The following is a 72,089-nucleotide window of genomic DNA, read 5'->3' as shown; positions in this document are numbered from 1 at the left end:
TTACTTGTAAACCAAGCTGTGCTTTGGTGCGACTAATATTTCAAAATGTTTATGCTTAAAAGTGTACTTTCTTTTCGAGTACGGTAAAGCTTTACCTATAAACCCCGAGATATGTTTTCAACATTTTTTGACCTGGTAGATATTGCCAGCCCAGAAAAAATACGGTTGTAGATACACAGAAACATAAAAGGACAGACGAGCCCGGAAATTAATGCTGTAGATTCTTTAAAATAGCTTGGTATTTTTGTTCAATTGTTAAAATATTATTTAAAAAGTAGCTATAAAAGTTAGCAGTTAAATATTATTAAAAAGAGAGAACATTAAGTTAGACTATTTTTGCATCTTGTTTTTTTTTTTTTTTTTTTTTTTTAATTTTATAGCTGGTTTGTTAAAAATAGTTGCGCGAATCATTCCAACAGCTTAAACATTTCTCATTACATGGCTGCTCAATGTAACTTCATGTAAACACACTATTTGTGAAGACATTTTGCAGAGATGAAACAATTTTTTCCCTTCTAATTATAATAAATGAGATGGAAATACTAATGTTTGCCCAATGAACACTGCGGTTTTAAAAAAATTGTACAAAACATTTTAAGATTTTTATTTTAGGAATATTAGGCGAAAGGTATCTGTGGGCCAAACCAAACACCAAAATAAATGATCTAGATGCTTTAAGAGTGTTTAGAACACTATACTGTACTGAATACGTGGATATAATCTCCAGTAACTTCAAGCGCTATACAGTTGAACCAAAAACCAATTGTAGAGCGAAAGGTAAAAATTAATTTAAACAGAAATGGGAAAAATAATTCAAAACTAAAGACTTCGTACGGTATCGCATTCTGAAATACGACAGTTTTCAAGACCATAAGTTATTCATTGGAAATGTCCAAAGTCTGAGCATTATTTACGTTATTCAGAAGAAACAAATCCAAATGAGACACTTCACAACATTCAACGCTGTTTGATTTCAGTTCTTATTAAGTTTTTTAATGCGATATAACATATTTTTTTTTCAGATCGAAAGTATTTTTTACTAGTGTGGGCCTAGTGCACTTCTAGTGTGTTTTACTAGTATACTTCTTTCCGGTAGGCAAATAGATTAGCTTTGTTTGTACATCATGACTCACGACCCCAAATTTATGAATTGTGTTGCTTTCGTTAACGTGGTATACCTTCTAGAAAATATCTTGATTGAAGTCGCGAATTTTGCTCAGTCAAATTGTCCACTAGCACTGCAGCCTTATCTTCATTTACAGTGAAACAAGTGGGGTAATCCCCAAAGCAGCGTTTTTTCATCAGAAAATTTATTAATGAAATAAAGAATTGCTTGTACGTAATTTTCTGTGGCAAAATGATTTTTTTTTTATTTCATAAAAAAACCGATAGCACAATTTCGAATTTAATTGATAATCAAACTGTTTTAAAACTTTACTTGTTCAATGACTCAAAGAAATCTTCAGTACAATTTTAGGTATTTAACTACATAAACCTTGCATGTAACAAACGGTAGTTCTACGCAGAGATTTATGTATTAGTGACTAAGCCGTTTTTTACAACCCAGAAGTAACGTGAAGTGTAGTAAAACTTTCTTGAATAGTATGGCGAAGATTTCCCGTGGATTCGACCCCCCCCCCTCCTTTGAAAGTTTTTGAGCGATGACTAATTACGTGTCCACCTTATCTGACAGTTTTTGATGTTCCTATGCTTTTTTCAGATTACCATGACCATAAGAATAAGTATAGCTCTTTTTTTAATCTAGCATAAATTTTTAACAAGAATATTTTTTCCGTCGTGGTTACAAATAGTCTGCTCTCATTCAAGACTCATTCAGGCTTACATTAAAAAACGGGATTTTTTTTTTTGCGTTAATTCACATTTGTTCAGAAAAATCGCCTATATAGGTAACTTAATAGCAAAAGTTACTCTAAATGCAAAAATTTCCAGATTACTATCATCATTTGAGGTTGAAATGAAAAATGTTTCTTAATGGTATACGCTGTAAATATAATCTCTTATGATAAGAAGATGGGTGCAAATTGGCCGTACATTTTTATTACCGCATCCTAATATGAATTTATTTTCTTACTGATATGCCTCGTAAAACTGATCTAGAAAATCACCAGTTATAGCATCGCAACAAAAGAGACTCAACCCCAAAAAAAACTTTTGAAGAAATGTGGGTTTGTTGAAATGTGTTAAAAGTGGTTTAGTCTAAAATATTGAAATACGCTCAAAACGTTTAGAATATGATGTCTACTGCTTAGTTTTCGTTTAAATTTATAATGCACACTTTAAGTTTAAAAATTGTTCTTCTATATAATGAAGTTTTAATTCGTCACCTTTAGTTAAATATTTTTCCGCGACTATGCAGAAGTTGTGTGGGCAGAGCGGTGGGTATTAGGGTGGTAAATTTCTATTTTAAATGAATGTTTTTTTTTCGAAATTTCGAGTTATGTCATTTTCTTTGCCGGGAAGCGAATGTCTTCATTTCCATTCCATTAGTAGAAGCAAGATACTCAACGAGTGGTGTTGAATTTGCACCGAAAATTCGTGTTGAAATTTCTAGAGTGTTGAATTCGTTCAACCACCACGCGCGATTGCAAATAAAAAACTAATTGAATACAAGACATCGAAATTCAAATGGATGACCTAAGCTAGATCATGTTTTTTTTTTTTTTTTGTATTTAATGAACATTTTCATTATTTCTTAAGATCCAACTTCCTGTAGCTAGTTGGGAAATGTGGGGCAAATTGAGATAGTTAAAATGACTGACCACCAAACGGCACGATCTTGAGGGTCATGGATTTGGGCAAAATTCTAGATATAGGTCAGTTTCAACTAGATACGAACCCAGGTATAGCGGTTTGACTGCATAGGCCCTAGTTCGGCTGTAACGTGCGTCTCAAGTTGATAATTTGGACACAGAAGTGCAATGGAGTTTCCTTTAATATTACTATTTTTAATGTTTTTTTCTGCTATTGTACTGCAGTATGAGCCGTTTGCATACTTGCCTTTGAATTAATTATGCTGAATACTAATTTTTAATAAACGGTTCTCAAATTCAGATTGGCAACTACTTTTAATTTCAATAACGATAATTCCAAAATAACATAGTAACAGGATGTTTATCGTTTGCAAATGAAATTAATTATTTTCGTTAAATACTAATAATCTGCTGGCAACAAGTATTTATCGTTTGCTAATAAAAACAATTACTTTAACTGGATATTTATTGTATGCTATCAAAGATATCCCACGTTGATAAGAAAAAAAAAAGGAAAAAAAAAAACTGATTTATTGCACATGGCACACTAAAGAACAAAAATACGAGATCGTTTCGACTTTTCAAATAACTTAGATGCATAAATAAATACCTGTTCTCTCTTATGCTCAATGTACTTAGAACAGATGAAAAAGGTGTTGGGAGATCGAAAAAAGTGTCAAATTCTCAATTTCCAATGGAAACGCCATTGCAAATCTGGAGCCAAACTAACAACTTTAAACCCTCGTTGCAGAGATCGTAGGGCATATGCAGTCAAGCCGTTTTACCTGCACTTATATCTAGTGTGAATGAACCTATAGCTAGAATTTTGTCCAAATCCGTGACCCTCTAGGTCGTGTCGTTTGGTCGTGAGCTTTTTCAAAATGAAGAAATTAGAAATTTGTTTTGAAAATTACAGTACATAAAGAAAAGAGTGTTCTGCAATGAAACATGCATTGAAACACTATTTTTTTTTTTTTGGCAGTAAAATTTTTCTTTCCAAAAAAAGAAAGATTTTCACTTTTTCAGGGCGCAAAAGTGAAAAATACAATATTTTTATAATTATTTTTTATTCAATTATAAAACTATTTTTGATATGATTGAGGAAATAAAAACGTAATTAAACGATTGAAATGATAATGAAACAATAAACTAATAAATAAGTTAATTTATGAAAATAAATAAGTGAATTAAATAGTGAAATAAGAAAAAAGAGTTAAAAAATGAATTTATAAGATAAAGTTTAAATAAGGAATCGATAAATTAGTTAATGAATGAACATGTGAGCGATATATTAAATAATTGAGCGAGTAAACGAAATGAACTATTTCACTTTACCCCATCCACTTTGCCCCACATGCACTTGACTAAGTGTAAAAAATATTAAAAATACAAATAAGCTAAATACAGTCAATTTCTTAATATGATCACATTTAATACGAAATCAATACTAAAACGAAACTGTGATCATAAATATTAGTCATCTAATTACATTGCAAATTTCATGTATAATGCGTACATGAAATTGAAAGTATCGCTCTAGACGAAAAGATATTTCTAAAATCTTTACTTAAATTGTTCTGTGTTAATTGCTGTAATTTAGTTTTCTAGAAATTATTCATCAGTTTGATGGGTAATAGAAGTCCAATTTTTAATCGAAAAGAAATTATTAAATACTTTGCATAGAAAATAAAACTCGTCCGTTCCTTTACCTGTAGATATTTCAATTTACTCGGATATAAAACTGTTCATATTCAATTGTGGATTACAACCTATTCCGCGATTATCGATTATCATCTTCCTTCTTCAGTTCTTTCCAAAAACATTAGTTTAAAGAAATAATTGTTATTTTTCTGAATATACTAATAGGTAGATTACAATGTGTGTATAAGTAGTAGTTTTTTTAAATATAGGTAAGCATTCTTTCGTTTCTTTACAATATCACTCATTCACGTTTGTTACGAATAACTCCTTATACGAACAAATTTCTGGATTTTTGACAGTTACAAACTGTTCAACCGTATTAACTAATTACTGAAATGTTTTTATATATTTCTCATGTGTTTAATAAACGTTTTAATAATTCCCATTTTCATTAATAGGACGATCAAAACTCTGTAATTTGTTTTCATACCAATTATTTAAGGATAATTTTCTTCATTCTTTAATCTCGGGAAAGTTTTGGGAGGGTATTGAATCTTTTATAATCGAAGTCTTCTATCGAGAAATATTGAAAGGATGTTAAAGATAATCTATTCGTCACTTCTCGATAAGTTAGTCGAAATAAAGTTAAACTTAGAATTTTTGAATTGCCCCAACTCGGAATGGAAGTGTGTAGAATAGGTTTCTAAATGTTCTTTAGGGAATGAAAAAAGTAGGTGCTTGACTCTAGTAAAAATATTCATTTATTACTAGGTACGTTTGGAAAAATATTCCTTGATCTCCGAAATTTCAATGTGCAACAAAAATATTACACCATAGGAACGACAAGGAATTGTTTTTTCAACAGTGTTAAAAAAAAGCAACACTAAAATGCACATTCTGGTTAAGTCATTAGATTATGAATGTATTTGCAAAAACAAGTTAGAGAAGTGTAAGCACTGTAAAAGTGTTCTAGGCCCCGAAGAAGCTTCCACTTATTTAGCACTCCAACCGGAAAAATCGTTTCTCTGGACATAAAGTCGGAAAAATTACCTGGACCTATTTTTATTGGAAAAGTTTACAAGGTCAGTCAAAACCGCAAATATCGTTTCATGTCAGAATTTTGCGCATCGTGCTAGAAGAAATGTGCAAAAAATAGTCCACTTATAATAAGCGAACGTCATATAAGAAATAACATTCGTTTATTATAAGTGCACGGATACAAACGGCACATCATACAGTTTCTTAAAACAATCAATATTTTAAAGTTAAAAAGAACTTTCTGGACTTCTTTGAGTTGCCTAAATTCCTACCAATGCATTATAAAAAAAAGGCGCGGAGAGGACTAGTACTCTATGTAACACTGAGTTTTGTTTCTCGAGTATTTATAAATTAGCTAAGGGGTTCCGAATCCTACTCGTATCGTTTGCCAACCACCGTTCACCACCTATAATGGCTCAATGTCGACTGCGGTGGGTATAGGCGGATTAAGGACTGAGTTCCTGGGGAGGGGGGCAGATTTTTTGAGCAGTATCGGCTGGTTTTGGGATTTTCTTGTAGTCCGGACATCTTTTCTGTCTGTGGAGAAAAAGGCCTTTTTTAACCCCTCCTCCCACTCTGTTTTTTCCCTGTAATACGTAAGGTTCTGCCGTACTTATTTTGTGTCGTTTCATTGATATGCTGTCTGCTGTTCTTAAATTGAACCCAAGCGGGATAATGGTGTCCCTTGAAGTAAGGTGTGGAATATCTCCAATTTCAGGGTGTCCGGGGGATTCTCCCCGGAGGAATTTTTGTAAAATAGATATTAAATTTTTCATTTTGAAGTGTTAGGAGTGATTAGAACTACAAAAATCTCGGAAAAAGTATGCTGCCCGTTTGTACAATTCATAATTAATAAAATTGATTTGAGAAAAAGAAATGAAGCACACTTTTATTAGGAATTTCAGACTCCTCTAAATTATTTCAAGGGCTCCAGAACAAATAAAATTAAGGCACATTTGCCCTTTTCAGTCTCTGAAAATTAGTATTAGATTGTGCAGTTTTAGAGAATGTTTCTCACTTTGTAATAAACAACACTTAAGTTTAAAAAGAAAAAAAAAACTGAAGATTTGTCATTAACTTTTTTTAATTGAAAGTACTGCAGAAAACGAATGAGAATAGAGGTAGCGTTTTTTTATTACTGCATTCAGACTTAAATAAACAGCAAGATATGAAACATGAGTCTAAAATTTATCCCAAGTAGTATAAATTTGCAGAAACGTGAGAACCATGATTTTTGCATTTTGATGCAGGATGGGGCAATGAGCTGAATTTGACATATTTCGGCATATCTCCCATACCCCATTCCATTTTTTATAAATTTTAAATTTTTTTGGTTTGCATCCACACTTTTCGAAATTTTCAAGGTTTTCAAGCACTTTAAAATAAAATTTTTTTCAAGGATTTTTTTACGGAATGAAGTCATGAAATTTTTTGGAGGTTAATACATTTTAATTGTTTTTGTTTCTAATGTGTTGAAATAATCACTTCTTTTAAGCATTGCATCTGAATACATAGCTCATTATTTTCACTTATATACTTGCCCTAACAGTTTTCAGTTTAAAGTAATCGTTTAACACATTTTCAGCAACCCAGTAACAGCCTTACTACTTGTGACACAGTCTACAGTCCCCCTCCTCATTTGAAAAGGACAGTCGCTATTCTCTTCATTTTTACTTCTAAACTATTCGAGAGAAAAAAAAAAACATTTTTCTTTTTAAGATTTTGGAAGGTGTGATATTGCATATAAAGTCCTCCTAAAAAAGGTTGTGGAGGCATTGCCCTCTTCGCTCCTCCTAAATCGACCCATGGCGGTGGGTGAAGATCGGTAGTTTTATTGTTTTGGTTAGCCGACGCTTTTAGGTTTAGAAGGGTGGAACATTGCGGATTGACTTTTCCTGAATGGCTTGCATCTATCGGTACTAGTATTGACCTGATAAACATTGCCAGCTCAGAGGAAATAAGATTAGAGACAGACGCGCACGAAAATTAATAGTTCGCATTTACCAATTTGTTTTCGTATCGTTGGGGAGAAGTGTTTTTAAGAGTTTTTACATGCAACTGTTGCTATTAATAGAGGACTAGTTTGATTGTCATTTCAGTGACAAATAAGTAACTCGGTTCCTTATTTTTTTGAATGTTCCACTTTACATTGGTTTTCGTGAATTTGGCTAATCAATTTAGTCATGCTAAAACAAATTTCTAGTTAATACAAAATTGAGGGGTTATAATCTTTATCTTCAAAGGTAGCTTTCAGAAAAGGGTTAAGTTTCTGAGCATATGATTCAGCTAGCGAAGTGTTTTTATTAGCGCAAATGTTGGCCAAATTTTATGATTTTGGTTATCTCTGAATCATTGAAAGGTATTTATAACCTGAATTTTTCGGGAGAAGAGGCTAACACTAAACCAATTCATTTTAATTGATAACTTGATTTCTTTTAAGTGATTTTAAACTCTTGGTTTTTTTTTTTTCCTTTCGAAATAGATGGTGATGAGACATGGCAATTTACGCTATACAACCACATAGCAGCTTAACTCTTGAAGGCTTAATGTACTTAGCGGTACAACTTGACAAGATTTTTACCTGCTACAATAGGAAGCTTTTGGAATTGAACTTAGTTGTAACTAGAAGGAAATACTAAAACTGAATTTTCTGCGAGGTTTACTTAGCAATATGTAGGCAAGGTTAGTCAAGCTGGAAGGATTTAAGTAAAGGAAAAAAAATCTACGGATCTAACACGAACATTTTTGTTTCCAAATATCGGCAGTATTGCATCCCAACAAATGTGAAAATTTGAGATTGTACGTTTTGTGAAGTTTTGATGATTATATAGAAACGTATTTGTATTTTTTTTCATCGTTCAGGAAAGATATTACATCGTAAACGTTTTCTTGACTGCTAAAATTCAGCACGAACTCTATTGAAATTAAACACGAAAATGAAGTGCGATTACTTTTTTCGGTTGATCTTTTGTGGTACCTTCTGTAACGGCATATTTACTGAAACTGGAATATACTTGGAAAGTATTCGCGAAAAGCTTACACAGAATGTAATGTCTTGCTAATGAAATAAGAGATGTTTCAGTTGAAATATTTTTCTTGCTTTTCCTTTTAAAATAACATTGATTAAAGTAATCTTATGTTTTTTAAAGAAACAGTTAAGCTTCATTTTTCTATCAGGAAGCATGTAGAGCTTATTACCGTTAACGCATATGTTTAAGGAAGTTTCTGATAAAATGAAAAAAAGTTCAGTTTTATTCCTTTTTCATTCAAAATTTGAAAAATACTTTTAGAGTAATATGTTAGGTTTTCTAAAATATCAATTTAAATTTAATATTTCTTTTTTCTCCATAACTCTTACTATGTTTCAAATTACGCATTTGAAAAATCTAAATCGTAGATTTTATTATCACTCAAACCTGTTATGCGGTGGATAGGGATGAAAAAACCGCATAAAAAATGTTCCAACTTCACGGGTAGCCATCAAAAGTTGTTTTCTCAACACAGTTTAAAAATACTTTTCTTTATGCGGTGGATAGGCACCGCGTAAAAGTCTCACATTGAAAATAACCCAAAAATTTATCTTTAAACGACATCAAAATAAACCAAGTTATGCTAATTTTGCCGACTCCCGAAAACCTTATCGAACAAGGAAATTTTTGGGAGGCCACAGTGACTTTCCATCGGTATGTGCCTGTCGTCAACTGAACATACTACATCGCACTCGTTTTATAAATAATTTCCGCTCGTTTTATAAATTTTCAAATACCGCACAAAAAAAAAAAAAAATCGCACAAAAACAGGTTTGCATGTAATGTGCTGTTTATTGAATAAATTGAATATTTTTAATGAATTACCCGAAACAATATTTAAAGAAATTTACAGAATTCGAACTCTAATGCTGCCTTTCAAACGAAAATCATCAGTAGGTCCATCCGTTAAGGAACTGTGGTGGCAACGATACAAAAGTACAAATTGAATTTGTAATCCTCTTTATACGTCGATAGTTTAGAGAAAAAGCTAAAACGGAAGAGCGTTATTAAAGATCAATTTCAAATGATTAGACACGTATTTTGCGATTACAAGAAACCAATTTCTAAGCCCACGGTACCAGCTTACGGTTCATAGAAAATTCTGGAAAAGCTAACATTTTCATACCGATTGTTGTATTCAAGTCTTTGTTAGACACTTCAGTACGCGTTCGTCTTAAAACAGTATCCAGTTAAGATTCAATCAAGCTTAATTATTCACACAACATGGATTTTGCCAAAAGTAATTGTGTTTGAATCTTTATTTAAAAATTTAATTTCCTCGTCAAATAAATTCGAAAATGAAATGGCAACTTTTTAACTTACGAAATTGTAAAACTGATATCGAGTTCCATTTTTAATCTATGAGAAATCTAACAATTGACAATCCTAAAGATTTAGCAATGGGGTTTGGAGTATCAATACAGATTTTTAGTGTGTACCCCATCGTTCTTTAGTAACTGAATTTCAAATTACTTCAATTTTTATAATTCAGTTAACTTGGGACTTATCTACAAATGATTCCTATTTTTGAGAGCGTTAGAGAAACTGTGACGAATGGGTATAAGAAACCGAATATAAAAGACATGGAGCACATGTTGCACATAAAAGTCGCCAGTTCAAGTAGTATTCGATAAATTCAGCTATAATTATTCCGAGAAAAAATTTCTTTCCAATTCTGTAAACAAACAACATACTTGCGAGTTGTTTTCAAAGGCGAGGTCATTTTGCGATTCAAGCGGAATTTGACGCGGACATGACGATAAGTGAAATAAACTGTAAAAATTGTCCAGGTAAAACACGTGACGGTAGTTGCGGATGATGCAGACATTTTAATCAGTTTACTGTATCACTGTTTTAAGAATATTTTAATACATCACTCCCAAAGGTACCCTGTTACTGTAGGAAATCGCCAGATGAATATTTTACTACAGTTTGCCACATAATCTTATAAAGTTTGACATTCAAGCCGTTCAGAAACCTGTTGGTGCGAATGCCTTGTTAAGCTTTCTTAAAATGCCATAAGGAATATACAGTAAGAATGTCAACTGTTTTTTAAAACTGAAGCCAACATCGGCTTCCATGTTAACCAACTAATAATAGAACTAAATAATACCTCTTATCATGAGCATCTTTTAAGATTTGACTCTTACGACATTTGAGCATGCTATTTTGGTTCACCGAAAGATGTTACTTAGGAATATTTGGTTGAAATCTATTGTAAGATTGTGTCACTATATGGAGGTAACATCGACCCAGGCCACTTAATGCGCTTCGCGATAAGCAATACCTTCGGAAAATAGCTTCAGCTAAAAAAGAGTTTGACATAGCTCCTTTGCCCCCAATGCAAAATGCATCGAAACATCATCTATATTGAGTACATTTGCAGGGCTTTATTAGGAAAAACCTTGAGTTACAAACTCCAGATCCCACACTTTGGAGATGCAGATGGAGAATTTCAGTCAATATCCGGACTTTAGCCCAGGACAAAATCGAGTCTGAAATATAAGTAAATATATTTGCCAAAATACACTAGAAGAATCATGTAGCACAAAATGTATGGGCTTCTATACTCGGTTATTTGTGCAGTTACTTCCACAATAGTTTTTACAAACACAGGAAACATTTCGAATTTGTTTGAAGATGAGATTTCATATTGGTAATGTAAATATTTTAATTTATGAAACTCCTTTAAATACATGGTTTTTTTTCTTACGAATTTTTTTCCGTCGTTAACGGCAGATTGACCATTATTTCTATGCTGTTTTGTTGATCTACCCAGTAGTCAACTGCGTGCCTAATATGGATTTTCCAATAATCATCAAATACTAATTAAAATGAAGCATTGACAAAGCGACAATTCAGCTGTTTTGAGTAAAAATTCCCTTTCTAACGTTAATCCTTCTAAAAATAGTATTTACATTTTGTGCCTTAACCTTATCGACAATGAGTTTCATTTTTCTGCTTCTAATGCTGATTTTAGTTTAGAATTCTCAAAAAAAAAAAAAAAAAAAAAACGAGCTGTGTGCATCACATGACTTCTTTTACTCAAATTTAATGTAATTTTCTCATTATTGGCAGTTTTAATGTGATTCAATGGTTAACTCTCTAAACATCACCAACAGTGGCTAAATTGCAAACCAGCGTTTGAAAAAAAAGGTCCAAATTTTTTGCCAATTTAGTGACGTAACTTGGCGACCAAGAGGCTGGTGGTGGATCGCAAAATGTCCGCCAAATTATAACACCGCTTTAGTTTACATCGAAATTAACAGATTTCCCCTCAAAGGGGGAAAAAGACCCCTTTAGAAATACCCGAATGCAACCAAAAGAGGAGGTGCACAACTCAACCCTACTAGGAGTCTACGTACCGAATTTCAACTTTCTATGACTTACCGTTCTTGAGTTATGCGACATACATACCTACACACAGACGTTACGAGAACTCATTGTAATTAACTCGGGAATCGTCAAAATGGTTATTTCGCTTGTCTATACGTTTTTAAGAACTTATAGCCAAGCGAAATTAGCCTATTAAAGAAGAAATTGGTGAACTAAAAAATCCCTGGATTTCTGCAATAAATCGTCTGAAGAAATGAACAGTAAACTTATCGGTATAGTCGATGAAATAAAACAAGTTAGAGAAGAAAATAGAAAATTGGTGCTGGAAAATAGAACATTGAACGATAAGATAGAAAGCATCGAACGGGAATTAGATGCAATCGAACTTCGATCGAAAGAAAACAACATTGAAATTAACAACTATCCTGAGGAAAAAGGAAAGAATCTGAATGATATAATTGGAAAGATGGCTACTGAGTTGCATCTAGAAGAAAAAGGTGAAATAATTAACATGCACCGAGTTCCAACGCAAAGTAAAAATAGAATAAAACCTATTATAGTGAGATTTAAGGATATTCTCACACGTAATACATGGCTCAGAGCTACCAAAGATAATAAAAATTTAACCACGATCATGATTAACAATAAATTTGAAGAACAAAAGATTTTTATCAATGAACATGTTACAAGAAAGGTTAAGGAATTACATTTTATAGCCAGAAAATTCAAGAGTGAAAATGATTATAAATTTGTTTGGATGAAAGGAGGAAAGGTCTTTCTTCGAAAAAGTGAGAATGATAGAGTAATACAGGTAAGGAGGAAAGAGGACTTGGATAGATTGAGAAATAATTCAAACCAGTTTTTGTGCGATGGAAGACCACTATATTAAGAGAGGTGAACGGGTGTTCATGGATTATGATTCAATTGAAAAAATCACTGAACTAAATAACGTGGACGAAGCAGAGACTCTGAACATAAGGAGCATAAGGCAAAATTTAGATGAACTCTTGATAACAATTGAAAATATGGATATAGATATTTTGTTATTAAGTGAAATATGGATTAAGGAATGTGAAATTGATAATTATAATCTTAAGGGGTATAACAAACTTTATAATACAAGAGAAAGAAATAGATCAGGGGGAGTCATAACTTATATTAAAGAGAAATACTTTTCTGATCAGAGTATTTTAATGAATACTGCTGAGGCATTATACTTGTATAATGAGGAACTTGATTTTTTTAGTTTTTATTTACAGGGCTATTGAATGTAGTATAAATGATTATATATTAGAACTTTAACAAAAGGTAAAAGGAATTGTATGTAAAAACATTTTGTATATTGGTGACATAAACATTGATACTTTACAGAATAACACAACAAATGATTATATTAATACTATGTACACTATGGGTTTCAAGCAATATGTTGATATACCAACTAGGTGTAATGACCTAAGCTCATCCTGTATTGATCATGTCTTTTATAAATGTAATTACAGAATAGATAGAGCAGTAACAGCTGCAGTACATAAAACAACAATAAGCGTTCACTATGCATTACTAGTAAAAATTGATAACAAAAAATTATTAGAAAAACATTTGAAACATAATCGGAGTAGCGAGCAAATAATTAAAACATGCATCGATTATAGAACTTTTGAACAGGGTATTAAAGAAATTAATTTATCTAGCTTAATAGATGGAAACATGGAGATAAATGAGATTTATAACACTTTTATCAGTAAAATTAAGGAATTCATGGAAAAAAACAAGATAAAAAAAGCTAATAAATTAAAAAAACAATGGATTACACAAGTGTTGGTAAATATGATCAATAAAAAAGAAATTATATAAAAAACAAAACAATTTCCTTATAATAAGGAATATAAAAATAATTATAAAGAATACAATAAACAATTAAAAAAGTTGATTAAAAAAGAAAAAGGATTTTTTTTTCATAAAAAAAATTGTCCATGCTGGAAAAGATGGAAGAAAAAAATGGAATATAATTAAAGATATTACAGGGATTAAGAATAAGAATTCCATCGATGTAGATAATAGCAATGAACTAGTTGAAAAATTTAATGACTTTTTTATAAATTGTTGTGTGGAAATAAACGGCGATAAAGCATCAAACTATGATAATAACATAACACACCAAACGAATTCTATGTATATTTACCCAATGGAAATAAGTAAGGTTAAAAATATTATTGATAATATGCAAAATGACAAAACACCGGGACATGACGGAATTACAAGTAATGCACTTAAGATAATTGCTAATTATCATATAGAAATTGACAAAAATCATCAATATTAGTCTACAAAGAGGGGAATTCATAGAAGATCTAAAAAAAGCAATTACACCGATACACAAATCAGGTGCTAAAGATGACTGTAATAATTTCAGACCTATCTCAGTTCTACCAATATTCTCAAAATTATTGGAAAAATGTTATAGCTCTCAGTTGATGAATTTCTTATAAAAATATGATTTTTTCCATAACGCACAATACGGATTTAGGCAAAACAGAAATACTGAAAAAGCTGTATTAAAATTAGCTGGTGAAATTTATGCGAACATTAACGAAAACTATGGAACTTCAGCAGTATTCTTGGATTTACGTAAAGCATTTGACAGTGTAAGCATAAAGATTTTGATAAAAAAGTTATACAATGTTGCAATAAGAGGAATACCTTACAAATGGATATTATCCTATCTCACGGACAGAAAACAAGCAACAAAACTAAATAACTGTATAAGCAAATATAAAACAACAAAAACGGGAGTCCCTCAGGGATCAATTTTAGATCCATTACTTTTTTAATATATATTAATGACATGTCATACATTAAATTATACGGTACAATTACTCTATATGCAGATGATACAGCATTAACATATTCTGCAAAGAGCATTAATGATATAAAAAACCAAATGGAACTTGATTTAACTGCTATAAATAAATGGTGTTAACTGACAATATGTTATCTCTTAATATAAATAAAACAAAATACATAAAGTTTGATTTAAAAAAGAATGGAATTAATAAAATTGATTTAGGCATAAAATATCACGAACCAACATGTGACTGCACAAAAAACTGTAACTGCCCTACCATAGAAAGAGTCGAAAATATAAATTATTTAGGTATAACTTTTGGTGAAAATTTAAAATGGAAATGCCATACTGATAAACTTGTGAAAAAATTAAGAGGAAGAATACATTGGCTCTATCTGTTGAGAAATATAGTTGGGAAAAAGTTTCTTAGATGTTTATTTTATGCTTGGATTAACTCAGTAATTACGTATGGTATTTGTGCATGGGGAGGCGATTATGAAACAAATCTTACCAATTTAAATAGAACTTATGCAAAAATTTTGAAAATAATTTATGGAGCTAAACAAGAACTTAATAAAAACGATACTGTTTTACAAAAGTCAGAGAAAATCTATAATATCAGAGAAATATATGCACAGAGAATATTGTATTTTTTGCATAACAACAATAACTGGTTTGAAATTAATGAAAAACAATATAATACTCGAATTTCAGGTAAACAATATAAAGTTATAAAACCAAATAAACGATTATTAAAAAACAATTCTTTTACTTGGCACCGCGGCTGTTTAATGAACTAACGGAAGATGTTAGGAATGAGAAGAACTTTAAAAAATATAAACAAGGGGTCAATGAATATATACAAAATAATGACATTCTATCAACAATTAACTTTTAGCTGATAAAATATACTGACTTGCCAACCGGGGGGGATTTTGTATTGTAATTTTTATACTATTGAATGTTTCAATGCGAGTTATTGTTTTTTTTTTTTTTTTTTTTTTTTTTTTAAGGAGTCAAACAGTCCAATAATTGTTCTGTGTAAAATTTTTACTACTTGTGTAAAATTAATTTGTAAATATTTCTGTTAATACATATTTGTGTTTGTACTCCATACTAAATCAATTAAAAAACACTGCTTACAGTGCCTTTGGCGCTCTTTAGTGTTGAATTTAATACTAACTCGTGTTGAACTATAGTCAATATTTTCTTAATGTTTTGTTATGAAGTTTGTAATTTATGTTTTATAATTTGTAAGTTTTTTAACTTTACTTTTTTAATTTTGCTTACTGTTATGTATGTGTATTTTGTTTGTCAATAAATTTTATCTTATCTTATCCACTTGTGGTCGAGTCGAAAAAAAAACTCAACATTAACTCGGGGGTGAGCAAAATGGAAATGAAAGTCGATTTTTGAATGAAATTCTTTTCGAGAATACAATACTTCGTTTTTTGTAAATGGAAGTAAAAAAAAAGTCGGAAACAGGTTGTAAGTTTGGTTCGTCTTTGCGTTTAAAATATAAGTTCTAATACTCAACTTTTCATTACCAAATGGCAACTTATCGGGTTTATTTTCCTTTCTTTTACAAAAAGGAAGTATTGTATTCGCGAAAAAAATGTCACTTAAAAATCGGATTTAATTTCCATTTTGCTCACCCCGAATGAATGTTTAGTTTTTTTTTTTCAACCCGACTACACGTGGATAAGTGCCTAAGAACGTATAGACACTCGAAATATCCATTTTGACGATCTCGGAGTTAACTACAACGAGTTTTCTCGCGACCTTCGTATTACGTATGTATGTGCGGATGTACGTATGCGTGTCGCACAGCTTAAAAAACGGCATGTCCTAGAAAGTTAATTTGGTACGTATACTCCTTGTAGTGTCTAGTTATGAACCTCCCATTTTCGTTGCCTTCGAATGTTCAAAAGGGGGTCATTTACACCTTTTTGGGGGAAGTCATTGTTAACTTCGATGCAAACTCAAGTGGTGTTATAATCTGGCAACGCTTGGCGATATATATTACCAAGCTTTTGGTCGCAAAGTTTTGTAGCCAACATGGCAACAATTTTGGCGATTTTTTTAAAATCTGGTTACATCATGGATGCTATTGGCGATATTTAGAGTTAGCCATTCATTCACATCAAAATTGCAAATATTGGAAAAAATAATTTGTATAAAACATACGAAAGGTGCACACATCGGACATTTGTTAGTGAGAAAAATCTCGGACAGTTAATTTTTTTGTATATTTTAAAATGCTAAGTATAGCAGTTTATAAAATACAAATTGTTAAAACCGGAACATTCTTTTATGCTAACCCCGTATATTATTCAAGAAAATGAATTTCTGGTACTACACCAGTGAGGAAATTTCCTTAAAGAGCCTTTCTAAGTTTTGTTGCTTTTAAAGGTTTTTTTTTTCTTTTTACTTCCTTTTACAAAAAAAGAACTATTGTATTCGCGAAAAAAAATTTATTCAAAAATCAGTTTTAATTTCCATTTTGTTCACCTCCGAATGAATGTTTAGTGTTTTCTTTAATCCGACAACTTTTGGATAAGTGTCTGAGAACGTACAGACACCCAAAATATACATTTTGACGATCCCCGAGTTATTTACAGTTTTTTCGTGTCATCTGTATGTAAGTATGTATGTGCGGATTTATCTCATTACTCAAAAGCGGTATGCCGTAGAATGTTGAAATTTGTCGAATGTTCCAAAAGGGGTCTTTTACACCTTTGGGGAGGGGGAATTTAGTGTTAATATCAATGCAAACTCAAGTTATGTTATAATTCGGCGAACACTTGGCAATTTATCGCAAAGATTTCGGTCGCCGTTTTGTCGCCAAATTAGCGAAAAAAGTTCGAATAAAGGCAGAACTCAAGGGGAAAAATTGATTTTAATCCCAATTAAACTTTAAAAAAATAACTTACAAAGTAGATGCGTAAATTTTAAACTATTACTATTATTTGCTTTAATAAGCATTGCTTTGTAACTTCCTCAATAATTCCCCACATTTCTTTCAATCATATATATTATGGGTTAAAATATTTAGTGTTTCCTTGCTTATTACAAGACCCTATTAATCCGCACATCAGCTCGTTTTATCATCAAATCATGATACGTTGATGAAATTAATAAAACAAATGAACTGATTGCAATTATTATTAAATAAGCAAGAAATAAAAATTTCCATTGTAAGGAATTAATATGTAATACTTCAATAGTTACGTTAGCTCAAATTATTTCAATTAGCGTCAAACCAGTGGTTATTCTTTTTATTGCTCATTTTGCTAAACTATTTGCTTCATCAAAGGGTCAAGAAACCTGTATTCTACTTATAGTCCAGTCAATAGGTAGAAAAAAACGGGCTTGCCTTACAAAAAATGGGGTCAAAGATTTTTTTTTTTAAATTTGTATATACTAATGCCAATATGAAAAAACCAAGTTATCCAACACGAAAGACCTCGGGAGAACTTTTGGGGGCCGAAAAACCCCCGAAATTTGTGACTTTTTGTGTTATTTTCAAAATATCTCAAATGGTTAAAATTACAAAAAAACTTCCAATACAAATGTTAAAGAGGAGTAAATTTTCTTCAACTTTTGTCATTACAACATTTTTGTAGCATGAAAAGCAAGCGAGTTACAGCTTCTTGAAAGTCACACTTTTTCTGAACCCCTTAGCGAAGTGCGTGAAAGCGCATCGGATAACGGAAGAAAAAAGGAGAAACGCCGGCAATCTGACCTTGGAAATCATTTGTCTTTCGCAGCTGAGGGTCAATGCCTCTGTTCCCTTTAACTTAACCAAAACACCTTCATTCTATCCCCCCCCCCTTTTTTTTCTCCAAATGCGATGTATCGACTCAATAGCTACTCGTTGATCACTTCAGAGTTCGAGCAAGAGTATGTTTTATCAATCTGTGTGTTCTGTATTACAATTTTTTTCCAGAAATGATTACGCCTGACCAAGGTTTTTTTTTTTTTTTTTTTTTTTTTAAATTTGCGAAATCAGTTTGAATGAACGCGAAATAAAGATTGTCAAGGAGAAGGGAATAGAAAATCTTCAAAGATGTAGCGCAAAACGTCAAAATGAAGAACATCAGCGTTTTTTGTAGGACTCAAAAGGAGTGACAATTCACACTGCCTGTCACAAATGCTATATCAATGAGCAATCAATCTCTTCCCTTGAAGTAATGGTTGAACCTAACATGTTAACTAAATTCCTCAAGAAAGATTTCTGGCAAATTATAACAAGAATCGTCTTATTCAACTTCTTGAGACATATGTATTTCGAAGAGTGTGACATTGAAGTCAGGAAGACTCAAGAAGATGCCGACTTACTTACTATTCTTTCAAAGGCGAAGGAAATTGAAAAGGTTGTTATAGTGGGCGAGAGGATATAAATCTGTTGGTGCTGATGACAGCTTTAGGACAGCTTTTCAGCAACTTGTTCTTTTAAAAACCTGGAAGAGAGAATGCTTGTGATTTGTTTTTTTTCCCCCCTAAATCCTTTAAGTTTGATCCCAGCAATATTTTTTTTCATCCATGCATTTAGTCGGTGTGATACGATTTCGGCAATCTTTGGCCAAGGGAAAATTAAGTTGTACAACATAGTCAAAAAAACTCCTGAAATTAAGGAAGCTATTGAAGTATTTATGAACCCAATCAGTCATCATGATGTCGTAGCTGCAGCTGGAGAAAGCATTTTGAAAATAATATACACAGGTGACTTAAAGTATTTGAACCTATCTTTGGATACTTTGCGGTTTAATCTTTTTATAAAACTAGTATACAGGGCCAAAATAAATCTTGCAGGGCTACCTCCAACTTTCGAGGGGGGGTGGGGGATGCTGGAAATTATCACTCATATCGGTGCTACCACCAAATTCAAAGTTGGTTGAGCAACATAATTGATCCAGAGAAATGGGGTTGGAAACGCAGAACGCAAGGTCTAATGCCTGTTGACACGAAAAGGGATTCAGTTCCTCAAACTCTTTTGAAAATTGTACCTTGTACCTGCAAGAAAAATTGCACTGGAGCCTGTTCCTGTCGCAAGGCAGGTTTAAAATGCTCCAGCACGTGCAAACACTGCAGTGGCACAAATTGTGAAAATGTTGCAGAAATTTCATCTTTGGATGAGACTGCCGAAAAAGATTTGTTCCAGGAGCTTTAAGAATCACCGCAACAAGGAGATGAACAATTAAAGAACCACAGCTTCTTTCTACCCCCTACAGATTCTGAATCGGGAGAACCTGGACCTTCAAAACGGCTTCGAAGAAGATAAACAGCGTATTTTGTTGTCATTTCTCTATTTGCTTTAAGGTCGAATGAATCTCTCTGTAATTTAGATATATGTATTAATCTTCTACAGTTGGATTTTCATTTTGTAAGGTAATTCTTTTGGGTTTTCCATGCCTCAAAAAGTAAGTTTCTGCAGAATTTTTTCAAAGTGTTCATTACGTATTACTATTGTACCTTTAGTCATTCATTATTATGTCTATTGTTTGCTTATTATCACCCTAATATTTATTCATTCACATTTATATTCGAATATTGCATTTTCGCTTGTAATAGAATAGATGGTACGAATTATGTGCTTTAAATGAATGAGAAGATTATGTAATTCAATTACAAACTGCAATATAAATCATATGTGATTGGAGTCTGACAGAAGACTACCTCTGTCAGACTAGAAATATTAGTTCGTGAGCGGTGGGGGGAGGGTTTATTATTATTATTGTATCAGAGCATAGGATGCATGACTGTGTTGATTGTTTGCTTATTAGCTGCCTAATATTCATTTCTTCACATTAATATTTAAAAATCGCATCTTTGTTTGCAATAATTAGACTAGAATGTACGAATTATATCCCTCAAATGAATATATATATTGTGTAATTCAGTTACAAGCAACAATATATCATCTATTATTGGAGTCTGATGAAGACTACCTCTGTCAGATCAGAAAAGTTAGTTCGTGAGCAGTTGGGAAGGTTTTTGTTTTTGTTTTTTTTTTATTGCATCGTCGTATGTGCTTTAAATGAATGCGTATATATGTATTTCAGTTTCATAATACATCGTTCGCTTTTGGAGTCTAGTGGGGACTAATCTGTCAGCCAGAATTGCTACTGTGCCCGGGGGGGGGGGGGGGGTGAGCAAGAAACTCAAACTACTCTAACTGTCGATAAACTCTCTGAAACTAAAGTTTCTATTCAAGTTCTAATAATTATGACGCCTTGCTTTCAGTGTGAAAGCTTTTTTTTCGGAGTGGAGGAAAACTGCCTATTTTCAAAGAGCTATAGCAAGCTTGTTATTTGTGCTACAAAAAAGTTGTAAATACAAAAGTTGTAGGAAATTTTATGTTCTTTAAACTTTACATTTAAAACTTTTTTCTAAGTTGAACCATTTCGGAGATATTTTGGAAAAAACAAAAAAAGTCATAAATTTTTGTGGTTTTTCGGCCCCCAAAAGTTCTCCCGGGGTCTTTCGTGTTGGATAACTTGGTTTTTCCATGTCGGCACAAATATGTACAAATTAAAAAAATAAAATCTTTGACCCCATTTTTTGCAAGGTAAAATGTATCTATTGACTGGACTATTAAGCATTTTATTCCAAATGTTGGTACCACTTCTTAATACTGATTAAATATTTGATTCATTAAGTTTTATTCGCAAGTAAAGAAATTACTTGTTTAAAATTATGTCGGGGGGGGGGGAGGTCAATTGACCCTCTGGATTTTTGAAACATAATTTAGTTATGCAATTTTACTTGTATTTTGATTATTTTTTATGCATTCAATTCAAACCCTCTGCTCTCCCCCGCTAGCTCTCCCAGTAAAATACGGACATGTGTCCACACAATTTGTCTTACTCCAAATCGTTCACAACAAAAGTACCATTTTTTTTATGATCAATTTTGTTTTAGATGTGCCCATAATTGCCAAGCTTTTAGTGCTGTTCAAATGGATTTTTACTTCCTTTGTTTTGAAATGATATTGTTTCGAAAATTACAATTTTTAATGTTCCGAATATTGAAGTTTTGTTCTAATGAACATGTAGCAGTAAGATATCAATCATATTGATCACTGATTCACTCCTTATCGATCGTGAATTGTATCAATTCTAGAAGCATAATTCAACACAAACCTATGCACGTGTAGGATTTCTGAAGGAGCTAAATTCAAACTGTGGAAGGAAAAAACCCTGCCTTGAATTCGCAATCTGTATTCGTAGCGACTTATATCTAAATAACAAACTGTAAAACCTCATGGGTATTCACATTGTAATTTTTTTTCTTTATCATCTTAGAAACGTTTTTGGTTAGAAAAATTAATTCAATTGGAGTTACGAAATTGAAACATTACTTATTCGTTTTCCAGTGACCATGGCGACTGTACAAGACGCATTAAATGAAATCGCCGAATTCCGAAGATGGAGGACGGTGCACACAAGAAAGTTCACCAGACTCCAAAATGATAACACAGAATTAAAAGAAATGGTGCGGACCCTAACATACAAGGTGCTCTGTCTGGAGCACAGTAAGTATTCAACGTTTTTGTAATAAGTGTTGCGATTACTAACAGTAGTACATAACTTTTTTAACTATATAATTCAATAGTGATACAGTCGGTAGTGTCGGGTAGTGTCACGTAATTATGCGACGTGATCAAGATCCCTCGAACCGTTGTTTGGCAGAGGAAATTTTTGTCCGATTGAAACTTATTCGATCTTAAATAATCGAAAAAAAAAACAAGAATGAAAAGGTAAAACATTATGTAATCTAAATTTGTCCAAAGGTTTACAAACAAGCATGAGTAACCTTTTATTTTCACTCTATCTCTTTAAATAAAATAGAAACTCTGACCTTTATTGAACCGCGTGACATTTTAAAAACATGATGCCAAAATCATTAGTTGCACATATTTACTAAGGTAAAACTTTTCAACGGGATACATAGCCAACAGTGCCGCTTCTTACAATCTACTTTTTTCCAGAATATTGGAACTGCCATGTAGCAAGTAGTCTCTTGACCGAAAACCTGTTGTAACTGCCAATAGTTCACGTGGTAACTGCGATTTGGTGGACATTTTCATACAAGAGAGCATAAACTAGACTAAATTGCTGAACTTTTCGAAAGAACAAAGGACAGTGGTACGTTAGTGCTTCGGTACTGGTTTGATCTACCTTGGCGAAAGTTGAAAAATATTGTACACGTATCCACAGAGTCAAATATTGACACAGCCAAATATTACACAAATATTTTTTTAATGAATTTATAAAGTATAGGAATAAATTTGCCTTTTAAAAGGACTGTTTAGTATTTCATTTGGTTGAAGCAATGATGGATTCATACGCATTTTAGCCCCATTTCTGACTCCGGCATATATATATGGGAAACTAGGGAGGTTTAACCCATAGGGTGACTTTACCCATGAGGAATTTGACAATTTTAGTCATATTATTGGTTGACCAGTCACACAACAGTATTTTGCAGAGCTAAGCTATTTCAGAATTATGAGTGATTTTAAAAAAAACTTCAGTGTTAAATGACACTGCCCCAAAAAAGTAAATTTTGAAGATTTTGGATTTTTTTTATATTTTTTTGAAATGAATTTTAAAAGCATACATGTTTTAGTTACTTTTCTATCGATGCTAGCTATCTATCGATGTACAGTAGTTTTATATAACTTTAAATTAAGTTGCTAAAATTTAAGGAAAACTAAAAGCTAGCTAGGTAACTTTGACCCTAAGCAAATGAGGTAAATTTGACCCAAAGACTAATTTGATGTTTTTCAATGAATTTTCGTTTATGAATAGATAAAATATTGTGAATTAGACCTTAATGATTTGCTTTTATTTAAGCAATAACTTTGACGTTGTGAATGAGAACTGGGATTTTAAAGAATAACTAAAATGTTTTGATCTAATATATATATATTTTTTGTTTTGACATATAACTAAAATACTAATGATCTTTAAACCCAGTTATTTGTTTTTTAATAGGATAACTGAAATACTATTTCGGTCTTAACTGATAAATTTTTGATTTAGACTTCTGCTTTTTTTCTCAATGTGCAATAAGATTATTTTTTACTAGCCGCCTGCGGCGACCAGCTGGTCCGCCTTTTTACGCCAGGGGTGCCGCCTTCGGCGGCTTCTTAAACAATTTAGCGACGACATTAATCAATGTTTTTCTCTATAAATCAGTATTATCATTCGTTTTTTTTGCCAATGTTGCCGCCATCGGCGGCTGCTTAAATTAATTTCGTGGCGGTGTCAATCAATCTATATCTATCTATATCATTAATAATTTGAATAAAATATTTTCTAGCTCTGTCTCCAGTTTCGTCGTTTGGAATATTTTTAAAGGAGGGGGAGGGGAGACACAAACGACGTACTCTTCATGCAAATTTTGTCGAATAATAAACAAAAAGCACTTCCACTTTTATGTGAAAGCATTGTTTTTTCAAAGTCATGGTGTATGTGGGGGAGGGAGGGGGGCATTGGCACCCAATGTGCAAGCAGCCACCTACGGCGGCTGTTCGGCTAACTTGTCATTTACCTTTTTACTTCAAGTTTGCCGCCGTCGGCGGTTGTTTAAATAAATTTGGCAGCAGTATTAATCAATCCCTCTTTTTTTGTGCCATTCGCATTTTCACGCCAAGATTGCCGCTTTCGGCGGCTATCTACCTTTACAATCTATCTCTACATTTTCTTATCCATCTCTATTTTGACCTCCTCACCCATTTCCTAATAAAAACAAAGAACACTCAAAAAACCACTTTTCATTTACGTAGAGCAGAAAAAAAAGCTCAAATTCCCCGTAGTGTGCAAAAAGTAGCGTTTGACAAAGATAAAAAAATCTCGCTGTTTTTATTGAATTAATGCGCACAACTATGAAATGTAACGTAATATAGATACAGCGAAAGGTCCAGCTTGGGGGGGGGGGGATGGAAAAAGAAATAAAAGCAATCCCTAAATGAAACAAAAAAAGGAAAGAAAAAACACGTGGTCATCACGTCAGAAAATGAAGTAAGCTATATAGTAAAAAAGATTAACATTGCTTGCGATTAAGATCCCATCGTAAATATCGAATCGAGACCCAAGTAGTGACGTCACAGGCATAAAAGAGTGAAGAACGCTTTTTTCGAAAAAACTATTGCGTATTTTTAAGAACTTTTTTCTTCTGAAGAGGGCGAAATGTTTTTAATATTACCAACTTAAATTTCAGAAATGAGGCTTTGATACTTATCGCAGGATGATATTTGAAAAAAATAAAACCCAGAAAAACATGCAAATTAAAGGTTTTTTCAAAAATGCATAAAAAATACAAAAATTTCTCCATCTTCAAAATTTTTTTGTTCATCATATTTAAAATTAAATTTCCGACACTATAGTACCAAAACTATTTGTCTGGTGCGATTGGTTCGGGATCTGTGATGTTAAAAGTACTAAAAAATGCTAAAAATCACATAAAACAATAAATAACTTTTTTTCTAATTAATATATCAAATCGAAGCCCGAGGTTCACAACTTCAGCAAAAACTACACCTGTATACCAAATTTCATCTTTCTAGGCCTTACCGTTTTCCCGGGATGCACGCCACACACACACAAACATCTTATTTTATTATATGTATAGATAAAATCGATAACAATTTACCTAAAGAGTGAACATTTGTACATTCACTTATCAAGTATCACTGATCAATGCAAAAACACAATCAAACCTTCGTTTTTGATTTCGATATCCTATGAGTCTTCTTACATTCATGAAGGGGGTCATGGTTCCCGGGGTGTTTGGCCAAGTCTCCCCAGCTCTAGGGACGCTTGACCCATTTACATACCTGATGAATGTAATTTTTTGTACCATTTTATTTATAAATATGCTATTTTCAGCCATATTAATGCGCAAAATGGCGCACTATGTATATTTTTTATTTAGTTCGAACTATTTTACAAAACAAATGGGAGGTAAAAAAGAACAAAAATTGGGTCAAGTCTCCATAGTTTACCCTACGCGTTTTCGAAATACTGTAATTTGCATTGCGGTTTTGCAAGTAAAATTCTCAAAATATTACAGTACAATATTTTGTAGTTTAATATGTACATTCACAGAAAAAAGTAACAATAGACTTTTGACAATACTACCGTAGAAAGGAAAAGTGCAGTAGTTGCAGAAATGAGTTTTCGAGATATTTGAAGGAACAAGTTTTGTATTCCACACCAGTAATTGGGAAATGCTGAAACTTTACGTTTTTTGCGTGCTTAATTTTCGGCGGAAACCAAATAAACTAGCTTGTACATTACAGCTTAAGTACAATACATGTCTAAGAATGAAAGCACTCAATATGAACGTTTAAAGCAATTTTTTTACGTGAAAGATTTAAACGTATGAAGCTTAAAACTTGCAAAAATAAGTAAATTTCAAAAATCACAAAGATATCTTTATCTGATATCTTTCTATTAAAAAAAATAAAAAGATATCGGCGATCTAATGAGCTGTAATTTAATTTCTCTTTAAAACGCACTGAATCATAGTGGACTATTTTCAAGTATTGTTTTACTAGGAGTAGCACTTTTGAAACTCTACGTTGTATTACCCTAAACCCTTCAAATAAAATTCCAATTTTTTAAATGCTTATATCTTCGTGAATGTGACACTTTTACGAAAACAGGTAGAATGTATGCAAATTAGGGCGTTTCGAAAAACAAGTTGGAATCTCAATTTGCAATACCCCCCCCCCCAAAAAAAAAAAAAGTTGTGTATTGTTGGTACAAAGCAGATATAAACTTATCCATTTAGAAAAACTCCTTGATGGTTCCAACGAGGCTCAAATCTCAAAAAATAGTAAATTTTCAAAATCTTTTATGAAAATTTAAAATTTTTTAGCACCATTCAAATGCTTCATTTTAACTTTTCACATATCTTTGAAATTGTTTACTCTTTACAGTTTTTATCTTGTACGTAAGCCTTAAAATTTCGCGAAATGAAAAAAAATGACATTTTAAAGGGTTTTTTCACATTGACATTTCTTTTATAGTCCAGTTATTATTTTTTTCAAGAAATGTGCATATTTTAAATTACTATATGGTTTTAATAGATTTCACTTTTGAATCAATCTTAAAAAATTGGACTTGTGACTCAGTTTTGGCATTGATGATCGCAAGTATGTTTTCTTATTAAGTCATATCTAGCGTATACCTTAAATACTAATCTATAGACTCATTAACCTGTGTGAAAATCCTTTCAACAAACAGACTGTTAATTAAAAAAAATAATGAATTATCGTTAAACTTTTAACTTATTTTGAAAAATCAACCGTTATTAACTGTGCCGGAAGTTTTAAAACCTAACTTAAATAGCAAGAAAACGTATTTGATGCATATTGTCAATGTAATTCAGAAAAGAAAATGAGACCCTGAACTTGTCGTCAAAGATAAAAGACCTTTCAGTCAATATCGTTCGGTAATGTGTGCTAATGGCGCTATAGAGTTGTATATTTTTTAAACTCTACTACTACTGATATGAAGATACTCGTTACTCATAGCTTAAAAAATTATGCTTCAGTGTGATTCAAGAACAGACATATTTAAAAAAGGGAAAATAAAAACATGCTAGTTGGTCTCATAATGTCCTAAACCTCGTGGATCCGGTGATTCAATGAAATACCTACTTTGCCGATTTTGAAAACTTGTTATTGGCCACGACTGTGGATGAAAGAAGAAATACAGATAAGTTGAATTACAGAAGGGCATACTAGGCAAAAGAATATCAATCGAAAAACGCTTCTGTAACTGTAAGAGAATTCCTTCTTCCATATTAAGTTGTGACGTTTTTAACTAAAAGTTAAATGACCGGTCAATGTTTGCTTTTGTCTGTTTTAATGGCTAAAAAAGGGGAATGGTTTTTCATTTATAGAAAACATACAACGTTCTTGAAATGCACAAAATATTCTTTTTTTCTATTTTATTAGTATTTTTTATTCTATTTAAATCTCTTTTCTGAAACCTAATTTAAGCATATTTTTAAAGATATAACTTAAGATTGTCTTCAAATTATAGCAGTTCAGTTTAAAAAACATACTTCCATTACTCCATTAGCACACGTTAACGAACGCTAATGACTGAAAGTTCAGAGGGTTTTTGATAGCAAACTCAGGGTCACATTTTACTTTTTGTATTACATGGACAATATGCATCAAACATTTTTTATCGCCTTGTGAGTCAGTTTTTAGGTCTTTGAATTCCTCCGATCGATTTTTGGAAAAGTTAACAGTTGATTTTCAAAAACGGTTGAAACTTTACCAACAATGCCTTAAACTTTCCTCTTTCACACTTCAGATACTGAAAGGGTTATAAAACAGGTGAGTGAGTCGGTAGATCAGTATTTATGGAAAAAGAATAATATTAAGTCTTACGTGCGAATTAAAAAACTCTAAAGAACATAAATCATTTTAAAGACATGTGAAAATAGTGTTGAAATGAAGCATTTGAATTGTATTAGAATTTTAATTTTCATAAATTTTTTTTGAAAATTTCCTATTTTTGGAGAAATTAAAGCTTGGGTAGAACCTCCAAGGAGTTCAAACTGGATAATATTTTATATCTATTTTGTACTAACTAAAACGCAACTTTTGGGGGTATTGCAAATAGAAATTCGAACTTTTTTTTCGGGAAACCTGTTGCACATAGTACGTAAACTTGTATTGACATTTATTACTTAGATCTAGTTATTTCAAATGAAAGATGAAAAATCTTTTCTTTCCTTAATTCGTCGTTGGTCCACCCCAATATGATTTTATTTTTTCTTGAAAATGACAGCTGTATGATACATTTTATGCGGAAACGTTACAGCACATTTGGTCTCTTATATCTCGAGATATTCAAAAAATGCCAATTTTCGAAGCTCTCTCAATATTTTTAGTGATGTAGTGTATAAAGGCCTACTTAAAGACTTTACAAAAAATTCAAGCTACGACAAGATTCCACCATCTGCATATGGTAGGAAATTCATCTTCAAGGCAAGTGAAATATGTATTCCGTGGACAAAACTCTCAACATTGAGGGACTTTTCGTAAAGTTTTTTCCGAGTTTTAAACGTTATTTTTCGATTGAGCGGACACGAGTGCAAATAATTTTTGCTTCCAGACACATGTACTTTTAGCTGCTTTTAATTGCATTTTATTCATTATTGCACTATAAAAATGTTTCCTGGAAAGCTTTGAAACTGAAATGCCGTAAAAGTGATTCCTCAATTTGCAGCATTGAAGATTATTTTTAAATTCTATTCTGAGTGAAGCAATGTATAACGGATCAAGTCGATGTGTTTGAAAAAGGGTTTTTGTTAGAGGGAGTTTTATGGAGTCTTGTGTATGTCCTCTGTGGTACTGTTTCAACTGTCTCTACATAGTAGCAAACTCCTTGGAAGTTTTCCCTCTTTAACATTCTAATTTTTGTGAAGGGAGCAAAAAACATAGTTGCCCTTATGCACACCCTATCTCCTTACTTAGATTACAAAAAAGAAAAGCGCAAAAAAGACTGTCACTAAACTCAGTTATTGCTTGGAAATATCTTTGTGATTTGAAATGGTTAAACTAATTATTAACAATTTTTACTTTATTCTATATCTTATATACAGAAGAAAGTACTGCATTCGTGCAAATTTTCGAATTTCGAGCATTGACGGGTTCGAACTTTTCGAGATGTACCGAGTTCAGTTCGACCATTTTTGGAATATGTCTGTCTGTATGTGTGACCGATTTTTTGTGGCCACTCTACAGCAAAAACTACCGCATGAAATCGAACGAAATTCCGTGCACATATAAGCCCTAATGTGAACTTGTGCCCATTGGCTTTTGGCGCGAATTCCTCCAATGGAACGGGGCAATGGAACGTTTCTTGAGTTATGCGTGCCTGCTATTCTGCAAAAAAGTATCCGCGGGAATCAAACATTGGTCCATATGTTGTCCTTTACATGCACAGGTGCTATTTCAGTTTTAATGTCGATAGCTCAAATGGGGGCTGAGCTATACATTGTTTTGTCATAAATTGTGAAAGCTATATCTCAAGAAATGAACGAAATCAAACATTTATCAACAAGTAGCCCTTAGCGGGTATAAGAGGTGATTCTATTTTGGCGTCAAAGCTGAAAAGGGGTTGGCGTAATCGAACGCTCCTTTTTTTTTTTTTTCCATTGAGAGTGTATTGAATTTATTCATTAAGAGAATTCTTGAGCTATCTCAAGAAGTGATGCTACATTCTGGATCAAATTTGGAAGAAATTTGAACATATATGTAAACAGGAGTTAGTTCAATTTTCGCACCGATCGCTTCAAGAGGGGCAGTTTTTTTTTGTGCAGATAAATAGCTAAAGATAAATACGCAGACGACAGTCTTACGATTTCTCGTGCTTTTAATTTTTGGCAGATGATCGGAATAATATCTCAATGGCTTAAAATGTTTAATTTTTGCCACCTTATGTTCACTAACAAATAAAATATTTACAATTAATTCAAGCAAGGCTTTAAAAATAACTTTGAATTTTCGCTCTTTGCTTTGCTTTGCTTTTGCGATAATTTGGAAATTGGGACGGTCGTCAAATTTTTGCGTGTGTAATGTTGTCTTTGTTGGGAATATTGCTTCCTCGTCAAGCATGCGGAGAGATCAGAGTTCATTAGAAATTTAAAGAAGAAAGTTTCGTGATGGCCACAACATGCTCTCTTTTTAATGTCAATATTTAATGTCAATTGTTGAATTCAAACTATGGAAACTAATTACTCATTTTATTTTGAGTTATCGTTCTACTCCCAGCTGATCTAATAATTGTTCAGATTAGTTGTTTTAATCAGACGTAAAACTAAAATACATTTAATCTGTATTTTCAAGTACAACTTTAAAAATTACCACAAATGAAACGGAACGTCCAGTATGCAATTTTGTTGGGAACAAAACCTATTGATAGGAACAAATTCAAACTATTCTTCTGATTAAAAATATAGTATGTGAAATTGTGTTAAAAGTTGCAATAAGTATACACTTGTGTATTGAAACCGATTTTGCTTTATTTTTTTTGCAGAATCTGATTACCTGGGTGAGGTTGCCGCTTCCACTCATCGAGAGGTCTTTAACGAAGGTTAGTATTCAAGAACTTTATATAAGACGGAAGATCTTCTGACTAATGATCGATATTTCTTCCCCTTTCGAAATGCATATTGCTTAATCACGTTAAAAAATGCTTAATCCTTTGAAACTGCTCTATTTTTAAAGTTCTATACTGTTAAAACTACAGAAGAAGGTCCCTTATCCTTCAATACCCTTAATAAGGGTAAAGAAAATTTATTTTGGAACCCGTTTTTTCTTTCTTCGTTTTAGAGTTAATCTGCTTTTCGCAAATGTATGGGTCGATAACAACCAATATAAATGGCTACTCTAAATGCTAAACATAGGCTTCGCACTGTTTATCAAAAAAAAAAAAAAATCGATAAACGTTCAGACAACACAAGTTCAAATCCCGATTGCGGTTTGCGAAGTAATTTTTCTTGACGATATTTTTTGGATCGAGTGGTGTAAAAACGGGTGTAAGTGCCCGTTTTATTTTTTTGAAAAACTGTTATTAAAACAAGGTGGACTTAGTTATGTTCAAATAAAAACTGAAAACGACAGTTGCAGTGTTTAAAACTGTAATTCTAGTCGTGTCTTGATTTTTTTAAAGCTTATACATCAAACTATAGCTACCACAAATAATGTTTTGAAAAATAGTTTGGTTCCACCCTCCTGCCCTCTACCGCTTAGGCCATCCTTGCAATCGTCAACGTTTTGTGAAGAGTTAAATTGTCTGTTCAGAAATAATTTATTAGAATCGGAATTACAATTACAACAATATAATCCCTCATCCTCGAAGAAAAAAAAACAGGTTGAAAATACACATTGAGTTATTACAGTTTCGAAGAGCCCCCTTCATCAATCGTTTCCGGATCTGAATTGACCTGTTCCAAGTTTTACAGAAATCTGTCATTACAAAACTGCCGTTGAAAAGTAGTTGTCAAGTTTATTCACTACAGTAACATTTTGCTCTTAACTCTGAGCTTGAAGTAGATACAGTTTAAAATTTTAGCTGGGGGGGGGGGGGTACTTGTTTTATATCCCGTTTGAACTAATCGTGAAAACTGGAACTTCATCCGTTGCAAAAAAAAACTTCTTTCAAAACACAGAATGTTAAGTGATGTGAGAATTTATTTATGCCCTTTTTAGCAGATTTTTGTGAACTTATAACTGAATTACAACAACAAAAATTTCCTTTATTTGTGTTTCAAAATTTATGAAATTTTCGAATTCTGAATAAATGTCGCATGGTCCTTAAAACTAATAGAGCCTGTAATTAGGTATTTGAGCTGCTTTTTACAAAAACCTGTTCTTGTGCACACATAAGATAAACAATTTCTACACCCTAACTTAAGTGACGCAGCTGACGGGGTCCCTTCATATAAGTATTTGAAAAAAAGACGTGAATAATCTCTTTACGTAGTTAAATGTTGATTTCTTTCTTAAGTTTCCATATTTCATGAAAAATTATATTAATTATGGCCACTGCATTCCATTTTTTATGCTTCAAGTTTTTGTATACAGCCAGGTACCCATATTTGGGACAGTACCCTAACTTGGGACATTTTGCCGAAATTAGTTTTAACGACTTTTACACCTGTTGATATAGCACCAGTGAGAAATAAATGGTGTTAAAGGATACATTAGTAGTTATTTTATGAGGCTATGCGAGTTGAATTTTGATGTATCAGAACTATTGGCCATTTTTACGATACCGAAAATTTCGGAAAAATATGCTATTTTGAAGTAAAGGAAAAGCTTTGGTTACCTATGCAAAGTGAGCAGCATTAGTTTGAATTTGTTTCACAATTCTTCTCGTATATGTACCTGTGCCTTATTTGGGTAAATTCATTTACACTTAACCAATTCAGTTAAACTTATTCATTCATAAATTTGAGAAATTGCAAATACGCTCCAAACTTGTAACACTGCTCCAAGTTAAGATACTAAGGCATAAAAAGTGTTTATAAGGAATATTTAAGAAAGTGTTTAAATTTTATTAACAAAAACATATAGATACAAAATTTTACAAATTGAGGGCTATTCTGATGACAAATGTGTCATACCATAACAAGAAATAACAGTTGTCGTTAAAAAAAAATCAATCCATTGATGAGCAAAAACATTTTGCCAAAATATGTGTTAGTTCTACTCATGAAAATAAGTCTCACTGTGCAGATGAGGCTAATTTATTAATAGTTTATTTTACGTATTATGAAGAAATGAATGTGAAAAGATGTGAAATAAGGAACAAGGAGAGCTGAAAATAAGCTTTGTTAATAGTAATTTCGGTTCACCAATTGCTTTTATGCTTCCAAAACTGGAAGGAAAGCAGAAATATTACATTCAGAAGAATTTTAAAATCTAGGGAGACGATGTTTTCAAGGGCAATTGTACATTCTGAAATCATTCAGTTTTCAACATTACAACATTTCTATTTAATGATTTTTTTCTCTATTGGGTAGTGAAATAAATTTTTTTGAAATGTTAGTTGGTGTCCCAAACTATTATCCGTTACTGAATACATGAAAGGAAGATCAAAAAAAGTGTCCCAAGTTAGGGACCCCCCCCTCCCTAACTAGGGTAAGTAAAAAATATTTTTGTTTTACTTTTAAAGCGATATATCTACACATCTTTACTTTGTCTTGAGGTAAAGAACTAAGGCAGACCCTAAAATTCGAGTTCTTCATTCGAATGGAAAACAAATGATTAATATGCTACTAAAGGTAAAAGTTTAAAATTTTACCAAGTACGAGCACTTGACTGTATATGAAATGTGAGTAAGGGAAAAGTTTAAATGTTTTGCTTTATCAAGTTATTAAAAATATATAAACGATTTTAGATAAATACACTATATATTGCAATGAAAACATTACATACTTTTCGTGTCAAATTATCACGCGCAAGCTAAAAAGGTTGAAAATTCCGCCAGAGCAAAAAACCCTCTATAACGCACTGGCAGAAATTATTTGCTTGTGTTTGTATCTTTATTTCTCATTTGCCAAAATAAAGGACAACGATAAAGGAATTTTCTGCACTTAAAAAATGACCTAACCTTAAAAAATGACCCTAATCAGTTAACTAAACCAAAATTGTCAAGGTCTTCACCAGGAAAATGACGGTAAATTTCAATTTTTAGTTATAGGACACATGCAAGTTTTAGTTTTTGTGAAGTTGTAATGGTTTCATAGGTGATGACCAAGTGTAATGACTTGAATGTAAATATCCGTAATGTACATGCATGCCTCATTCTGATCCGGCAGCGCTACGTATATGCTTTTTTGTAAAGTAAAAGCTATGACTTTTCCGAAAGAGAATATACTTTGTAAATAGTGTTGACAAAGGTGTTGAATTTTTAAGTGTGTTTTTCGGCAAAGGTATTTTTAATGCGTAAATCTTCATAATGCACAAGAAATTCTTTCGTATCGTAAATGAGCACAAAGATAGCTTTCAATTTTCCAGAAGTGAATGTTTTCCGTTATATCATACATGACCACAACTCACAATAAAATTTATTTCGACAGATCCGGAAGCCTATGAGGCGCCCCAACCTCAACCCAGAGTTGACCCTGACGTGGTTAACATCAGAAACAGGAGGCGGAGGGCCAGGGCCGCCGCTCGTCGAAGAAGTGACGAGCAATTGGAGCAATTGACGGCTGCAACAGATGAAGCGCAGGTGGCGACGACCGAAGTCAGGGCGGCCACAACCGAAGCAAGGCAGGTTAAAGGGGAGCTTGTTCAGGCCACCACAAATGGGCTGGCCACAAAATCACAGATGGAAGCAGTGTCATCTGATATGCGTGTGTTGTTAGAACGCATTCCAGCCCCGAGGGAAGAGGCCGCTGAGTCGGCCCCATTCGTAGATCCAACTCCTCCAGGAGTGGCAAATATCAATGCCACCAGGAGGAGACTCGAATTTGGGGATCCATCGGTGTCGGGGGAGTCCTTGGCACCATCCGACACGGATTCGACGCCGAAGGACGACGCGACTAAAGCAGCGACAGCTCCAGTCCTTCCCTCGAGTGGCTCTCTTGTGCCGTCTGACACAGATTCAACCCCGCCTGCCTGCTCGTCATTTGCCGTTCCCGCTATGACCACCCCTGCCGCTGGACTTATGCTCTCCACCAGTGGATCAATCGATCCGTCAGATACGGATTCGACTCCGGCGGCCACCAGCTCTTTTGTTGCACCTATGCCGACAATTTCCGCCCTTTCCGCTGCAGCTCCTCTGATGACCACCACTGACACGACTCCACAGTCTTCGGGTCTGTTGATATCGTCGCCAAAAAAAGTCGGTTCGGGCTCGCAAGGTATGCCCTTTCTCTTATTTTTCAAACATTCTTTCTGAAGTCACACCTGTATTACTTTAATACCGAATTATTATACCCGCATTCTACAATATCCGGGTTTAATATTTTGACACGAAAGGATTTTTCTCTCTCGACCGAACATAGTAAAATGAAAGCTTGTAATTGACTGGTTTCGAATAGAAAGTAGAGAATATTTCAAATGCGATTTTCCCCCGACTTCTTACAACTTGTGCATTCTATTTAGCGACGGTTGAACTGAGCAAGTTTCCTGTTAAGTAAATATTTTAAATTCCTTTTCTCGTAGTATTTCTGACTGATATAGTAATATATTTGAACTGTTCAATATTTACTCGTAGATTTGCAGAAATTTAACGTAGTTTTTCTTTTTGCTTTAAACTACAATACTTTCGATTACTATGTAAAAGGAAGTAAAAACAGTATCGTTGAATTACTATTTGTTCTTTTGATTGTTTAAAAATTTTTAATTGCTAGTTCTGTCCATAGTTTGATTTATAATGCCTATTTTTCCACCTCGTTGCATTAGTTGAATGTCCTTACATTCGTAAGATCTCACATCTTTCTTTTTTTTTTTAATTTTAATAACCCCGAAACACGTGGCAACTATGTTTTACTTTTTTTTTGCTCGTTTTAATATTCTTTGTCAGATTTGTCCTTTTCGATACTAGGGTACTTACTACTCAATTTATTCTGTGTCTGGAATGAAGATGCAAACTAGAGTAAGCTATGAGTAACGAAAACTGAAAGGCTGCTGCAGTAGCGCCACATTTTTCATTCAGGCTTGGACCTTAGTGATATCGTGCCTAATCAACACCATGAAGCGCATCGGAGAATCCAGTAGGATGGAAACAATGTGCGTCTTGATCGCCGCGCAGTGGATCATTTTGACCGAAAACCAGGCCTTTTTTTTTTGTTTATGCATGGAAAACTCAAATAGAAGCAATATAAGGTATTATTCAATGCGAAATTTTAAGAAAAAAGGTATTTGTTTAATACAAAATGATTACCAAAACCTGATTCGCTACTTCCATAGTCTTTTCCATCGCTGTTATCTCTCTCATGGAGCAGAAGACTCATGATTTCAGAAGACAACGGTTTGCTCCTTTTATACATGACTAAAGTCTGTTTCTGCTAAATTATGTGTCGATAGTTAGTCAACTTTTTACTCCACATCATGAGTGAAAATTCGAGGAGTTTTATCGAACGCCTAGAACGTTAGAGCTTCGGCTGCTTCTTCTAAGATCTTTAAAATTGGTAGAATAAATTGTGACATAACAGCAGTACCACGTATTAAAATTTTATGTACAGTGGATGGCATTGGATACCAACCCACGTAGAGTAGCAAATGAATGTTACTAGTTTCGCGTCTATAAACTGCCAAATTCTCCATATCGATGGTGTGGTCACTTGCCTGTCTTTCTGTTTTCACTTTGAACCTATGCATTCCATTTTTATCGATTACTCTAATTGGGGCAGCTGCTACATGATCGGAGAAGAATCTCCTAGACGTATTTCCGTCATCGGGGTTAGAGGTTAGGCCCCTACTTAGGCATTAAGCACTCCCGGAGAATAGCCAGTAAAGAAAATATTTAAACTTCTGTGGGTATATTTTAAAGCTTGACAAAATTGGAAGGGGGACCTGCAACATAACCTGATAAGAGGGTCTATTAATGAAAGAGGGGACAAATTTGGGATATTTATTAAATGCTCATTGTAAATAAAACATGCAGCCAAGGCCCCAGGTCCAGCCAAAGTCATTTTTTTAAATAAATTCGTTTTTCAGAATTTTGCTGTTCTAGTTGGTGTTAAAGTTATATCTCAAATTGTTTTAGATATATCGGCATTGCCTTCTATATGTCAACTCATTTGAGTACAGCATAGGTTAATTCCTCCGCAGCTACGTGCTCTCTCAAACCCTCCTCTTGGCTCTCGAACTCGCCCTCTATAGTTGATCCTTGGTTGTCCAGGTTTCTGTGTTCCGAAAATCAAATTTAAGCCAACTATTGAGCAACTGATCATCCATTTGCAAAACACTTCCCATCACATAATTGGCAACAGTCCATTTTTGTTTGAAGTTGAACCTAAAGTGATTAAAAATGTGATTAAAGAGATCCAACCCACTCATTGGATATTTAGGTAGTTTCGGAGAAGCGTTTCAAAAAAAAAATAATTTTCTTATCCATTTTTCATGGGTAAAAATTTTTGCATTGTCCTTATAATGAACTTTTAGTCGTTTATTTGAACTTCCTTAAATATCCTGAGAAAAAACTAGGACGGTGTGCGATACCGGTAGAAAAATAAAAAAATGTATACCAGTAAGTTTAAACCTGCTTAAAAGACGGGGGGGGGGGGGGGTTGCGGGGGTAAATTTCCTTTTACAGCCATTTTAAGGAAACACTTAACTTATTTTTGGTAGTCAAACAAAAGCTCGGAAGCCCCCGAAACACAAACAAAAATCTTCGATTTGAAATTATTACCGAAAGTCAAATGACTGATTTATACTTGATTGAAAACAATAAAAAAAATTTCCTCAACTAAAAGGCGCAAAATATGTACTTCGTAGTCAAGTACATGACTCCGACTTCCATCTGTTAAAATATTTCTTTACTTACAAGAAAAACGACGGACACAGCAGATAGAATAAGTAGAACAAGCGCAGTTCCCAAGAACACAGCAGTGCAGGTTAAACAACGACTGAGTTTGGAGTACAGGTACGCCTCTTAATGAAGGCTGAGAAACTTCATAAGAAGCATGATGTAGTAACTATTTAAGTGTTTGAAAAACTGACACTTGAGTAAGATTGATCATATTTTCCCATTTTCGACTTTTTCATCAGGTCTTTGGTATGAATACTCTGTGCGCCGTAGTGTTATCTTATATATAAATTAGAGAAATCCTTAATAAGCAACTGCGCAAAAAAATCCATAATTAGAAAAATGTGCTTTTTTCAGCATTCCGCGACTTAGTACTTTAAAATTTCAAATTATCTATTATGCACTGAGTAATAGATGTTTGGCAACTTCCTTGAAACTTGACTCGAAGTAGTTCTCTTTCGACTTCATGAAGAGAAGAAAATACTGCATCATTTGCAGCCTGCTGCATGAGATGTTTTTAGTTTCCCTGGCCATGTAAAACATTTGAAAAAGTAATTTTTTGGGGAGTTTCACTACAGCTTTCAGCATTAATTTGTTGCCCTCTCCTCGTCTATCAAAAATTGAAAAGTCTTTTCCTCTTTCGGACAATATGGATAATAAAATTTGGAAATAAAACCAATATTTTTTTATTGCAACATTTTTTTTTTCAGCTGGTAAAATAATTTGTTAATTCGGGGTTTATTATACGGTAAGTAGGGAATTTGTCTTTATTTTAGTCGTGGAAAAGCAATTCATTACATTGTGAAATTCGTTTAAATAGAGGTTCGTTAAATCGGTGTTTGACGATATATATATATATATCGAATGATTGAGTAACGGAGTAACGGTTCTAACATCTACAATGAAACTCGGGCCACAGCATTATAATTTGCTAATGGTTGACGTGCATGGAAAAGCTTCATTGTGACAAGACTGAACTGAATCCGGTCACTTAAATGTTGTATTGGTAAGTTTGGCAGAGAATAAACGAAAAAGTGGTCAACTATGAACTCTATCTACTGGTGTTTAGGATTCATCCACTCGAGTTAAGGTTAAAATTTCAACTATCAATGCATCGCCAAATACAAAGGCAATTGCTTCGTTGAAATGAAGAGTAGAAGCAATTTTCACTCGGCATAGCTTGACGGGAGACTTTCTAGCAAATAATAGTCTTGTACTTTCAAAGTATTGGGTTGTTCGGAAAGTCATTTCGTTTTTTTTGGGGAACATGAAAGACAGTTTTCGTATAATGAATAAATATTTTATTATAATTATATATTGGCCATTCTGTTCCAACACCTTTTGCCATCTTTCTGGCAGTAACATAATTTCCCTCTAATAAAAGTTTTGGTCCTTGCTGGCAAAAAACTGGTTCAGGTGGTTTTTGACATCTTCATTTGAGGTAAAGGTTTTGCCATCCAAAAAATTTTGCAGGGACCGGAACAAATAGTAGTCGGAAGGCGCCAGATCTGGAGAATATGGTGGATGTTGCAGTACGTCCCATTCAAGCTGTAAAAGTTTTTGGCGAGTGACCAAACTTGTGTGAGGCTCCGTAAGGACATGGGGCACCCACACATCGAGCTTCGAGGTTAAGCCCATGCCTTTCAAATGGCCATAAACAGTCGAATTCGACAAATTTAATCTCTCACCGATCTCTCGTGTGGTTATTCGCCGATTTGCATCAACTAATACCTTTATCGCATCTTTGTCAGCTTCGACCGGCCTTCCAGACCGTGGTGCATCTTCGACATCAAAATTGCCGGATCGAAATTTTGCAAACCAGTTCTGGCACTGGCGTACTGTTAACACGCCTTCTCCATACACATCCGTCAATTTTTTTCTCGCTTGGACAGCATTTTTACCTTTTCTGAAGTAAAAAAGTAAAATATGACGAAAATGCTGCTTATTGCTCTCCATATTTAAAAGGGCACCAACCAAAAACTACTGCGTAGAATTAATAGAACTTTTTCACACACAAGCCTTGCAATATCAGCTCTCAAGACATATAATGGTTATGCGGCTTAAGTGTGAAGTTGGTTTCGAAAAAACGTAATTAAGTCCTCTGACGGGAAAAAACGAAATTACTTTCCGAACAACCCAATAGATGGCGAACGAAAACAGAGCAGCACTCAACTTTTGCAGTTAGACGATAGTTTCAGAGTGGATGTTCCCAAGGGTGTTCAAAAAAAATCGATTTTTCAAGTCGTACTCCCTCTTATTTTTCCTTTAAGGTCAAAAACATTTCAAAAAAGACGTTTCATATAATTTAAACAACGGCATCTTGTGCCGACTTGCGCCTGAAAGTGTGAATTAGTACTCTGTACATGGTCGAATCGGTTTTTTTCCCCCGGAAGTTCAAAATTGTGTGTAGTTAAAACATTGCCCTAATAGCCCCATATGTACCACAGACATATTTATCCAAATTAAAAAATATTTAGCTGTCCAGCAGAAACCATAAATTTGAGAAATAATCAGATTTTTGAAGAAATATTTTTTAATGTAAGGTAAATTTTAAAAAGTTATCCAACTGAAATATATAAACAGTAAAGTCAGTAATAAGCTTTAAATATAAATTTTTGCTTTCCTGCAGTATTCAAGTCTCCCACAATGTCCTCAAAATATGGGTTTTTATGTTTAAGTTAAACATTTCATTTTAAATACATTATTCTTGTGTAATTCATTTAGAAGTGTTAATTTGAAAATGCGTTCTCTAATTATTTTTAAACTTGATATTTTATTAATCTATATGGTAATTTTTAAAAATATAAATCGAAAATATAAATTTTTGAAAAACAAATATTATTTTAGGTCATTTGATAGACTAATATTTTTCTGGTAAATAAGGGGCTATAGGGGCAACGTTTAATCAAAAAAAAGGATATTACCCTGAGCTAGTTAACACTTCCAGACACGGGTTGCCGTTGTTTAAATTATATCAAGCATTTTTTATAACTGTCATGACCTAAAAGGAAAAAGATTAGAGGGTGTCCGAGTTGAAAAATTGACTTGCGGATTTTTCAAGTAAAGTTTTTTTAGACACCTCAATGCCTACGCGTGGAAACCAACTTATGTGATTGACATTTGATAGGTTAACTATAATTGGCGATAACATTGCTGATGTGGATACTGTATGTGGATACAGAGGGGAGAAAGCGAATTAAATAACAATTGAAAGGGACCGTAAAATACTTAAATGAGGAAATGAACCTCCGAATAGTCATATTTTATGTTGAAATTAGGAGACAATATTGTTTCAGCGACTTCTGAGCATTCAATATACGTTTATGAATAATATGAACATTTTAAACACTACGTTGAAGACTTGAATTACGTTTGCAGTACTGAAATCAATTTCATATCTACAGTTTCCCAATTTAATAAATATCATGTCTTTTTTCTCTCCAGCAGGTGTTTCTGCTTCCCCTCGCAGATCACCCAGACTGAAGGAAAAAGCGGAGAAGTCGCCGGTAAAGACTCCCGTAAAATCTCCAGCATCAGCGAGGAGAAAAAGCCAAGACGTAAGTTGTTTTAGCGAACGTACTCGTATGCATTTTGTACTCGTGATCCAATTAGAAATTTAAGTCTGTAGCATCTGGGGCTTATACCTACTGATACCTTCAAGAATATGTAACTTAAGTAATTCCTTTAATAAAACATAACCAATTAATTCCGTCCCAAAGATTTATGTACTGTTGCCCCAAATTTATGTATTGTTCTGGTTTGTCCTAAATAAATCTCAAAATACAGTTTCTTGTGAATTCGCTGTTTACGGTCTGAGCAATCTACGAAGGCACCATAAATTTGAATAACCTTTCGGGGATGCATTATAAATGAACGCAAACGCGAGCCACTATTTAAATTCTCAGCTTTCAGTTCGGTCTATATAACTGTGTTTAATTTGTAAATTATAGTAAAAGGAAATAGCTATGTTAGCTTGTAGAAGTTAAAAGCGTTTACGTCAGACTAATGTAGCACCTTTGTGGTTTTATTCTCAAATCGCTGTAAGTTTATTTTTACTTCCTTTCTGCGGCACTCGGTAAGCAAAATGCTCACCAAGATCTCAGCTAAGAACTTAATGTGGTTTCATTTTCTTCTAAATGGCATCTTTCAGCACTATGACTTTGCTAGAAACAGAAAGACAAAACATAACTCACACTAGAAATCACAAAGTCACTCTGAAAGGCATTATTTAGTTATTAAGCTTAGTTTTCTAGAATTGTGTTCAGTTATTTTGGGAAAAACGCAAAGGTGTGTCCGTAGTTTAAAGCAGCTGAATCTTGTTGCATTTCTATTACTGCTTTCTGTTAATAAACAGTGATATAATTAAAAAATAGATATTACGTACTTTCGGGTATTTGTAACGAATTTTCAATAGATAAATTCCACGAATTCCTACATTTTAATGAAAAAAATTACCAACCGTTTTGTAAAATATAAAATTACAGTGAGGTGGATTTAAAATTTGACAACTACTTTAAACCAGAAGTTCAGAAACTTCTACTGTTCCATTAATTGGTGTTAATACGTCCTAAATTAAGAAACACAAGTTTTAAAATTCATACAATAAGAGGAGAAATTTAGGCAGTGTCATTTTTTGACTTCCTTGATTTTTAATATATGAAAGTAGGTCACGAAAATTTTATGCCTTCCAAAATGTTTTGTTTGCTCTATAATTTGCCAAAGTTGGTTTAGCAGCACTGTTTTACCAAAACGGCTAAAAGGGAAATTACAGAGCGCTATTCGTTCTCTTAAGCACTGCTTATAATGCTGAGCTCTCTTATTAACCAACTTTGAAAGTGGATTGTAAGTTTACGTGTGCAGCTTTTGGTGATCTTCTCGATATTTAAGGGGTGTTGTGCCTTTGTGCACCCCCTTAATATCCCAAATCATTATTTGTCATATCTCAAATTTTGAATAAATGATCCTCTGAAGCAAAACAGGATTTGTTATTGCTGTAGTAGTGTTTTGATCTTTATTATATATGCATCATCACAGTAGATAGATACTATGTTTCTTGAGTGCTGTTGATCTATAACGGGCCAAGTAAAGATAAATGTGACTTTTATAAGGAGTTACGTGACACGTATTATTGTGAAATGTAACTTAGCTAAGGAAACATTTAAGGTTTAAATGGTTTTAATTAAATTCGCACACAAATCCTAGATAGGATCAAGCGTTAGTTTTTAGTGCCAAGGAAGTTTTAGTTTATGAAATTTTAGTAAGCCAAGGAAAATTTGTTTTTAGTGCCAAATGTATAAAATTTTAGCTCATTCAGTTTCTTTTTTTAACAGACTTCAAAGCAATACGTTCTTAGTTCATCGGAGTCTGTGTATCTCTCCGATAACTTGAACACGCATAGACCAATTTGAATTTTTTTTTTCTCTTTTGAAAGGTATATTTCCCAGGTGATCCCATGGTCATCAAGTCAGTATCTGAAAATGGGATTCTTGAAAAATCAACGAAACTCTTCAAATTCTATGGAAAATTTAAAGCGATTTCTGTTTTTTAGTGACTCATGCATTTGCTTTCGGAAAGCGTACTTTAAATAAAGTCGAACTGATGATTGACAATTTTCTTAGTAAATAATAACACATTTGAAACATGTCTTCTGAAGTCTGAGAAGCTTCTCACTATTTCTCCATTTTGCTTAAACAATATCGGTAATAAATATTTTTATTTCTAGGGAGGCTCTGATGAAGAAGGCTCTCCAAGAAAAAGGAGAAAAACATAGAGGTTTTTTTCCAAGGTAAGCTTTCATTCTTTTCCTTGGCACTGTTTCGTAAGGAAAACACATTGGTTAAATACATGCCCCGATTGTGACTTGTTAATAACTTAAAGCTGCTGTAAGAGTTAATTTCATACTTGATACTACTTTTGAAACTAGTTTTTGAAGTTAGACTTGAAAGCATAATTACACACAGCTATTAATATATTAACAAGCTGTTCGTAGCTGATAACAAATGTATGTTGCGTACTTTCAGAACTAGTTGTTGCTCTGTGTAGATACTTCTCAGTTTATGTGCATTATTGCCACCAATGCTTTTAAGCAATTAATTTCGAATGTAAAAGTGCATAAAATATAAAAAATGGAAAAAGCTTTCTGACGGAGAAAAATAGTTTTTGAGCCCTAATTTAGTTTAAAGGAACAAAAAAGTTCAAAGGAGTGAAGCCTAAGTTTGATCACCCACGATCACCTAAAAAGATCATAAATGTCAGATTACGCAACAAGACTCTTTTTGGTTAAAAGATAAACAAAAACTCGGTATCTCTACTTAATTTCCCCAGTGAAAAGACATATTGACTACGAGAACCAGCAGGATGCGCTTAAAATAGCACCTTCTCGACTTGAAACTCGCGTAGAAAAAAAACCTGAGAAAACACAGATTGCAACTCAAATGAAAACGCCATCATTGCAAAGTAATGAAACACGAATGGCATTAGTTAGACATGATATTTTTCTTACTTTGAATGAAATTTAAAATTGATTCAGATCCGTCGTGTTTAGATTTTTTTAGTTATGTTTACTTTTTTGAAGTAGGCGAAGTGACTGTAATTATGGACATCAAAATTTGTACTGTTTTTGAACTGTGATGTTTGTGATTCTAGTTAATAGAAAAACAGATCTCACATTATTAGAACATAAAAATTGCAATTTTATAGCTGTAATCCTATGATCTCACTCACATTAAAATTACGAAATCCATAAGTGAAAAATAGTCTTTGAAAGATTCAGCTGAATAAAAAAGAGTAAAAATAAGTAAAATGCATGGAACTATTCTTCTGATTTTTTTCATTATCGTCAGCCAAATACAGCTTATGTTTTATCATAAATTCAAAATATTTTTTTGTAAGAGTGGCGAAAAAATCAATGGTCATGTATGCACAATACTGTATTTAATTTGACCTACTAGTTATTGGCACATGAGCCTAAAATGAACATAAATATCCTAATTTCAAAAATATACCTATGGTTTGAAATAAAGCTGAGGAGTGTGTACATACAAATAAAACTGCGGTCTAAATAATCAACAGCAAGATCAGACCCTTAAGGAAAAACTTCATTTAAGAAATTTAAATGAAAATAAAATTGTATTTTTACCCTTTCTTGAACATTTTCCTTTAAAGATAGATTTAAAAAAAAAACAGAGTGACACAACCGCCCATGGGGAGCTAGGGCTACTGTGCCTATCTCAGTTTTCCTGACATAGGTCTCTAAGGTGCTAGGCAGATGTTCCGGATGGGTGATCAGCCGTAAGCAAAGCCCCCAGGGATTAGCTTCCAACCACGCTTGGTACTCATTTTATTGAACGATTGAGAAGATGAACGGCTAGAAATAGAGATAGAACCTATGTTTTAAATGTTTTTGGCGTGTTCTTGAAAGAAAATATTTTGAAAATCTATTGATGGTAGGGAAATATAAATTTTAAACTTGGTATTGACAATACAAGACTAATCTGCCCATTACTTGCCGAGTGTCCATAACTAGTCATTTATCCTTATTTCGAAACCTTTTTTGTCAAATTCCCTGAAATAAGTTTTTACGAGTACTGATTAAGGTCTTCATGTGCAGCAATGTTAGTGTACCTACTTACTGCCTAACTTGACATTAGTCGATCGTGAAAATTCTAATTTGCGCGAGTTTGGGTATTTGTTTTGATAAGACTGAATTGAGAGATGGATTATTAGGACTGGTGGAAGTCGGGGTAAAATAATTATACTGTTCATGAAGTTAGAAAAGTTCGATTTGTATAATTCAATTTTTATCCAAAGCTAAACAATATTATCACGTTAAGGAAATAATGGTATAATCATTTGATGCAGTAGTGAGTCAAAAGTAATTTGCTTGCAATGCTTCTGTTGCGAACTGTGGGCATCATATTTAGCATTCTCTTTCTGAATTTATTCGAATTTTCCCAGTTTTATAGCGTCTGAGCATAACCTATAAAATTACACTTGCAAACTTGCAATACTCTAGTAAAGACTATTGTCTAAAGTGATCAAAAGGAGCTGCACTTTAAAATAAAATTTCCTGAAAATTAAGGAGCAAAACATGTTTGCTGAAAAAACAGTAACGCACTTTAGTATCTTTCTCTGAGTGGAATATTTAAGCTGCCAGAGCTTTGGCTCGATAGGGCTACAAGCGTCACACTGCAAGTACAGGAGGAATCACGTGATAAATCCTTTAATCATTTGGCGGTCTCAATCTTTTAAGCGGATATAGTAAGCAGTTGCCGGTGCAGATATGTGTCGTGCTCCTGAAAGCTGCAAGCATGATGTCAAAAAGTAAAGAATGTGTTCTCTATTGCGTTTTATTTGTATCGAATCAATCGGAAAACTAGTAATGAGTCCGTAAACCAAGTATGTAAAGGTTATTAGTCTCTGAGACGGATGTTCCTTGAAGCAGAAAGGTTCAGTTCGAAAGGTTAATATAGTTAGATTCTAGTAACTTGAAGGTTGACCTTGGCGGCGCCCGTTAATAGGGGAGTAGAAAGAAGATCAATTCTTAGATTGACACAACGCCAACATTGTTATCGCAACTTAAATGCGTATTCCTCATCTCTGTTGAGCAAGCTTCTTTTTAAACCTAAAACTATCAGAAGTCGTTCAGAGCCAGATTTAATGAAATATAGTTTAAATTTGTTCTTTGTATACGAATATTACTTAATAGTTTTACACATGTATTCAAAATGAGGTTTCCAGTTGCTATTTAACTAATTAGATGTTTCTTTTTTCAGGATTGGATGTGCTTATTTTTGTAAAGAACTATATTTGTAAATATTTTCTTAATATCTTTTAAATGTGCATTGGTGAATCAAAAGGAGAGTTTCCTTTTTTTAAATATGTAAATAGCCCTAACACTGCCTTAGTCTTAAGGTACAATGGATAATTGGACTGGAGCAATTAAGTCTGGTAAGTAATTTCAAATAATCAATATTCTTTTGGTGTTTAAGAACCAAAATCCGTTTTTATTTCCTCGATTGATTGCTTTGGCTGTAAATCAGCTAATTTATCTCCCAGCGTAAGGGTTTTTTTTTCTCGACATGGCAATTTAAAGCGGCATCAGTGCAGAAAACGATTCAGTTTGACTGTTGACAATTGGAAAAACTCTCTGCTTTAACATTTGTCAACTTCACAACTTGGATTGAGTCTAAAGCGTTTTATTGCATCTAAAAAAGTCGCATATAATGAAATTCAGCTGATTTACAGCAGAAGCCGTTGATACAATACATGGTGACTTGCTTCCTTAAAACACTTTTATTCCAGTAGATGTATTTGCTCTCATTTACCTGGCGGCATTGCATAACATTAAAAGCATTTAGCTTCCATAAATCATTGTTTGCGATAAAATTGATTTTGCTGGTGATCACGGGCACTACTAAACTTGTTATGAAAATTATTTTTGGTCGTTTTTGTAATTATATTATTCAGCAGTAGCCGCACATCGGCTGCTCAGAGAAGCATTTAAACATCCGATACATGTATATTGCGCGTAAGTGGTGGCGTAAATTCAATATTGCGCTCCATCTTTCCAGAAACTTATAATTTTTATATATGTACTTATATCTGATTGCTAATGTCCGAAAGGAGCCCCTCATCTTGCTAAGGCAATACTTAGTCCATAAAAGGGAGGAGCGAACGATAAACTAAGAGGATTTCATTCACCGAATTACCCTCGGTTTATAAATACCCTTAAATTAATGCGGACAAATGAAGAAAAAAAGTGAATTATTTACAAATTAGAAACTCTGCTCATTTTTCATACAGAATTTATTCTGTGATGAAATAAAAAGAGCTTTAAAGGTTCAATACGAAAGATACAGCGAGCAACCGAAGAATGCATGGGTTTGCTAAGTTTAGGATGTCAAAGCGGATTATGTTCCTAATAAGATTACTGCTTTCATTGCTGCATTTTCCTTTGTTGCTGAGTGATAATTACAGAAATTGCAAATAAAAGGGAGCTTGATATTCAAAATTATACAGTTTATTTAGAATAGAAAATTCTCACAAGGGGCAGCTAGTTTGGACTCAAACCGTAGAGGCGTTTTATCAATAAGTTCATTGATGGATTCTTTAATGATTGATGTAATATGTATTTCTAGAGAATCAATTCCATTGGTCAGGCAGGACAGAATCTAGTAAAAATCTTCCTACCCAAAGATAAAGCAATTCAATTTGAAACACTTTGTATAATAAGAACTAAATGAAAATCGGCGCTCTCAAGAAGTAAAAAGAATCTAATTGAAATATGTGACATAGTTGCAATAAATCATTCCCCCCCCCTCAACTCCCCCATGACAAAGAAATATTTTGATTTACTACACACTTTTGGGGAGGTATGTCTTCTATTTCAAAGCAAATTAGTATTTATTCTGCTATTTTTTTTTCTTTTGAATTGAATTATTAAATGTTTATAAGCTGTGTTTTCACTCATTTTGCAGTTTGAAGCCACACCCAGGACTCTGAAAAGTTTCGCTCTGTTCTGTGCCGAGGGAGCTCTGTGGATACTTTATTCTGTGGTGAGAAAATGTTTTATAAGACCTTGAAGAGTGGAGCAAAATTCGTACTGTTCATGTCAAAAAAAAAAAAAAAAAAAAAATGGTTTAGTTCCAATTTTATTCAAATTTAAGCAATGCTATCATATAAATCAAGATAGATTAATCGTTTGAGGCAGTAGGTATTAGAATTAACTTTCATTGATATGTTTCCATTGTGAGCTTAACGTTTCTTTCTTAGCATTCTTTTTTGTAACTATTCGAGTTTTAGTATATTTTTATATCGTCTCAACATGACCAATAACACTACGAACTGCTGTAATGATTAAGTAAAATATTTAGCTGAATTTTATTCGCACTAAATTAAACTATAAAATAAATTTCCTAAAAATCCCAGAAAAAGATGTTTATAATCGGAAATGTTTTGTTCTCCTGACAACTTACAGTATAATGTCGAAATATTTAAAAAAAAATAGTTTTTCTATTGCATTTTCTCTTTACCGAATTGACCCCCCCCCTCCCCAAATGTATCAAAATAAAAATGAACCAATATCCAAAATACACAGAAAGCGATTTTACTCATTTCTAATTCTAAGGGTCAACCGACCAAGAGGTCATTTCAGATGTGTTGCTTAACATCTGAAATTAGTGCGAAGCAATCCTCCAGATGTTCAGCGTCCATGGCTTGCCTAGAATTTGGAGAATAAATCAGGTTAAATCGGTACAAATACACATTTAGATAATAGTGTCCTGTTGAAAATTCTGCAAACAGCCATAGCAGCAGGTCAAGGAGAAGTCGTCACATAGTGGGATGTCTCGCACATTTCTTTCCAAGGTTTATAAGGTTAAAAGGGTAGCCTCAATGCAATGTTGAACTTTTGTAAGCATAAGGAATGCACTCAAAACCTTTATAACATAAAGTGCACAATATTTTTCTGCAAAGAAGAAAGCAATGCAAAACCTGCCATTATTTATATTTTTGGCACGACTCTAAAAGAGGCCCCAGAAGCTTAGATGTAACGTAGGATGACTCTCATGACAGTGCAGTAAGTTAATCTGCTCAAGTTTTTGAAAGTCTCTTTCAAGTGAGAGGTAAAATTAGTGAAATTATCCGAAAACTTTTACTGAGCCTACGACTTGGTGAAACAAAGTAGCTCTCGCCCCTAGCAGAATAGACTATCCTATAGCAGAATAGACGCCCCTAGCTAGAAATATTTTTCCGACCTAGTTGCCCCTCTTAGAGCTTCTCTTTGCTCCAGAGAGTTGTGCACGTTTCTGCTTCATGTTTATGTTTGGTCTTCGTAGATCCGCAATTTCAACTGCAGTTTATGCAACCGTCCTAGTGTAGTTGGCGTGGGTAAGAAACAGTAACTATACATTCTGCCCAACACTTATGGACGTAAGAAGCATTTTCAACGATTATTTTGGACATTTTACTTTAATTTGGGTTCCTTTCTGCCAGGTGTTACAATTTTTCTACCTCGTTCACTTCAATTACTGTTTAGATGGTCATTCCTCCTCTTTTCCTTTAAAATCTTAAATACCAGAAATTGAAAAACGTTCATTTGACTTTAGTTGGACAGTTTTTGTTTTCTAAATTAAAGAAATGATACAATATGTAACTTTGTTATTTCTCTATTTATCGTCTCGAAGACCATTTTGAGCAATAAGACCTTTAAAAGAGCGTAAAACTATCCGAGCCCCAACCTCCGTACTTGTAACAAAAGTAAGGGTAAGAGGTATGCAAATATTTTCGCTACCTTTTAAAATTCACATTGAATGAATAAATTATTCTAATCTTTTTACTCATATGAAAAATCTCTTTTTCCAATGTGTTAGTGATACATCAAGTGTTAAAATAATATATGAAAAGTTGTTTCTATTGATTTACCCATTCATGAATAACGAGATAGTCTTCTTAACTTGCATGCGTTCATTTTTCTCGAATCGGACAAGTTTTGTTCAAACAGTTCTAATATCCTATTTTGAATTTCGGTTGCATTTTTCAAAAACTGAATTATTAAATGTTCACAAATTGTGTTTTCGCACTTTTCATAGCGTTGACTTGAGTGGAGTTCGCCTGGACGTGGGGCGTATTGACTGGAGTTCGCCTGGACGTGGGGCGTATTGACTGGAGTTCGCCTGGACGTGGGGCGTATTGACTGGAGTTCGCCTGGACGTGGGGCGTATTGGCTGGAGTTCGCCTGGACGTGGGGCGTATTGGCTGGAGTTCGCCTGGACGTGGGGCGTATTGGCTGGAGTTCGCCTGGACGTGGGGCGTATTGGCTGGAGTTCGCCTGGACGTGGGGCGTATTGGCTGGAGTTCGCCTGGACGTGGGGCGTATTGGCTGGAGTTCGCCTGGACGTGGGGCGTATTGGCTGGAGTTCGCCTGGACGTGGGGCGTATTGGCTGGAGTTCGCCTGGACGTGGGGCGTATTGGCTGGAGTTCGCCTGGACGTGGGGCGTATTGGCTGGAGTTCGCCTGGACGTGGGGCGTATTGGCTGGAGTTCGCCTGGACGTGGGGCGTATTGGCTGGAGTTCGCCTGGACGTGGGGCGTATTGGCTGGAGTTCGCCTGGACGTGGGGCGTATTGGCTGGAGTTCGCCAGGACGTGGGGCGTATTGGCTGGAGTTCGCCAGGACGTGGGGCGTATTGGCTGGAGTTCGCCTGGACGTGGGGCGTATTGGCTGGAGTTCGCCCGGACGTGGGGCGTATTGGCTGGAGTTCGCCCGGACGTGGGGCGTATTGGCTGGAGTTCGCCCGGACGTGGGGCGTATTGGCTGGAGTTCGCCTGGACGTGGGGCGTATTGGCTGGAGTTCGCCTGGACGTGGGGCGTATTGGCTGGAGTTCGCCTGGACGTGGGGCGTATTGGCTGGAGTTCGCCTGGACGTGGGGCGTATTGGCTGGAGTTCGCCTGGACGTGGGGCGTATTGGCTGGAGTTCGCCTGGACGTGGGGCGTATTGGCTGGAGTTCGCCTGGACGTGGGGCGTATTGGCTGGAGTTCGCCTGGACGTGGGGCGTATTGGCTGGAGTTCGCCTGGACGTGGGGCGTATTGGCTGGAGTTCGCCTGGACGTGGGGCGTATTGGCTGGAGTTCGCCTGGACGTGGGGCGTATTGGCTGGAGTTCGCCTGGACGTGGGGCGTATTGGCTGGAGTTCGCCTGGACGTGGGGCGTATTGGCTGGAGTTCGCCTGGACGTGGGGCGTATTGGCTGGAGTTCGCCTGGACGTGGGGCGTATTGGCTGGAGTTCGCCTGGACGTGGGGCGTATTGGCTGGAGTTCGCCTGGACGTGGGGCGTATTGGCTGGAGTTCGCCTGGACGTGGGGCGTATTGGCTGGAGTTCGCCTGGACGTGGGACGTATTGGCTGGAGTTCGCCTGGACGTGGGGCGTATTGGCTGGAGTTCGCCTGGACGTGGGGCGTATTGGCTGGAGTTCGCCTGGACGTGGGGCGTATTGGCTGGAGTTCGCCTGGACGTGGGGCGTATTGGCTGGAGTTCGCCTGGACTGGAAGGCGGACGCTTTCTAACCGCATTGCAGCGATGTTTATCACAGGTGATGGTAATGATGTATTACCAATAAAATTTTTGTAATTTTTTAAGAATTTTGATAGCCACTACAAAATTTTTAATTCCATAAATGAATATTACTTACGTAGTATATTTTCCTCTTTCAATTTAAATTTATTAAGACTGCCCACTGGAAAGCCACCTTGTAGATTTAGCAATCTGTATGTGCTGACTCAAAAGGAAGCATTATCGAACATTACAAATTGGGCTTGTTCTTTTGTTCAGATTATACTTTCAATATAAATATTAAGAAATGAAAATGAGTTAGATTGTTTTTCTTGGCATTAAAAACTTAGTTCTTAGCTCATTTCAAAAGTCTAATCAGTTAAGCTATTTTGTTGAAATTCAAAACTTATTTCACTCATATAAGCAGCACTAAACAATAAACCTTTTAAGCAGATTGTTTTAACTTTTTACTTGACACTGAACGAGAATTAAATATTATTGCCTGATTCTGGTATGAAGCTGATATTTATTCCGCTTTGCTCTGAAAACATTATTTTCTTAACAATATTTACCTTACTGTGCAAATTAATTGCAAAAATAGTTTTTTCTGCCTCCAACCAGTTTCAGCAGCATTTTTTTCTTTTACAACGCGTTAGTGCTCTTGACTAATCCAACCGGATTTGACCACGTGATCATGGCATGTTGAAAAATTTCCGTTCAATTGCTATAAGAAGTGCTTCACTGTGTGAATTGTGTGCTTCTGACGCGTATTTAAGTGATATCCCTCTCATTTAAAAGACGAGAGTTCTTACCGTTCGTCTGTATACACTTATGACTGTGAGGGATTTGGTTGCAAAAGTTGGAGTTGGAGAAATCTAGCATTTTAGGTATATTAATCAACAAAATTATTTTGTAACTATCCAAAACAGAGGTAAATATGGACGCAAAAGACCACACCTCTATCAGAGGAATTTCTTGTATTAAGTAGTAAGATGCATCCTTGCGAAGAAAGTAGAGATTTTCCACATAGAATCCTTAGCTATTGGTGCAAGCATGAATTTTTCGGCAGCTCGACAAAAATTTATTGGATCTGAAGGATTTTCAAGAACAGCAATCGAAAAAGCCATTAACACCGCCAATGATGAGAGAACGTTGCGAATAGGTATAGGAATATGAATCTTGAATTGCGCAAGTCCGAAATTCAGTGACAAAACACTTTTTATTGTGCATGACTTTTGAAAACGGTTTGTCTGGAAAAGCGATGCAGAACTCATCGAGGAAAAGCATATTGTTCAGACAGTTGAGCACTCGCAAAAGAAACGAATTGGGGTTATCTTACTTCTGGACGACCTAGAATAATTTCTGTAATCCAGCTAAAAACGTTTAAAAAGTAGCATTTAAGGAATATATTTCATTTGTTGAAAAATTTAGATAATAAATTTAAAAACTGCACCAATATATTCTCGGAGGTATTTCGGCAATCAAATTATTTGGCTATTCGAAGATAAAATGAGTAACAGGCATCGTAAAAATATTGTTTAAGCAGTAATATCAAAAGAAAAACACTAAAGAAAATATATTTGAGGTGGTATGCAGTATGAAGCAAATTTAAGGTACCTTAATTAAATCATTAGTAAAAAAAACTCATGTACACTTTCTCTGTGAAAAAACCTTCTGCATTTCCTGTACTTTTAACTGTTCCGCACATATTCTAATAGGTTCGTGGCATCTATTGGCATAAAGCAAACTTCTACAGAATTATGCAGTAATTAAATGTCGGTTTAATTTATATTGGTATCTTAAACTGTGTCAAAATTAGCCTGACAGCCAGCATAACTGAGCCACGTAAAAATAATTTAATACAATCACACTAAATACTAATTTCTATGTACTATCGATGAAGAAATTTGCTCGGAACTAACTATCTGAGGTAATCTAGTAATTGATTCAAAGCTCAGCGAGAACAAATTTAAAAATATTGATGTAGGGCTGCGTGCTTTTTCAAAAAACGAAATACATCGATGAAATTATTTCATTGTTTCTCGGTAAAGTGCAGCTTTTACTTTAAGTTCTTAAAATCAAACATTTACTAAAATGTAACAGATTTCTAATTCCTCGCGTAAGACTTTCATTTTACTACACGTTTTCTTTAGGTAGCTTTTAACTGTTATCAAGCACAGTTTTGATCTACTTTTATTGCTTTCAAGATAGTGTTTTTTTTATTAGATTTATAGAGAAAGTTTCATACAAAAGTTTTTCTGAACTTTACGCAAGTTTCGTTGTTTGCTTATATACCAGCGCACTAACTTCTGAGAGGGAGAGATCTTGAGAAATATTGATAGTGACACGTATTCAGTTCTGTGGAGACTACTTTTAAAGCTGCAGGCATTCTTTATTTCAAAATGGTTTCAAGAGTTCCTTATTTAAGAGATATTTTTTTTTTTGAAAGGAAACTATGTGTATTCAATCGTTAATAATATAAAAATGGCGTTTTAAATCATTATGCTGTAAATTAAAGTGCAGTAAATATTATTTTCCTAGCGTTTTTAAGCATTTCTTTTTTCTAGTGCCCAAATGTATGTTTTAAAAAGCGTTCTTAAAGATTACTTCCTTTCAAAATTATTTCCTGAAAATGTCGTGTGAAAGAGCCCCACAAATAAAACAAATCTGTATTTATAATCCTTTGTTTGGTGTTTTAAATATGAGAATACATCTATTTAACAACATGATGCTTAGAATTCTTAGATATATTTATATTTATATTTGAATTTCTGCATGTTTAAAACTTCATTTCTTTAGAAAAAAAAGCTGCGGCAAAACTTATTTGCTGAGGCGAAAAACGGGGGTACAATGATTGCGGTTGAATTAAAATTGTTTTAACAAAGATCAGAGCCAAAGAAAGACAAAAAAAAAAAAAAAAAAAAAAAAACTTAAATTGAGGTTGCGTCGGGGCGAACTCGGAAACTACCGGTTTGAAGATTTGTGGAAATTTTATAAAACAAAATTTAAAAACTTGATAAATAGTGTTTTTTCCCCCAACTTGAGAAAATTTTCACGTATATTCCCCATTATAGATGTGGAAAAATTACTTGCACAATATAATATTATATAATTATTAAAATAACAGAAAATTCGGCAAGATGTGGAATTGTTCTAACTCTCGAAACTAATTACGACGGATGTTAATCACTGTTTTTACCAAAGAGAAATAATGTGTTTGCTCACATGGTCCCTACTAAAATCTAGTTTACTTTGCATCTTGACCAAATTTGACTCGTAGGTACTTTTGAATCTGGAAAGTTTCAAAATGTTTTTTTTTTGTAATTCATAAAACTACTGAAGCAATGTAACTTTAATTTTTAGACTGAAAAACGTTACTAAATGATTTTGATACTCGAAATAGTTGTCGTATCAAAATATATTTTTGTCTCATTAGAAAGTTCGCAAAAAAAAAAACCCTTACCTTATTACATTTGATATTTATAGCCTGTTTATTACAAACTAGCATAAAGAAATCGTAGAGAAGAAATAGCTAACAAAATATCTGCCATTTTTTTCTTCAATGTTAAGAAATAAAATTCCTCTTCCACGCATCTTCTATTGCGAGTATTTAAATTTTTCCCATTTTGCTCAGTTTTTGGTGAGAGTTTTAAGGACTATTATCAAGGAGTTTTCGGGGACTAATATCAAGATTCTACTGGGGATTTTCGGATATAAATTGTCCTAATTTCAATGAGGATTTAGAGAGTATGTTGACACGATTCTGGAACTGTTGCTTTGATTAAAATGAACATTTTATTCAATGTATCTAGCATATCTAATGCACCTTAAAAAAAACACATTTTATTAGGAGAAAATGACTTGCCTTATGGTTCATTTATCCTCAGTTGTTTTTCTTACCAGAGATCGATGCAACAATAAAAGTACGTATCTCACGAAACGCCAGACATAATCTGATTGCAATTCAGTTTTAGTTAAGTAACAGTTTTATTAGCGGAGTTTTCATATTCAAATATGATTTTTTTGTGACTCATGTCCGAATTTTGGTAGTAATGTTTTGGAATTGTTATTATTCTGATGTGAAATCTTGAGCTATATTTTCTGCATTTTGAGCCTAAATTCTAAACATGTACAACTCCTATTTTCGAAGTAGACCATGTAACGACTAGAAACAGAGCTAGTTCTGATAAAAAAAAATAAATAAAAGCATTGTCTATATCAACGTGCTGAAAAATCCACGGCAAAATTTCTTAGTTTCTAGATTTTATGATGTAGCTGTTAGTTAATTCGAGCATGCTCATTTACTTGTATTTAGCTTGTAGACATTGTCGTGTTTTCTTCAGCATTTCGAATAGAGAAAACAGTTGAGATGGCATTAATGATTTAATGTGTTTTGCCGCATTCTCGTGGTAGTTGTATAATACATAACAATTAATGTATCATTTTTTTTTCATAACTAACAACCTCTACTGCAGGAATGCAGCAAACTTTTGAAAAAGCTTTGTTTTTTAAATTATTTGGTCTTCCTCGAAAATTAAAGCAGTGTCAATCGACACACAATCAATAATAATGCTTGAATGAAACGGGACAAAGGTGTAAAATTTCTCATCAGAATAACAAGTCCTTAAAAAATCTATACGTTAAAAGTAGATTACTAATCCTATTTGAATAATAAAACTTCGTGACTAAAGATAACACGCCCTTAAAAATCCTAATTTCCGATCGATTGTTTTGAATATTGCGTGAGCTAACTCAATTGCTGCATGGATACCTGACGAGAAGACCTGAGAGTACGTGAGCCATGATGCATGCCTTTTTCTCCTGAATAAATTATAAAACAGAAAGGATTATTAAAATAAAGGCAACAGTTCCTAAATAGCGAAACACTCTTTAAATAGTCACTAGAATTAGAAATCCCAAAAGTCCCTAATAGTCTCGGCTCGAGTTCAAGAGCAGTTTTAAATCCATATCAGAGTGAAAATTACATTTAACTCATCAATGGAAAAAGCTTCAAAAAGTTTTATTTCATTCAGTTCAATAATTTGAGTCCCTATTTCAGTAACTACGTCAGTCCCTTAAAATCCACATCTGCATAATTATTTCAGTAGTGGGAAATCTAAAATTCCCAAATAGCTTCAAGTCGAGTGTATCAACCACCATTAATGTTATCAACTGACTCCTCGAGTGTATTCGCAGGTTGTGCCTCGAGAATGTAACCCATTGTTTTGGAGGCTGACAGTGGTACGTGGATGTGATACATTACGCAGGGGAAGGTCCTGCACTGGACGCCAGTCCTATTTGGAGTTAACCCCTTAATCTGTTAAACTGACTCATCGGGAATTATGTTACGGACCATACCTTGCTGTTGTGCAGTGGTTTTCTTTCCATTAATAAAATTCGAATCCATTGAAAACAACTGCCAGCAGTACAAAAAATAGTCACCAAATAAGCAAAAGGGGAAGTTTTAAACCCCTCGTTGCAGAAAAAATCTGAAAAAAACATGTTTATTTACTCCTAGGCAGAAACTTCCTGCAATTATCTTTACTGGAGCAAACGATAAATATTCAATTTACAGATAAACCAAAAAAAAAAAAAAGCCTTTTTAATTTAGGCCGTTAGTACTTCCAAACTGTAGGAGAAAAAATAATCAGTGTTTTTGAGTGCTTCTCAATAAGACTAAAATAGAAACCATACAATAACTATTTCGAGTAGCAAGAGATGTTATACAATTTTTAGGTCTTAAAATTAAAATTCGAATGGTTCAGAACGTTTTTAGCGTTTGGAAAACCCCACTATGAACCTTTCCGGGTGCAAAAGTACCTACGGGGCAACCTTGGTCAAGATCTGACATAGACTGTGCATTTAATAGTAACATACTCTTATATTCTCCATCTGCTGAAAACGCTTTGAACTTCCGTCGAAAGTAGTTTTGAGAACTGGGACAAAATCGATCTTTTGCGGAAATGTTTGTTCTTTTGTGTGATTTCTATGCAATTGAAATAGCATAGGATTAAAATTCTGTGCACTTCTCGGTGAGTCTCACACTTTTGCCTCCAAACTGTTGATATCTGCTCGGGGTTAGCAAGCAGGAGGTTGGACCCCCTAGTAAAGTATTCTTGTTGTGAGAGCAATTTATCACCTTCATATTAGCGAACATATGTGAAAAAATTAAATTGAAATAATTTTTTTTTCCGAAAAGACCTCAACAGAGCTCACCAACACAATCTGAATATTTTAGCGAATTTGATCCGGTAGTTTTCCAAGTTCATTACGAACACACGGACAACGAACATTTATTCATGTTGAGAAATGAATTAGTGTGTGTAAAAGCATTTGACAACTTCTCGTGACAGTTTTTTTTTTGTTAAATATGTGTATTTAGACTCTTTAATTTGAGTAAATTTTGTTAAAAGAAGTAAGCTTTTGCTTGAACAAGGAGCATTTAACTCATTGATTCAATTATTTTAATACATTTCATGATTTTAATTTGAAATGGAACGTCCCAATGCACAAATCATTTTTGCAAAAATATTTAGCGTTAATCTTACGCCAGAGGTTACGGTAATGTATCCCCTAGTATTAAAGGCTTTTAAACCAATCGGCTTTTGGAAGAGAAAATACAATTGCGATTTCATATTCTTTTGCAAATAAAAAAAAATTAAAACGAAATTTCTGAAAAGAATTAAATTCAATGGTGGAAATCGGCTCGTTCGTGATATCACGAAAAAATATAACATATCGAAACATGCAGTTGCTCATTGGCAGTATCATTAAAGAAGTTTCTGCTATACTCTGGTTAATACTAATCCTTGAAACGGGTCAACTAACTTTATAATAAACCTATTTCTTTAAAAAAAAAGAAAAAAAAAACGGAAAATAAAAGTGCTGGTATTGAAAACGTGTATAAGTGCAAGTATTGAATACTTGATAAGTTTTGGCTGCAGATTAAAAGTATTCGTTGGTTTGAATTCAAAATTGTCCATCAAGTTAACTTTTCCCCACAATATAAAGGGAAAAAACACTGAAGTGCCCTGATGCACTTTCACATAATCCCTTTGGTAATTGCTGCTGTAGCGTCACTAAATTACATAACTGTTTGAAAGGCAAGCTTCGTAAGTCTGGATAAAATATCGCCTCAAAAAATGAATTTCTATTTATTTTATACTCAAAAATGGAATTCTCTAGTTAGAGTAAACATAGCTAGACAGCGTCGTAATACTGTGATTAGGATCTGCGTAGCCTTTACTGTACCAGGTTAGATTCGACCCAATTTCAGTTTGATTGAGTCATTGAATTTTCTTGTATTTTCTGTTCTTGCTGCTGAAGAAAAACATCATTTACTTTGGCCATCCAATGCTTTGTGCAAAGCTCCTGGTATATTGAGCTTTAGTTCAAGTCAACCAAAAAAGGGAATGCCTTGGATTCTTTGAAACACACCTGTGCGAGTTGCAGTAATGTATACTATATTGGAAGAAAAGCTGTATCACGTGTTTCCCTCAAACATAATTGACGGAACTGGCAGTAAGATTTATTTTACTTGAATCTGATTTTTTACTTTGTTCTTTATGTTTTACAGCTGTCAATATCTTTGTTATTCATTTTATTCCCACAATTTTTTTTTTAAATGATCCAAAAATTTCCTAAATTTAGCTTTATCTCGGATGAAGGAAGTAAAGATTTTTGTACTTTATTAATTTTTAATACATAACTTTTAACTTCTGGGTTAAAGGTAGTTTTTATTTTACAAATGCCAAACATTGGCACTGAAGCCATTACAATTCACACGTTCTGCAATATTTTTTGACAATGTCCTCATATTGAGACAGTACACAACTACTTTCCACTTGTTCAAAAGTCACAGGTTATTTGGAGTCTCATATGAAACATTCTTTAAATGCCATCACTCTTATTTTACAGAAATTTTCTCTTAAACAGTCATTTCCAGTGAGACACCTAATGCGTCACTGTCTTCTTTCTTGGATAAATGGGAATCGCTTTCCATCAGAACATTCCATCATATCTTGTTTGAGAATTTTTCTGAGAGGCAGGTTAACGAATAATTTAGTTGTATGGATGGCATGTGGACAATCCATGAGTTGGTCTACCAAAGATCTTTCTTTGAAGTTGTCTCAGCTTTTTCATTGACCAAACTTTCACAGTCGGCGGGAACCCATTGAAATGCTATTCTGGGTGCCTGCTCTTTAAGACTTACTCTCTAAAATGCTTTGGGAACTGTTTTTGCTATTCTAAAAGGTCTGTAGCCTGACTCATAGAATCTAACGCTAGTGAGTTTGATCGACAGTTGTTGTCTGGTTTTCATGAGAAATTCCACCAGTATTCCACTGGAGAATTCTCAATCGTTGGATGCCCATAAAATGGCAGTTTGTATTAGTGTTTGACACTGTTATCAAAAATAAGTTAGGAAACCAAGTAGAGTGGTAGCAGCTTTTGCGTAACCCGAGGTGCAACACGAAGAGACCTCATATACATTTTAAAGTTGTTTTCTCTAAACGATAGTATTTGGAGCAGACCTTGGAGTAAGGAGCATAATTTTTAATTTTGCATTGACAAAGTTAAATTTTTCAGTGATATAAAACAGCTCTATGCATAAAAATGACTAGTTATGAAGACTAATATTGTCATCACATGAGTTTAGGTCCGAGTTTCCTATTCAGAATCTTAAGAAAAAATAAAACAAAATTGAAATTTTAAGAGTGGAAACTAGTCTTAAAATGCTTTTCATAAGTCAAAATCTATAAGCATCAGTTGCAGTCAGTTTCTGCGTGATTTTTGCAGTTACTTTACTTTAGCTAAATCTAATAATTCAGATTGAAGACATGAAATCAGTAACGTCATTTAATAAGTTACGATACAGTATCTTTTTCACGCACGCACATCGTTATAAATTTGCCTAGAATGTTAAGAAAATAAAAACTACAGAATTGGACGATATAATTTAAAAATTTGAATTTTTGTGAAATATTTATGGCATTTTTTTTCTTTTGTAAAAATTGAAAACTATATTTTAGACAGGGCTCAAAAATTAAATTCTAAAGTGAAGTTGACACTCCTTTTTTGACTATACTCAACAATATATTAAATTGACATTAACTATTTTTCTAAATGGTAATTTTCCGATGAAAACGTTAAAATCATGTAAAAATATTTTTGATTCCTTTTGAGTCACAAAATATGAGATTTAGTAAATTGCTGTATAAATTATGTATAATTGTCGTTTCACGACAGTATTGGTTGATTTGCTTTTTAAACATATTTCCCTTTCTTGTTAACTATGGACAATGTTTTACTGTATCTTGAATCACTTTTTGACGTTTCCTAATCTAAACCATCTAATAGGCTTGCATGGTTTACTAATGTGTTACGTATGTAGAAAAAGCATTTGGTTTTTGTTTTTAGGTACTGTTTTTCTAAAAGATTAACTTATGAAGTATATCATTAACTCGTAATTTATGTACACAAATCTACTCCATGTTCTATCCCACTTAAGCTCTAAACATGACATTTATGGTCGCTTTTGAAGCTTGTTAATGTGTTAGATATGTAGAAACAGCAATTCGTTATGCTTCTAGGTATTCCTTATGTTCTTGGATTGTCTTATGAATTTATCTACGAAATGTCATTTGTTTGTCCTACTTGTCATTCTTAGTTGTCATATGCAAATATTTATGTTATACGTATTGTGAAATAAACTCATTTTTAGTTTGAGTAGAAATTTAAAAAAATGCATTTTTGAAACTTTTTTTCTGTGTATAATCATGCAGGTTTTAATGTTTAGAAATATGTTTAGGTTTAAAATATTTTGAAAAGAAAAAAAAAAAGATTTTAGATTTTGAACTATCGTCTCATCTTTTGCTCTGAATACTATGTAATATATTTATGGTGACCGGAAAAACAGTTTTAATGTGAAAATTTATTTGGAGTACCTTCATTGAACATTTTGTCAGTTAAATCTTAAACTTTGGCACAAAAACTTAGTAGAATAAAGCATTACAGTTATGTTTGCTTAATGTGGTCACGTTCAAGATAATATTTGAAAAAGAAATTGACATTTTCTAATTTTGTATTCTTTCGAAATTTTCGTCAGTTGAAATGTTTTTAGTTCATTTAAGATTGAAAATTTACCACAAAGCATTTCTGGTCCAGGATTCTCGTAAACGTTTAAAGCAAATTCCGACTTTTTACTCGAATTGTCACTGCAAAAATTAATTTTCCATCACTGTCAAATTTTGTTTCAACAAAAGTTGTTTTTTTTTTAAATTTTAAAGCTCCAAAGTGTAATCCAAATATTTTAGATCTAAAAACTACTTACACACGTATTTCTCGAAGTCGATCTGATTCAATTTAATTGAAAAGAAATCAGATTTGTTCACGGCGTAAACCTTTGAAATGTATCCACCTTTTAAATATATTTATTCGTATTGTTGTTCATGAAATGACTGTTTTTTGAATCAATTTTACTCGAAATGAATTTCCAGAACTATTCCCATGAATTAGTTCATTTTTCACAAATTGGATATATTCTGCAAAAGTATGTACCTTTAACAAAATGTACGGAAAATGTCATTCAATGCTTGACATATTGCATCAAATACAAGCTGTTACCTAGCTGCAAATTTGCGTTTTTATCTCAATGAGGGGGAGAAAGTTTTTCCCACTTATCATTTTTTCCTCTTGATGTGGTGCAAAGTTTTGCGTAGCTCTAGGAAGCTTTATCAGAAACGCTAGCAGTTCATACAACTAGCTTATTTAATTTTATTTGGATTGCGTTTAATAAATTAAGCATCCTAATTATAGGAGCAAATTTTGTGTTGAAATCTCGAACTGTCTTTTGTTTTAATTTTAGTGGTTTCCAGTGCACTCAGCTAACACATTCTGCCTTAGGGTTTAAAAATAAAAAAAACCTAGAAGCAAATTTTCACGTTATTTCATGAATACAGAAACTTTTAAAATATAAATTTCCTGGATAAATGCTAGATTTCGTTATCTGTAGAAAATCAAAATTGGGTGATAATGATAAAACGCCATCAGTAGCAATAATCTGGTTCCAATAGAAACCCCTCTTCCTTAGAAGTTTCAGACAGTACTCCCGTTGTGTAGGATTTTAATCGAACGTTACAGATGTGTTTCGTGAGAAGTCCAAAGAAAAATTCCTTGTTTATCTGAAAGGTGTTGGCCGCTCCTCTTAGATAACCATGGTTGTGGAACTGAGAAAATCTGGCCAATTTTCTCAGTTTCACATTTTTTTCAGGACTGAGTCAGTAATCACACAAAATCTCACTCTTAAATTATCCTCATTGTCTAAATTTACTTTAATTTATCTCCCTCCCTCCACCCTCCTTAATATTATTTAAAAGTTTCTGTATTGTGTAGAAATTGTCTCCAGTGTCAGTCGTACAAATTAGATAACGTAACGAAATGCGATAAATTTGTTGGATTGATTCTTTAAGCTTACGAAATACCACGTGTAGGTAAAAAAAACCTAGTAGCACACCATAATACAAAAACCTTTTTCATTGCGTTTTGGTTTATTTTCTTTCACTTCTAATGCAATGCTTCTTCAGAAGAACAGCCTTTTGCAGGCAAATGCTGACTCGCTAGTCCATCTCCAGTTGACCCTATTATCGGTATCTACGACCCTCCGTCGGTTAATCCCATTTGCATTAGTTCCTTTCGAACATCGTCCAACCATCGTGTAAGTGGTAGTTTTCTAAGTATAATTCCTTCAATATACGACATAGTAACTATTTTTTGTGGAGAAAATATCGGAGTATCTATATAGATGGCCTTGCCACCTAATACTTGAGGCTTTTTTCCTTGTAAATTTCATGGTTGTACAAAACTCTCCAACTATCGCTTCTTGAATAGGTCCAAAAAATGTCATTAAACCTTTTCTTTCAAACATTAGTAGCTTTTCGTCATTTGCTTTATTTAGGGTTCAACTTTCACTTCCATGCTTAACTGATTAAAGTTTTATGACGGCTTAACTTTTAGTTTAGGCAAATAAGCTAAGATTTGAATTGATTTCTGAGGGCATAAAAAAAAATCTATTAGTAAAAAATAATTCATGATTTCTATTTGCCGGTCGCTGCTACTTGAGATCAGAGTTCCTAAGTAAACTGTTTTATATTTTCAACAGTATAGTCTCATATATTCATGGAAGACAAATCAGGAGAATTATTTATTGGATGAGAAAATTGTGTTTTGTCCACATTCATAACAATTCCCATATTTTCTGCCGCACTTTCAAGTGCTGCAAAAGCGTTGATAAAAGAGCATTTTGATCTGTCAATATAGTCAGCAAAAGCGAGAAGTTGGATAGTTCTTTGCAAAATAATAACATTTGTGTTTAACCAAGAGTCTCAAAGCGATTTTAGACAGTAAACGAGAAAAAGAATACCCCTGTCGAAAGCTTTTTACTGAAAAAAGGTTCTGGGAGATTAACAAAATCCAAATTTTACAGGAAACTCTTTTCAGAGTCATTCTTTTCGAAACTGACAAGCTTCTTTGGGATGTTAAATTTGAAAATAGCTTGGATAAATTTTTCGCGGTTGACAGTCGTAGTTCGATTTAAAATCAATAAAAAGGTGGTAGTTATTAATAGTATGCTCTTTGGTTTTCTCAGTCTTCTAACCGGTTCAATGAGATAATGACGAATATCTTGTGAGCAGTGTTAAAGTGATAAAAATCCCCTGTAATTTCCACATTGTAACTTGTCACCCTTCTTGTAAATAGGGCAATCAGATCCTTCTTCCCACTCGGTGGGCATTTGTTCCAGTGGTCAAATACAGCAATTCAAATCATGGAATGAATTGTTCAGAGTCTTTTCATTAACTTTAGAGTTCAGCCTTGATGCTGTTGTGTCCAGTCGACCTATTCTTGTTAAGCTTCTTCATTTCTTCGTAAGTTGGAGGTCAACAGCAATGCACTTTAATTTTATCTAACCGACAAAAAATGGTGGAACAAATGGAAAACTGAAGTGGTTTGCGCACTTTCACTTGAAATATATATTTTCGTGGTTAAAAAACGGTATTTGAATGTGATCACATTAAGCTTATCGCTAAATGCTTTTAGAGAGTTACCCATGTTTAAAAAAAAAAAAAAAAACATAAAATTTTGCATTTATTCTGAGAAAAAAAATATATGATTAAGAAAGTTTTGTAAATTTTAAAATTACCATGAAAGTGGCTGTCAGATTATGTTTGTGATATATAAGTTATCCTTGTAATAATGCACTATGGTTATTTGGTATACATCTAATTTATGTAGAATAATGAGTTTGTGCTTTAAAGTATCCTTTTCGTACCCAAAAAAAGTGTTTACAGTACAAATATTAAATGTGACATGTTCAGTGTATAAAAAGTTAGGGTGAAATGGCAGTTTTTGCAATCCTGAAATGATCCTGGTAACTTTCAGCAGTTTTTATGCTACAGTAAAACTGGTTTAAAATTTTTGACAATGCAGATGCAATTTCGAAAATCATGTAAGTTATGTGCAAGATAAGCAATGTATGATAATGTCAAGATAACTTAAAATGTGTAGTTAATTTATGTTTGAATTGTTTTATATTTTCATCATACATTTGTCTATGCGATATACTAGCCGTACTGGTATGTTTAATAATTAGCGCATCAATTAGTTCATTATGTGTGTTGGAATGTAGTCGTTACCCCTTGGAAATTAAACTGTATCATCCGGCATTGTTTAAATATTTTAGTTTCTAATGGGTTTCATTTTTCTTTGGCTATTATGAACTCCACACCGATTCAAATTTTCTGAAATAGCCGTGGTTTTTAGGTACTAAAATATAGAATTTTTATAAAAAAAAATATTTGGTTATCCTATTAGAACACTATTGTAAACTACTTATCAAAACACAGAAGTGTCCATGAAAAATGAATTTCGAAGGCAGGTACTAAAATTTTTGAATGGAGCTCGGAATAGATAAGTAGGCTGTGTGAAAACAAAATTTTATTATCACTAGATCAAAATGCATTTTCTTCACATTGAACTTTGCTTCAAATAAGTCCACATGTTGACAATGTACTTTTTAAAAAATCCTGATTCGTCTGAGTGAAATAAATATGAAAACACTGTATTCAGCCAACATATGAAAGCGTTGAGTGCATTAGTAATTTAAAGTCTATGCAAAATTAAGTTTACATTATTTTCCATGATGCCCTGACTAATTATTGAAGTTACGTTAATTTTAAAGCTACCACGAAACTGGCTATTATGTTTGATATAAAAGTTGTCCAGGGAATGACGCACTATGCTGATTCTGTCAATGTTTACCCTTGTGAAAAAGTGAGAATATTTTGAAATATTCTTTTGTACACTATGGAACTGTTTAATGTACAATGATTAAAAATGTGACATTTATACTGTAATAAAAGTTACGCTGCAGTGCAAGTTTTTACAGTTTAGAGATGGCCCAAGTAATACGCTATTTTTATGTTATAGCAAAACTGCTTTGAAATTTCTGACAATAGAAATGCAATTTAGAACTTTTTATTTTATTTTGTAAGCTATGTCTAAGATAAGTCTTGTATGATAATATGCACGACAACTTAAAATGTACAGTTAATCTATGTTTCAATTGCTTTAGATTTTCATCGTACAATTACCATCATACACTTATGTCCATGCAATATACTAGATGTTTTAACCGCCGAACTGGAGTGTTTAGTATTTATCTCATCATTTAAATAATTATGCACGGTGGATTGCATTCCTTACCTCTTAAAAATAAGTGTTTCATCAAATATTTTTTTAACCGGTCAGATATCTCTTGAACTGTTCTGAACTCCCCAGCTTACTGGCTAAGTGATCTAAAAACAAAATTAAAATATCACTTAATGAAATTGCATTTTGTTCACTTTAACCAATGCTGCAAATGAGTCCACGCGTTAGCAATGTGTGTGTTAAGGGAATCCCAATGCGTGTGTGAGAAATAAGTCTGAAAACTATATTCAGCCAACATATGAAAGCTTTGAATGCATTAATAATTCAATATCAAAGAAAAATGAAGGGTAAGATATTGTCCATGATGTTGCCTGACTGAGTTACGTAAATTTTATTATTTTAATGAAACTGCCTGTTCAGATTGTTTGTGATATAAAAATTGTCATTGTTATGATGCACTATGATTCTATAAAATTTAACCCATGTGTTAAAATGAGATCATATTTTAAAATATCGTTTATGTACACAAAGGAACTGTGCAATGTACGATGATAAATAATGTGAAATTCTTACTGTATTAAAATTTACGGTGAAGTGAAATTATAACAATTTAGAAATGGGCGTAGTTATATGCTGCTGTTGTTTAGCTATTATAAAATGGTCCTAAAATCAGATGTCCAACTCATAGTTGTAAGAAGCTTTTTAAGGTTTTATGTGGTGGGGGTTTAAACTATCTGAAATGCAAGCGCTTCAATACATTTTGTTAAGTTTCATCTGTGTTGAAAAACAAATATGCTTGTTAAAATGGTACGTGTTAGGAAATTTCTAAGGCGTACAAGTATTAACTATGACTTAATAAATCTCTTGAATAAACGCTAATATTAGACATGCAGCTAGTACATGAAAATGCTTTTTTTTTTAAATTCAAACTCGAAGCAAAATTAAGAAAATCCCATTAAATGTCCATGAAGTTGACTGATTATGAAAGCTTCGTAAATTTTAAAGTTCCTGTGAAACTGGCTGTACAGACTATGTTTGGGATAGTTAAATTGTCCTCGTAATGATGTACTACATTGATTCTGTACATTTGAAGCAATGTTAAAAAGTATGTTGTATTTCAGAATCAATTTTACGTACACAAACATACTTTATAGAAGTATTAAAAATGTGAAAATGTTATTGTATTAAATGCTACCGCGAAAAGTAAATATTTACAATTCAGAAACGATCGTAGCTAAATATCGCTATTGTTTTACTGTAGTAAAAATGCCTTGTATTTGACAATGGTGAATTCTTTTACGTGCTAAGCTAAGTCATGTATGATAATATGGACGATAACTTAATGTACAGTTATTTTATGTTTTATTTTTCAGTATTTTTATTATACATTTATGTTTATGTAATATACGAGATATATAATCTCCATACCTGAGTGTTTCATACCAATCACATCATTTAAAGCCTATTGTGCGTTGGATTGTATTACGTATGCTTTAGAAATTAAAATGTATCCTCCAGACATTGTTAAATATATTTGTTTCTAATTGATTCGCTTTTCTTGGACTATATTCAAACGTCACATAGATTCAAAATTTCTAAAATAAGTACGTCTTTTAGAAACTGAATGTGTTAAAAATTTAAACTAACTGATTTCTCCCATTGGAACAGTTTTCTCGAAAACTGACAACCAAAAATCAGCATTTTAATGCAATGTAGCAGGTTAGACACGAATCAATATCCTTTCGCTTTTGAAGTGATTAATCTCCAATTTGAACTTTTTAGCACTACAAGGTTGCTATGTCAGAAACCTTGTTTTGAAAGGCATCCATTTAGCTGTGAGTTGTTTCCGCAAGGAAGGGAATAGTTTGCACTGCTCGTATTGCATTGTAATATTCGTTCGGTGAAGCCGTATTGAAAGGTAATTCGAGAATGTAAAAATTTATTATAAAATTGGATACCCGATAAATTGCTGTAAGTTATTTTTTGAAGTCTTAATGTGATGGGGAGTATAAACTATTTGAAATGGTAACGTACCTTATATTTTGCTCTCGACTTGATTATGATTGTTAGGGATTCTTTGAAGTAGTAACTGGGCATGATAACTGAAGGTATGATAAAATGTAAATCAACTACCTTAGTATCTAAATACATTTTGATTGTGTCAGATACCTTATAAAATAATGTTTTCTCAAGCAAACTTGTTCACGAAGCTGTGTTAAAACTATAGAGTGAAAATGGTCTTGTTTCACGAACTGTAAATGAAATACATGGCCTCAGGTGGTTGCCATGTGATTTTTTTTTTAAAATTTAAATTGATAGTATTTGGTACTTATTTTGCAACGCATGTCCATATTATTTGAATTTAATTATCTGCGATATTTAAACTCAATATCACAGTGTTTAATAAATATTCATATTTTTTAAAATCATGTGTGTTGGATTGTATTTATGCTTTAGAAGTAAAAAATTTATTTTCCTACCATTGTAAAAATCTTTTGGTTCTCATTGGTTTGCTTCTTCGTGTAAATCATGGCTCTTAGGCTCTGGAATATGTGTTTGATATTTGAAAGTAACTGCTTTATTCTAATGGAGAAGTTTTCGTTAAAACTTTCGAAGCAAAATTGGGTAGGATTATGCAGTCTAAGAAATTGGACTCTTATCAAAATACCCTTCTGCTTTTAAATTGATTAAGCTAAAAGTTGAGTTTTTCTACATCGCATGATAGTTATGTGCTTTTGGATGGCATATTTAGCTATAATTTATTTGAACTTGGGTGGGAGAGCAATACTTTACATTTTTCCTATGGTAGCAATAAAGAATCAGGCACCATAGTAATATCCTGGTTGGTGCAGACTTATTGAAAGGTAATTCGTGAATGTATTATTTTTTTAATTACGTCCTGGTGAAATAATTTTAAGGCATTATTTGAAGGGGATATAAATTGTATTTACAATGCGAAAATATCTCATTTTGTGTTTTACTTTATCATAATTGTCCATGTTTCTTTAATGCAGCTGCTGACATGTTGACTGAAACGGAGATGTTTTCAAATGCATTTGTAATCTATAAAAAAAGCATTAGAATTACGGCGGTCTTCGTATCCCTAGAAATACAGCGGGGATCATTTTGATCCCTGCGAAGAAATCGGCCTAGTTCCCTACGTAATGCTGTGCATTTGTAAAAAAACTAGCTGAAATAACATACTTATAATACTTTTTTTTCCAAGGATTCAGATCTTTTAGGTACGCATATTGATGCATTTTGAAGAAGTTTCAAGTACCCTTAAAATAACCAGCACTGTTTCAGTTGCATTTCTGAAACTAGCAACTAATGCCCTCTTTCATTTATAAAACCATTATAAATGCTTCAAGTTTTTGCAATGCTATGTTCAAAGAGGCATTTTGAATTTCTGCTGTGTTTCAGCAACAGTAAATGTATTTTCATTTATCTGCTCAAAAGGGTTACAATGACTCCTGACTACACTTCTAGGTGTTTGGGTTAAAACCAAAATACTATTTTCTTGAGTTTGCTTGGGTGGGGTCAAAGCAACCCCCTTTCGTAATTCTAGCGTTAATGAGTTTTTATTAGATTGACGACACATTGATGTTTAAATTGTTTTCTGATTCAAATGGTTCACAAAATGTTGAAACATAATGTTTCATTTGTTGGGCTAAAAATGAAATTTGTGGCCTCAAGTAGTTGCCGAGTGTGATTTTCTAAAAACTATAAATATTTAGTTTGCAAAGCATGAAGAACTTCGTAAAATCAAAGATCTGCTTTATTTTGTAAAATTTTTGAATGTTTCAGTTTCAGTACCATGCATAGTTTTTTTTTGTCTGAAATAATGTTTGTACAAATAAAATATTTTCTTTTTTAATCTCTTTGTATTTATCTGGACTGTTTCATTTTTGAGTTACTTTTTTAAATAATGTTTTGCGCTGGTTTATTTTTTTTTCAAAGTCGGATCGAAAACTTTTCTTCCTCTCTAAGAGACATTGAGACATGTTTAATTGCAAGTCTCTAAGAATGATAGTAAATGACTAGTGAACTTTTTTGTTATTTCATAATGTCAACCTTTCTTGAGGTAAAATACCCTTATTTTTAGTATTAATACTAAGGAATAGTTTTTAATTCAAGAGTTTTTAATTTAACCTGATATATAACTGTTTGTGTAAGTATAATTATAGTTTTTGATGATACATTAAAAAATAATCTACTGATACAAAATTTTGGGTTTAAAAGATTGAATAATTAGAATATCAATAAATATAAGTATAGCAAGAAATACACAATGATGCTTTTGTCAGTTGGTGTAATAAATTGCATTTTCGTGCGTTTATGTGTGCCATGCTTTTAATTCTTTAACTTCCTTCATCACTCACTGATATTTTTGTTAAAAAAAAAAAAACGACTGCTAGTATCAATTATAAATGTAATTACGATTTGAGTTTATTCCAACCATCAATAGCAGAAACACTTATATTTTAAACATGGGTAGTCCCAACTCAACTGAATTTCAAAAGAAACTTTTTCTATTAGTATAACCAATATAATTTTGTTTTTAACGGTATCTGTTTATTGTCCTGTCTCGCTACAAAGTTGCATACTTGGTGAAAAAATGCTTAGCAATTAAATTGTGTCCCTAAACTTTTTATAGAGTCAGGTCATATTGAACTATAAAATGTTTTCAGATGCTAAACATAATTATAACTAGTTTTAAAAGAAAATAAAACTAATAAAAGAAACTAGGCTAAATTTTTGTATTTGTTGGTTTATCGTAATCCTCAAACCAAAGGGGTCATAAAAAGTCATTGCAAACGTATCTTCGTAAAGAGGAAATCGTTGAAAGTTATGTTAAAAATATTTTGAAAAAAATCGTCACTGGAAGATAAATTACAATTAGATGTAAGTACAAAAATGAAATCTAAACAAAGAGTATTGTGGACTGTTGGAAATTCATGCACTAAAATGAGTTTCCAGGCTCACAATCCATTAAATGCGTTATGTTTCTTACTGTTATTCTTTTTTTTATGATAAAAATTTCTTTACTTTTTTTTCATAATTAATGCACTAATGAATAAAATTATGAAATTTTGTAACGATAGAAGTATGTTTTTAATCTTTTTCTCAGAATTTTCTATTATCAGTATTATATTATCACGTTTTAGAAAATACCAAATGCTAGCTTTATTTCGGTAGTGAAATCACTTTGAATAAGCCAGTGTTAGAATAAACATTGAGCCATCTCATGTAACCCATATGATAATAATCCTTTCCCCTTCCAGAAACCATAGCATTCTAAAGTCAGACCAAACAACGTAAGTAGAAGCACAAATTTGTAAATTTGTAATTTAGAAATTTGTGCTTCTACTTACGTTGTTTGGTCTGACTTTACTATTCAGCACAAAGGTATTTATTTTTCTTATCATAGCATTCTATTTTAATCGTTAATTTGTCAGAACACTATAGTCCTGCTCTTAGCCAAGAAACGCAATAAAACGCTTTGGAACAAAAGTATGGAAATTCTATAAAGTATTTTTTTTTAAAGAAATGAAACATCTCCTTAATATTAAGCGATATCTTAACGTATTTAAGTTCTTTTCTAGAAAATTCGTATTTTGTTAAATTCGTAAAGTTCTAATGAGTTC

At 33.3% G+C, this 72,089-nt stretch overlaps 1 protein-coding gene across 1 annotated transcript; it reads left to right on the top strand.

Moving 5' to 3' along the window:
- Positions 1-22,046: 22,046 nt before the first annotated feature.
- LOC129233410 (uncharacterized protein C11orf24 homolog) lies at positions 22,047-48,243 on the top strand (the record flags this gene model as incomplete). Its single annotated transcript, XM_054867439.1, has 4 exons — positions 22,047-22,200; positions 34,290-35,030; positions 41,135-41,244; positions 48,166-48,243. Coding segments are annotated over exons 1-4 (1,083 nt in total), but the record flags the coding sequence as incomplete, so codon positions are not given.
- Between the last annotated feature and the right edge of the window lie 23,846 nt (positions 48,244-72,089).

The sequence above is a fragment of the Uloborus diversus genome, unplaced genomic scaffold (assembly GCF_026930045.1).
Source record: "Uloborus diversus isolate 005 unplaced genomic scaffold, Udiv.v.3.1 scaffold_390, whole genome shotgun sequence".
NCBI classification, from domain to species: Eukaryota; Metazoa; Arthropoda; class Arachnida; order Araneae; family Uloboridae; genus Uloborus; species Uloborus diversus.
This window is presented reverse-complemented; position numbering and strand designations above follow the sequence as displayed.